This window comes from Amphibalanus amphitrite, unplaced genomic scaffold (assembly GCF_019059575.1).
Source record: "Amphibalanus amphitrite isolate SeventyFive unplaced genomic scaffold, NRLGWU_Aamphi_draft 000437F_arrow, whole genome shotgun sequence".
Classification (NCBI taxonomy): Eukaryota; Metazoa; Arthropoda; class Thecostraca; order Balanomorpha; family Balanidae; genus Amphibalanus; species Amphibalanus amphitrite.
In genome coordinates this window covers 347,589-408,536 of record NW_024881931.1, presented here as the reverse complement: position 1 = coordinate 408,536, position 60,948 = coordinate 347,589, and the positions used below count along the sequence as shown (strand labels likewise).

General features: G+C 53.6%; 4 protein-coding genes across 4 annotated transcripts; 1 reads left to right on the top strand and 3 right to left on the bottom strand.

The window, feature by feature from the left end:
- Positions 1–1,250: 1,250 nt before the first annotated feature.
- On the bottom strand, positions 1,251–5,916 carry LOC122391439 (integumentary mucin C.1-like). Its single transcript, XM_043385342.1, has 7 exons — positions 5,655–5,916; positions 4,683–4,797; positions 4,066–4,266; positions 3,188–3,685; positions 2,682–2,860; positions 2,228–2,306; positions 1,251–1,841 (listed from the first exon to the last, which is right to left on the bottom strand). The coding sequence occupies exons 1-7, from the start codon at positions 5,685–5,687 to the stop codon at positions 1,687–1,689; spliced, it is 1,260 nt and encodes a 419-aa protein (XP_043241277.1). The 5' UTR covers positions 5,688–5,916; the 3' UTR covers positions 1,251–1,686.
- A 677-nt stretch (positions 5,917–6,593) lies between these two features.
- On the bottom strand, positions 6,594–31,624 carry LOC122391438 (syndecan-like). The gene is made up of 5 exons (XM_043385341.1): positions 31,102–31,624; positions 26,802–27,063; positions 11,126–11,274; positions 9,158–9,431; positions 6,594–7,695 (listed from the first exon to the last, which is right to left on the bottom strand). The coding sequence occupies exons 1-5, from the start codon at positions 31,168–31,170 to the stop codon at positions 7,529–7,531; spliced, it is 921 nt and encodes a 306-aa protein (XP_043241276.1). The 5' UTR covers positions 31,171–31,624; the 3' UTR covers positions 6,594–7,528.
- A 273-nt stretch (positions 31,625–31,897) lies between these two features.
- Positions 31,898–44,605, top strand: LOC122391437 (eukaryotic translation elongation factor 2-like). The gene is made up of 5 exons (XM_043385340.1): positions 31,898–32,455; positions 40,174–40,582; positions 41,858–42,199; positions 42,369–44,080; positions 44,335–44,605. Exons 1-5 carry the CDS (start codon positions 32,453–32,455, stop codon positions 44,401–44,403), a joined length of 2,535 nt encoding a protein of 844 aa, XP_043241275.1. The 5' UTR covers positions 31,898–32,452; the 3' UTR covers positions 44,404–44,605.
- A 1,544-nt stretch (positions 44,606–46,149) lies between these two features.
- Positions 46,150–50,075, bottom strand: LOC122391432 (nucleoside diphosphate-linked moiety X motif 19-like). Its single transcript, XM_043385331.1, has 5 exons — positions 50,017–50,075; positions 48,471–48,603; positions 47,732–48,201; positions 47,166–47,376; positions 46,150–46,553 (listed from the first exon to the last, which is right to left on the bottom strand). The coding sequence occupies exons 1-5, from the start codon at positions 50,053–50,055 to the stop codon at positions 46,315–46,317; spliced, it is 1,092 nt and encodes a 363-aa protein (XP_043241266.1). The 5' UTR covers positions 50,056–50,075; the 3' UTR covers positions 46,150–46,314.
- Positions 50,076–60,948: the final 10,873 nt, after the last annotated feature.

The following is a 60,948-nucleotide window of genomic DNA, read 5'->3' as shown; positions in this document are numbered from 1 at the left end:
CCTTATTTTACGGAATCGGGAGGGGGTTCGCCCTTACAGCGTACCTAACCATTATTTCGGCAGTTCGAATCAACAAGATGGAAGAAGGCATCATCCTGCATGGAGTGATGCCCTTCGAGGAGTCAGCTCCCCGGCATACAGTAAATTAAATACAAAATCTCCTGAAACGGAGGATCCCGGAAACTGTACCCAAGGCTAAATGGCCCCTCCCTCATTAAACCTCAGCCCACACAAGTTCTGGTTGCTGGGGCGTTTTTGCGGCCGAGTCTAACGAACGTCCCCATGTGACTGTGGTGAGCCTCAGCAGTGCCAGTTGGCTACAATTACGAGCCATTTCAGAAGGGAGATCTCGCCGCGCGTGCGGCCAGTCCAGGCACCGATAAGGACTGATGCAGGTGGACCACAGTGATCATATTTGGTTATAAATGTGTAAAATTGGTGTGACAATATGTGATCCAAATTTGAAATGCCTACGTTTACAAATTTCTAAGCTACGGCGTTCTGAATGCAAATATGTATTTTGTCCCAATTTATCTGCCCAACCCTGTATGCAAGCTCTTTATTGGATCCATTAGGTATCCACGTACTATATCGCTCGGATAGATTCAGGAGAGACAAGGTGTTGGAATGCGCCAAACAGAGATGGGATCGCATAGACGGTTTCCAGTTTCCACATATGCACCTCAGTCCTCAGTCTCCTGTGGCATCTTCTGCGCCGCTCAGGACCCATCTGATCCAAAGCACGACTCATCGTAGCAGCTTTTAGGCGTCCAGACCTATTGTCCGTCCAGGTCCAGCCCCGCTGAATCTGTCAGTCCTCTGTATTACCCTTATTTGTAACTGTCCGGTGAAACTAGCTATTCTCTTACCCCGCGTTCGACGTCTCTCGGACGGCGAAGATTCTACGCAGTCCGGCCAATCACGTTCCATAACCGTAGCCGAGCCCCCGCTGACCTTGGACGGGATGGGCCGGACGACGTAAAATCTTAGTCGTCCGAGAGACATCGAACGCGGGGTTAGTTTCCTAAAGATATCCAGGGTTTCTAGTCCCATGACAAGTGTCCACCGACCTCAAACTAGTCCATTCACCCCAGCTGGTCCGCTCAGGAGAATCGGCTCTCGCTCAGCCGAGAACCGCTAGTTCAAGGTCGCGAATATCCGGCCTAATTTGGTAGCTGATCAGTTGGAAACGATGGACCAGCAGCGAAAAATGACGAGTCATGCTTGGTAGACAGACGGAGCGCACCGTATCATTCGACGTAGGGTGTATTTACTATTTAACATGCAAGCGATTACAATAAAATGGCATGCTTCATGAATCAACAGACAACAGGGAGGTACTGTCTTCAGTCACTCCACGGATGTTTATCACTTCGGGGTCTGCCTGTCAGCCGGCGCCCAGGGGGTCCGGGGTAGACTTCGACGGCACTCGGTCGAACACCAGCCGCTAATAGCGCGACATCTACCGCACTAGCCGACGCCTCCTGCACCCCTGACCTGGCGCAGGCCCAGACATGGCCCGCGCTGGTAACTTGAATCAAGTGCGGTTCACTGGCATGCTTCATTCACAAGAGCTAATCTGGATTTCCGATGACCAGCTGATAAGCTTTTTAAAAAGCACGGCCCCGTATCATCACTGACGTCATATTTCCGTCGATGACGTCACATGCCGTCCGCCCACTGAGGTCACACGGTGATCTGGCAGAAGAACGCGTGGAGGCTCGAACAGACGTCCGTCTCCCAGAAGCCGTCCAGGCTGTAGAGCCGCACGCACTGGCGCTGGGTCGGGTTCTGTGGCTCGTTGGTATCCCAGTTCTCATATACGCCTGCCGCCAGCGTGCCTGCAACACAGGAAAGTCGGGCGATCAGAGACCTCACGGGGTTCATAGTGCTCACGCCTCTGAGCCGCTGAGGTCATAGTTTACCAGGTCGAGGACGTGAGTTATAGTCAGTCAATAGTCACCGAATATCCAATGGTCGTGTACAATGGGCATTGAAATTAGCAGAAGTCACAGGTGTCGTATGTGCCATGCAACTCACTGACCAGTAGGCAGTAGTCAGAGGGACTACGTGGCATAGAACTGCTAACGGAATCTCACTGGTAGAGCTCCAGGCCAAATACGGGGGCACCGACCGGGTGGGGTGGGGACTGGGGCGCGATGTCGGTACCAACTGCCGGGTCAGGGTGCAGCGAGGGGCGCTAACAGTCGGAAGGGTACCCACTCACCGTCCGTCCAGCGGAATTCGCCGTTCTGCAACCGCAGGCCGATCCAAGAGTAGTAGACGTTGGTATGGAACAGGAACCACTGAAACAGACCCTAACTTATTAACACATAGTTCTGGTTCAAAGAACGTCATTTTACGAAGTCGAAGCTTGAAATGAAAATAACTTCTCCTTCTGCTCGAGACTCCGTGTGATTTCACTTTCCATTTCACTCCATCTAAATTTTGCATTTTCTTACAATTGAGCGATTTCTGTCTCCCAAGACCACCGCCTAGAGAAACTTCTTTTCCTGACCCATAACTGAAGCAGCTCGAATTCTTTAGACTTACAGCAGTCGCAACCACGCCTTTTTCGGCCACAGTCGAAGTCAATGCATCGTTTCCCGATCCAAAGTTACGGCAGGACTCTCGATCGATCCCAGTTAACGCCCCGCCGCGCTGAACGCTCGCATGCCCACCGTTTTGAGGCAGTCGTTGACAGACTGGTCTGTGATCTTCACCAGGTGGGCGTTCGGGTGGTCCTCGGCACAGATGGCGTTGGCGTCATCCCACGTCTGCGCCGTCTCCGTGTGCAGGCGGTAGAACGAGGTGCTGCTCTCAGCGTTCAGCAGGCAGCGCGAGTAGCCACTGGGGATCTCTGCAGAACAGAGATAGGTCGTTGATACGGATCTGAGGGTGCTACTGCTGACCCGTGCTGAACATCGCTGATGAACTAAGTCACGTTACATGTGATCAGCTACGGCACAAGCTTCACAAACATCAGCCTATTTAATGCTCGTTTCGTATACTATATTCCCCATCCATTCACGCAAATAAATAGCATGAATTTGACGGAACTGAGTACTGACGAACAAGAAAGACAAATGATCATTACCGGATCGATCTGGGCTCTCAATGAAAAACACGTCCCCCTGCCCCGCTCTCGCTCCTCCCGGCTCCCTCTTTCTTCCTCCTTCCCTCTCACCTGGGACCGTGGTTGCTGTGGCGGTGGTGGTGATGTTGAAGTCGAATGTGAAGCCGTCGGTGCTGGAGCCGGCAAACGATACGGTGCTAGGACCTGCAGTGGTAGTGCTGGCATCTGGTGTTGTGGTGGTAGTGCTGGCATCTGTTGTGGTGGTGGTGGTGCTGGCATCTGTTGTGGTGGTGGTGGTGCTGGGGCTTGTGGTGGTGATGGTGGTGCTGGGGCTTGTGGTGGTGGTGGTGGTGGTGGCGACACTAGTTGGGACATTGGTACCCTCTCGTGGTGTGGTGGTTGTGGTGTCTGTTGGGGTGCCGATGGTAGTGGTAGTAGTCGGAGTAGTAGTGGTTGTAGTGATGGTCGTGTCGACGGTGACGGTAGTGGTGGTGGTGTCCGTAGCAGTAGTGTCTGTGGTGATAGTGGTAGTGTCCGTGGTGGTAGTGTCTGTGGTAGTGGTAGTTGTGACAACCGGTGTGGTCGTGAACTGGTCGCAAATTTCATCATCTGAAAACGTTGGAATTGTCAAAGTATTGTCTTTCTCTCTATTTCTAGCACCTGGTTTTTAAGACATGCTAATAGCGAGTGGTGATCGTTGTTTAGCTCTTCGCAATTTTATTCTAAGCGGCCAGTGAAAGAAACATTTCATGGACATTAATCTACAGAAATATCGTTTCTTCGAGCATATATGAGTGCAAGAGAACGCCAAACGAGCCTGGCGAGTTCCAGATTTTACCAAAGTAGATTGACCAATCTGGCTAAAATCAAACCTAGCTCGCCCTGCCGGGAGGCGGCAAAGGTCGACGGCTGACCAGCGTCGGCCGATGCTCAGTGCCCGCCGGTGCTCAGTGCTCGCCGGTGCTCAGTGCTCAGTGCTCAGTGCTCACCTGGCCGGCAGCCGATGAACGAGTACGGGTCGCCCGTGTGCCGGGACAGACACTGGCACCGGTAGCTGCCGGGCGTGTTGCGGCACACCGTGTGCAGACCGGGGCACGGCCGGCTGCCGGGGTCGCGGCACTCGTCCACATCCTCACACTGGCCGAGCAGCAGCCACCAGCCGACCGGGCAGCGTACCCGGGAGCTGGGGCCTGCGCGGGGAGGTGGGAGGGGGGCAGCGTCAGACAGGGTCAGATACGGACAGACAGGGCCAGACAGGAACAGACACGCACCGTAGAAAGGGTCAGAGAGGATCAGACACTGGCCGCACTCAGCAGACAGGGTCGGACATGAGCAGCAGATACACGATAGACAGGGACAAACACGAACCGAGTACCAGTTTGATTCCCGCGATGGATTGACATGCCCTGCATCCATCCCTAAAGCTGATAAATTCACACACCTCGAAACGTAAGAACTACGCTGCGGTGTATGAACTGTCGAAATCAGTCGAAGCGCGCGTCTACCTCTAGCCGCTACGTGTCTTGCGGTACAGCCTATCTACAGGCGCTCACTGCCAGTGCCATCTAGCGGCAGGATTATCAGTGGCGGCAGCGCGCCTTCTCACCTGGGAAAAACGGCGCGAGCTCGGCCACCGAGCGTTCAGCGGCTTCATCGCTGCCCCAGACGGCGGCGTCCGACCAGGACTGGGCGCCGGCGAGGACGCACAGGGCGGCCAATGCCTGAGGCACAGCGGCCGGCCCGGTCAGAGGGGAGGGGAAGAGAGCTCAGCCAGCGCCGGCCAGACGTGCGACGGGGGAGGGGAGGAGAGCATAGCCAGACTGGCTGGAGGGGAGGAGGACACTAAGCATCGGTCGGGGGCGGGGGAGGGGGTAGCACAGCCAGAGCCAGCCAGAGGGGAGGGAGAACAGCACTGCCAGGGAGGGGAGGGTAGGACCGAGCGCAGCCAGAGCTGGTCGGAGGGGAGGGAGGGAGGGAGAGGCGTCACACCGCGTGGACGGTGAAAACAGGGCACCCGGGAGGGCATATGATATGGCACACTGCCATACTCGTACCTAGTCACGAGACCACTAAGAAGTTTTTCCCCTCGGCTCTCCCTATGCCCTCTACGGGCCAAGTCGAAATCTTGGTCACGTGGTCTACGCAAGCGAATTTCAAGAACCTCGATCAAAACGCCCCATGCGCCCTGTTTTCACCGTCCACCTCACATCCAGACTAGAGAGCTGGCTAGCCGACTCAGCATACCAATAAAATATTTGAAAAAAAAAAATAAGAGGTATCGCTTCCATTTTAGGCATACTATTGATTTTTTATGCAATTGTTACGACCAAATATCGGACTGAAGCACAACAAATAACCGTTTGAACACCGTAGACCACTCCTCACTATCGACTATGTGGACCAGGAACCGAGTTAAAAGTGGACCTTCCGCCTAGGCGTTCCACGATCAGACGATCACCATGATAGTCTATCATCATTCCTGTTTGCACACATTTGGTAGGAAAGTTTCAAAGCAACCACATTACCACGTCTTATTCACACTTATTGGCATCAACTCGACAGAGGACACTTCACTTACCGACACTGTGACTGCGGTCTGGTGGTGATCCATGTCTCTGGCGCGGCGCGATCCTCCCCGTGCGCCGGACGACCTCTCACTGACCCGAGGTCACGGCAGCCGGCCGGCCATTGCCGGCGGCGAGCGGGGCAGACCAGTGGTTGTGGAGGTGTAAACCCGCGACACCGGAGACAGACCGGCGGTCGTGAAGGTGCAAATTCAGGTAACAGACAGCCGCAAAGGTGCAAACACACGAGGTAGACCGCCGAGCTGGCCTTGAAAGTGCAAATCAAGGACCGGCGAACGTAGAGGTGCAAATTCGCGCGCTGGCCGTTAAAATACAAACCAAGGACCGGCGAACGTAGAGGTGCAAATTTGCGCGCTGGCCGTAAAAATGCAAACCAAGGACTAGCAAACGTAGAGGTGCTAATTCGCGGTTCCGCCTACAGTTTAGCAGGTCAAAGCTATTCAAGCATGACGCCGACCGAAGCCATTCGATTTCTACATCAGCATGAGCTAGAACGGGGGCGGATACGGCTCCTCTCGCAGTTTCTTTCACGATTGACCTAGTTAGTGCTTATAAAAGCGTGTGCGTGAGCCGTTATGGATTTAGTGATGCCAACCGTTCACCTCTGGTCAGGTCACAGACCGAAAGGTCGGGGTCTGGTTTGTGGTCAATAACTTCGACTAAAACGGTGGTCGCACGGCAATGATCCATGCTTCATATCCGTCTAGCCTTGTCGAATGACGGCGCACCTTTTTGGGCAACAAGGTCAACTGGCGAACCTTCGCACTTGCCTTAGATTCAGATCGCATGGGACTCCGCGGTCCCACTACAATAGTTTGCGTTAACATCGTTAGTTCACATTTTCCTCTCAAAATGAAATTTAAAAATGGAACGCGCCCGTTTCTCATTGGGGCGTAAGCACAGCTGAGCTCACCATCGAAATACACGCGCTTCTTAATGAATTTGTATTCTTTCTCTGGTTCCGTACAAACATTATTCGGGTGCGTGGGGCTGATGTGCACGCCCCGCGCCATCACTGCGGAGGCCCTGCCCGATCGCGCAGAGTCGCGCACATCACAACGTTAACGACAAACCATCTCGCAGACTCGTTGTACAACCACGTAAAAGTCGAGTCGTCCAGTTAAGTATAAGACCTAAGGAAGAAGCATCAACCACAAAGGAAACACCTTCCTGTGTCCCTATAAGCGCTAAAATAATTATTAAACACCGATAATCTCCCGCGGACGTCAGGTTGTGGCCGGCGTTGGCTGCGCCCTCTCGGCTGGCGGCAGCGGCCCCCGCTCGGCGGATATGGCACAGAGCTGGCCGGCTCGGCAGCGGCGGCAGTGGGCGGCCGGCCGGTCCCGCGCTCCGCCGCGCTCCCCGAACTGCGCTCGCTGCGGCCCTATTCCCTCAGACCGGCCCGCGCGGCCTCAGACGAAATAGGAACGAGAGCGTGCTCGGAAACACCAGCGTCGCCAGGCGGCGCAGTGCCGTGATAGGTGGCGCTGCCGGCGGCGCAGTGCCGTTGTAGGTGACGCTGTCGTCGACCGCTGCCGTGAGCTGCTTGGATCAGTCATAGGCGCGCCCGCGGCAGGCCCATTGACGTGGTGCCAGCGCCACAGAATACATATAAAATACAGGGTGTGAGTGGTCCCGGCGTCAACTCAGCACTGCACGCGCTCACTCGCTCACTCGCACACCCGCTGACACCGACAATCGTCTCGCTCACTCTTGTTCACTCAGCTTCTCACGCTCACCACTTTCTATCTACAGCTCTATGGTTACACGGGCACCCATCTTTCTCACTCACACGGAACAGTCTGACAAACACGAACACAGGTACGCGCACTTGTGCGGCGCGCTGTCAGCTTCGCGACGGCAACATCTACGCGTAGAACTCCTTGTTTTTGCTGTAGCTGTTGCCCCCGGTGAGCGAGCGTTTGGGCTCGTCCACTGGGTACGATCCTTCGTCCTTCTTCCGCATCCGGTAGACGATGAGCATGACCAGCAGGATGGCGCAGAGCAGGCCGACCACGGCGCCGCCGACCACGGCTGAAACAGGGGAGGGAGGGTCAGACTGACCGCTGCTGAAACGCGGGGAGGAACGGTCAGAGCAGACCGACCACGGCTGGAATATGACACAGAGAGCGAACGGTCAGGCACAGGCGGGCGGATGATGCCAATGATAATTTCTTGTGCTGAGGATGATGATTTATGTGGGTTTTACGGCGCCCGGAGCGCACAGATAATGGGCATATTCTCTATGGCAGTCGATCCACGGTTGGACAATAGGGAAATGCGACCGATGCCCTGGCGACGTATTAGGATTGCGGTGAATGACATTCCAATTACCGAAACTAAGCCAACTCGTCCCAGCAAACCTACATTGCATATGGTCACAGTAGATAGCATAATGCCGCCAATCCCCAGTAGCCCGTAAGAAGACGTTGACGCCGTTTCGCAGAACGTTGCGTCATCAGCTTTCTGAGTGGAAGCGATGACCCGGGAATGAGGCTGTACCGGAGCGCTGAGCACTGCGCAGTACTGAACTAATGCTCGGAGGGAAATCCTGGATGTTGTTTATCTCGGGAACTTCCGTGTTTTCAAACTTCTTTAATATAAACAAACATTCCGCCATTTTCTTTTTAGCCGCTGAATGGCCGAGATGCGTTAGCTCGACCTGACCCCGACTGACAACAGGGGGTCACCACCAGCACGGTGGCAAAAGACACCGATCAGCACGGCGCTGCCGCCCACCATCCCGCCACCGCGCCGGCACAGTCTAAGGGCGCCGATAGATAGAGTCCTGACTCATAGACCTTTGTACATATCTGTCATTGACCTGTGACCCCTGCATTTGTACAGACGGCTCTTATGCATTTGTACATAAGGGCCGCCGAGTAATAGTGACGAATAAAGCTATAGCGCTGAGAGAAGAGCTGATGAAATGTCCCGCTTTCCAATGTAAATTAAATCAATCACTCTTACGGCAAACGTTTGCGTCAATCCCCATGATGCCAGTTCACATTTTTGCCGCGCTGTGTCACCGTTGACGGCATTGATGGCCCGCCCATGTGATGACTGCACGCGCTCCGCTTACGTCAGGAGGCCGGTATGGGAGCATATACATTACAGTGGCTCCTCACAGCGCAATAACTTCCCAGTGACCAGTGCGTGATCAGACTCTTGGCACCAGATAACTCGGGTGGGCCAGAGAAAACGTGTGGATTTGTGTCAAGCGCATGGCGGCGACACATGCTACCAATGATTTCTTATAAGGTGGATAGGTGTGATGATTCATGCCATTGACCATGGGGAGCGAGCAGTAAGTACTACGACACATCTCTGCTTGTTTAGGGGCGCGTTAACAAACAAGGGTATGGGGATTACGGCACGTCGTTTCAACTATCGGAAATGACGTCACTGTTCCCTATAGGGAGTCCGCCACGACGGACACGGTGCGAGGCGAGTAAACCCTCTCTCCCTCCCTCTCCCCTCTCCCCACGGCTCTCACCTGCCAGGATGCCGGGCTGCGCGAAGAAGGACGTGTTGCGATCGACCGCCTTGGTGCCGAGCCCGTCCATGCTGCCCGCCAGGTCGGCCTCGCGCTGGCGCTCCAGCTCGCGCTCCAGCTCCAGCTCGCGCTCCAGCTCCTCCTCCTTCTCCTTAACGGTCTGCAGCTCGTTCTCGACGTTCTCGAACTCCTGCAGGGTCACCTCGGGCGGCAGCACCAGGTCGTCGTCGTCGTCGTCGTCGTACAGATCCTCGTCCTCCTCGGCCGGCGCCGGCTGACGGGTGAGCGGGGAGGTCAGAGCCGGGCCGCGGCGAGGTCAGGGGTGAGAGGCGGGGTCACACGGAGGTCAGCACACGTCTGTCCAGTCAGCGGGAGGGCGGAAGGCTCCGAGGTCAAATGGACCACATTCCTCTATTCAGGCTTGGGTAGGGCGAACAAAGCGCGACAGTAGGATCCTATGGAGCAGCACAGAACGCAAGAACGCAACAATCACCGATTATCCTGACACAATCTGCCTGAAGAAAATGGCATGGGCGCTAGAGAATCCATGAGCGATCATCAAAGCGGAGGTGAGGGGAGGGCCGACCACAGCTGCTACGACACACAGGTAAACCTGCACTGCTGCCACGACAGTCCACTCAAACGGAGCCCACGACGGTACAACAGCCGTACAACAGCGGTACAACGACAGTACCTACACAATCAATGCAGTACAACAACCACAAATAGCAGTACAACGCACCGACAGCCTCCCTCCGGGCTCACCGGCGGCGAGGGCGCACCTATCTATCTCACAAACATCTCAATTGTAGGCGCCGCGGCTATCCGCCACTTGCGCTGCCCCATTTTCACATTCCAAGCAAATAACGGTTGTCTGGGCAGATTGGGCAGAGCGCAGGGCTCGGACGTTGGCACTGAGTTCGGTCGTCACACCGTCCGACCGGAGGCGAGGGTGACGCTCCGGTGCCCCCCCCCCCCTCCTGCCGGGTGATGTGCCAGGCCAGGTAACGGTGAGCCGGGCCGCACACCGGACGGCCTTGCAGCGGTGTGACAGCCGGGCCGGTCGGGACCAGCGCGGCGGAGCTACAGAGCTAGCGGCACTACGGACGACACACACACAGACACACGGCACCAAAAGACGTACCACACGGCACAGCACAAACAACACACCACACAGAGGACCGAACGATAACAGGTGGCAGGAGAAAACACAGTCCACACAGTTATCAACTGATATCCCACGGGACCAAGACCAATACACCAGGGAGCTTTAAACAGCGGGGACTCAGAGCGGCCGCGGGAAGGGTAGAGGGATGGGCGCAGAACGGCACATCGCCGAGCAGCCCCGCGGCGGCCGGCGCCGCACCGTGACAAATTCGGCGCGATACGAGCGGCGCGGCGCTCACGGTGCGCGGCTGACTCAGCCCAGCGCATAAGGGCTATTTTATCGGGGTGAGCCGGCGGCGAATGGACCCTACCGCCGCCAAGGCCGGTTACTGGACCGGACCAGTCGGAGCGGAGCATTTGCTCACGTTCGGCCGCCGCCCTGGAATCTGCAGCGTGCCTCCAGTGCGAATCACCGGCGCGCCCCCGGTCCCCTAGCAGCCGGCACGGGCGGAGCGGCACACAACCACTCCGCGGTGTGCCACTACGAGCCGGCCCCTGGGCCTGTTTCACCGCACGCCGCTACTCGCTGCTACCGCTTCAGTTTCTATGGAAACATCAACAAATTTGGCAATTTCGCTTATAGTTCCATGGAAACTGAAGCGTTAGTACGTGGTAGCAATGGGCAGCGACATGCCATGAAACAGGGCCCTGTGGCTGACCGATGAGACCGACCAGACCTGACCTGACCCGGTTAGTCAACCACCTCACCCACAAGAGCAGCAGCATTCTCAGCGCTCCACCCGCTCAGGTGTCTACGCCAATCGACCGTCTCGACCTGGCATGACCTGACCGTCGACTGACCTTGGGTTCCGGGTGACGCTCCGCGCCGAGCGACGGCTTGTGCTCGCTGTGTACCACCGGCTCCTCCACTCGCACTGGTGGCACGGAGTGGACCACGCCAACGCCCACCGACGGATTGCTACTGTCCTTCTCCTTGGAGATGGAGTCGTCTGTGGAGCACAGAGAGCACGAGGGTCAGCGAGGGACATCAGAGAACACGAGGAGTTAGCGAGGGAGCACGAATATAACGGGGAGTCAGTGAAGGAGCACGGAGAGCACGGGAGTCGGCGAGCGAGCACGGATAACACGGGAATCAGTGAAGGAGATCAGAGAGCACGAATAACACGGGAGTCGGTGTGGGAGCACAGGGAACACGGGGAATCAGTGAGGGGGCACAGAGATTGCGAGGAGTCAGTGATGGAACTCAGAGAACACGATACGTCAGTGAGAGAGCTGTGGGCAAGACGGACACTGACTGCACTGTGTTCGGCACGGCGTGCGGACAGTGTTAGCGGACATAAGTGTCAGTTCACACAGGATGTTTGTCCCACATATTGTTACAGAGCATAACTCACCAATCAGTAGCACCATTGTCAAACCGTGCATACAAAGGCAGGCGGCAGCAGCACCGCCGAGCAAACAACATCACGATAAACTGACACGGGAAAGACCTATAAACAAACAACCCCTCTTTCAGCCAGTCGCAGCCCACCGCTGCAAGTTTTCAGCATCGAAATCGGGCGAACACGGTCAATGGAGGCGCCCGCGCCAAATCATCAGCCATGCACATCGAATGGCGCCGCGGCGCCCATCAGTATACAACAGATCACGAGTGTGGTGCCTGGCGCCGGCGACCAGCCGATGTCCTCGGTGCTGGAATCCGCCGTCATCCGCCGATGACGCCTCACCCCGGATGACGCCATTGACAGAGAGGCCGGAAGGGAGGGGAGAGCCCGCTGCCCGTCCATGCGGTCCGGTGGGCAGACGGGGAAGTAAGAGGATACCTACGTGGCTACTGCCTGGGTGTCCGGTCTCGGTCGGAAGGGCCGAGGGACGCGTGACGTCGGCTGATGGGGGGGGGGGGGGGGGCGAGGACCGAGATAGCGCCGTCACCGCTGACCTCAGCCGCCAAACTCGTCGTCAGGACACGCCGTCCACGTCATCCAAACAGCGCGCCCGCCACGAGCCGGCGCATTTCATTAGCCGGCGCAAACAGCCATTAGGGCCGCGCGCGGCGCCGGTCGGCCCGGCAGCCTACACACATACACACACAGCTACCGGCAGTGGGACTGTGTGCCCTGTAACACTACCGGCGGACAGCCGGGGACGGGGCCAGGGAGCGACCCCGGGGCGGGGAGGATAGACGAGTGCACGCGCCACTGCAGATGGCGTGGTGAGAGCACGAATCCGTCCGTCTCCGCCACCGCAGCTCGTATCTGCTCCGTGTCCCGCGACCAGCCTCATGTTTACTCAGTGTTTACACGTTCACCATGCTCTGTTTATGCAGTGTTTACTAGAGACGACGGTTTCTGGAAACCGTGAAACCTACTTCCGCAGGGGATACTAATTGAATGTTTTGAAACGAGTTGTAACGAAATAGAGTTACATTTCTACGAGAAATAGTTTCTTAATCAAGCTAGAGCCTGATGAAGGTCGTATTATCGATAAGAAGATCAAATCAAGAACTTCACTGAATTTTTGTAGACACGAATCATTCAGGAACATGCAGGGTTAAGTAGTGACGCACATCCAGCAATATAGATCCTGGACCATTTCCGAGAAAGGAAGTTTTCCTTCAAGACGACATAAAATACAGGATCATGATCATCATATGATTTCATCTAAAGAAACATGGCTGTTCACTACACTAAACTAAACAGACGTCTACATAGATCCGCTAAAAAGCTAGATTTCAGCAGCACTTGACATGTATCGCGAAGGTCGCTTCCTCCGAATTGTCAAAGCATGTAACGCTACTGCAATGAATTCAACACCCCAATAACGCGACTCGTGCGCGAGTCGGCATGGAGGTAGACTCCAGCATGGAGGCCATATACGCGACTCCGAACAGGCGCAACTCCACTGCCACATCATCCACATCCATACCAGCCACAACACGTACCGATTCTTATTTCCAGCAGCTGGCTGGCAATTCACCTCCCCCGAACCCCGACCCGCCGCGCTGGGGTAATCTCCTGGACCCTACCGGGGTCGAGCGCGCACAGGAACCGGCCTGACGCTTTAATTTCCTTCGTAATTCAGGCGTCTGCTGAGAGAGGAATCCCGCTCGGCAGGCAGCGTCCGTGAGAATCGGCTCGTGGGAGCCCGGCGCCTGGCCAGCCGTCCCTTCACTGCCGCGGCGGGAGAGATTGTGGGGAGGGGCGGTGCGCCGAGCTCCCTGTCAGGAGTTACCTCTGCACAACTGACACGTTCCGCCCCAGCTACGGCCGACAGGACAGGGGCTCCGCCCAGACAGCGACAGACAGGACAGGGGTCCGACCCGTCACATCACTCGGACAGGCCCCCCCCCCCCCCCCGACACCACCCCAGAGAGATGGAGACAGATCCGTCCCCTCCCCACCCCACTGCTGCTTCCGCCCACACGACAGGCAGGAACGAGCTACCGTGACTGGCTGACCTGTCGTATATTTATCTCACACGGCAAGCAACACAGACCCGCCCTGTTGAACACGTTAGTGTGTCCTCAGGACAGTCAGCTCACAAGTTCAAGTTAGAAGATGTGACGGCTACAGTAAAGTTCTCCCCACTACAGATGAAGTATCAGACAAGAGGCCGGCAACCAAGGAATACGATATGATTCAACAGCCGTGGAGCAAACCAGCATAAGGAAGAACGTGGCCAACTTCCTACACGATTTTTAGAGGTTGCCGAGGGTAAAACTCGTTGATTGTAGCGACTGGCTAGATCCAACCGCAATTATTCACCTAAACAGACAGAGCGGGGATTAACGACCGACTTGTGGCTCATGGTCTGCTGACTTTGAGAGGAAACTCTCTCACGCGAACAATAGTGAAGTCATGCAGTCCATCCTGAGGTCTTTCATACAGAAAATCAACATTTAGTGGTGAAACAAGCTTGCAGGGGGCCACGCGAAATGGCAGCCCAATACCCATTCTATTCACGCTCATCACCGAGGACAAAGAACAGAAAAATTGTCTTTGTTGAAAAGTCGTAGTCCATCTCAAAAGGTATTCAGCCCCTTTCAAACCCTTTTCAGACCATATTTTAAACCCTTTCAGTCCAATGTCACTTGAATCTGGTCCACCAGTGGCACTCTGCGACCCAGTCGATTCACTGACTCATACCCGCGGTGTGCGGGGTCCATTCTACTTCAGAGCGGGGTTTCCGACAAGGCAGCCGGCCGGGTCCGATAACACGACGGCCGCCCGGTGCCAGCGGCGGCTCTGTGTCGCCATATACGGCCGCCGTGGGTCCGTCGCCGTGCCCCTGACGGGCGCCACACGTCCCGGACCGGCACCCGGCCCATTCACCGGCGCCTGGCGACCTTGTGGGACGCGCCGGCACCGAGCGCCGACCTGTTCCCGGGGGAGCACGCCGCCACTCCGCCGGCCGTCCCGTCCTGTCCCGGTGGGCCGGTTACCGTCCCCGCGGCGAGCCGGACCCACAGCCGATGAAGCTGTCGGGACGGTGGGAGCCCGGGTGGTCTGATGACGGTCCGCGCAGACCACCCGGCAGACAGACGGTCCCAGTGGGAAAATGGCCGGCCCGGAATGCCGACCGGCCGGGACGATCATCCGGCCGACCGAGACGGAGAAGGGGCTGGTTGCTGACTATCTGACCACTGACCAGCCGGCCGAGCGCTGTGTGGTGGCGGAAGGATCGGATGCATACACTACACTAGCCCCGTGCAGCATCTGCTGTTTCCGGGGACATGAGCGCTGTATCCGGGGACATGAGCGCTGTATCCGGGGACATGTGCCCTGTATCCGGAGACATGTGCGCTGTATCCGGGGAAATGCCCACAGTATCTGAGAACATGGCTAGTTTATCCTGGGATATGGTCACCGCATCCGGTGGGTTGCACGGGCAGGCTTGCAGTGTTCCGTCAAATGGCAGCCGCCCAACAACATCCCGGCCCAGTGACATTGGCGACATGGAGATTTCGGAGGTCATTCGGAGCAGGCAGAGAGCATAACAAGCCATGACCTCAGAACAAAGGTCAAGGCCATTCAGAGTAAGATATGCGTTGCTATGAGAAATGTGGACAAAAGCTGCTGCGGAGGCCTTAATTAAAGCAAGACGCCAAAACACACTCCAAGAGCGTTAATTGACATTTTAATTAGCTTCATTAACAAGTGTCACGGCGCCGAAAGGACCGTCAAGCGTCGAAGACATGGTGGTGACCGGCTGCAGAGTGCATAAATAAACAAAGACTGCGACATATCCAATACCAGACAAATCCCAATTGGACATTGCAATACAGAAGAGAGAGGGTTCTGGTGCCTCCATCAACGAAATGGGCCTGCCATGAATGAGTCGGTTTCTTTGCCGGCCGCCTTAAATACTGCGGTAATTGACATCTGGATTGGTGTGTTTTGAAATGGAACACCGCGGCCGGGACCACCCGGTCAAGCGCCGGCCGGCGGCTGGCACTCGGCGCTCATCTAAATAAACACACTGCCCACCAGCACCCAGTGCACAATGGAAATGCAGATCGAAGGCGTCAATCACATCCCGGTTGCGACACATGACGGTCAGCCAAAAGCTAACAATGAGACAAAGCAGATCCAGCAGATCTAAGAGCCTGCAGGAAGGTCGGGGAACTGAGATACACACGATCTTCAAGAATAAGATGAATCTCCAGCTAGGAAACAGATGACTGGATGGCGATCCCTAGCCACCTAAAGCAGTCATCCGTCTACTTACAGGATCAACTACTGCGTCCACAAAGCATTCAGCATGTTAGCTACTGTCTGTCCGTCACCCAGGTTGGCCGAATCGTCCACTGCTCCTTAGAGCCAGCCAGCTGAGGAATGAGGCAGAGGTCGGATTTAGGGAACACAGACCGTTCTGCAGCGCCGATCCCCGCACGGCGGACCTCCTGGCCCTCCCTATGCCGGCAACCGATCACAGGAGCAACACTGGTCTCTGCTACCCGGCCCTGCCATCGCACCCAGTCATTGGTTGCTATGAGGCGGATGCTACTAGCGTCAGCAGCATCCGCCGCCGACCGTCACTGGGGTGACCGGAGCGTCGCCGACAAAAAAAACGGTCGCCTGTGGGGCGCCGCCGCCGCCGCCGCCGCCCCGGCCGGACGCGATAAAAACGTCCCCGTCCGGACTGTGTAATGGCAGGTAATGGGCGGGCCGGGCCGGGACGGGTCGGTGCACCGCTCACCGCTGCGTCCCGGTCAACAGGTGGTGGGTGGCGCCGCCGGTGGACGGAGGGACGACACAGACACCCGTCAAACTTTCCACAGCCGAGGAGGTGCCGCATAATGTGGCGCTTTCTCCTCCTCGGACACGAGTCTCTGATTACCGCTGTTGCAGCGTGAGGAGACCGCGAATCGATCAGCAGAAACCCAGATGGCCTTTTGAGATAGCCCGCACAAGTGTTCCGGGAGCGCATATGATTATCGGCGCTGCCAGAGGTCACCGGGCGGTCCGGCCAGAGGTCACCGAGCGGTGCAGCCAAGGGCGCGCTCAGAGCCAGACGCAGGCCGCGGCGTCGTTAGCAGGCGTTGGTGCCACCTCCGGGACAGTCTGCACACACGGGCGCCGCGCGACATTCCCCCATAAACAGAGAATGGACTTGCATAAACGGAGCGCTCTTCAATGCCGCCGCAGTGTCAACAGAGGCGCCGGCCGGCCGAGCGGCCCATGGCAGGTCACGGCGGGTGCAGCGGCGAGCAGGGCTGGGGCGGGCGCCGGGAACGGGCGGTTCTCAGCGCTCAGCAGCGAACAGCGCCGCCCGTGTTCCCAGGGAGATTGGGCTAATGGAGCGACTGCCCCGGACCCGCAGGCAGTGGAGGGGAAGGGGTGGAGGTCGCGGCGTCTGTTGGACACCAGGACTGAGCCGTGAGTGAAGAGCGGCGCAACGGCGCAGACTGTGGGCGGTCTGACTTCGGGGATAAACATTAAACAGCAGTCCTATGCCGGATTATTCAACGGAGCTCTACTCAATCGGTTAGAAGTCCATCCCAGCAGGGCCCAGTTCATACAGAAAAAAAAAACTGTATGTATATGAACCGGGCTCAGGTCCCACACAACCACTTCAGAATACAGCCCGGTATCTGAGCCGACGCTAGTCTCAGCATTTCGATTTCAAGAAAAGCACTGCCTACCTGCATAGGCTACCAAATAACGTATACATAGAGGGGCCTATGCTACCTGACAACACAACCAGCGGGGGCAGTGCTGAGCTGACTAGGTAGCCGGGTCACGTGCCCGGCCGAGGTGATCCACACCATAACGCCGTCAATGGAGCACTGCGGTCCGTCGGGTCACGTGACCGCGCTGACGTCCGTGCTGACGTAACGGGTGCCGGTATTAGCCGGTTATACCCGCGGCCGCGGCAGCGGTGCCTCACGCCATTCGGTGTATCACTCGCGCAGACCAGTTTGCAGTATCAATCCACACAAAGCCGATCACAGCGTAAAAACAACAGAAGCTGGGCCTCAGTCATGTGGTAAAGCTGACTGGAACCGAGGCTATGAAAAGAAACATGCTGCTACTAAAAAAAAATATGATCCGCAGAATCCGGCTCTGTTGTGGGGCTGCCCAGAATAGCCCACCTCGCACCTCCATTCCCAGGCGCGTCCAACGTCATCCCTCGGCATTCACAGCAGCAGCCGAAGATGCATATCCCCGCGACCTGTCCCGCGGCATCACATCTGAATGGGCGTGACGTCACGGCCGATTGGACGTGACGTCACGGCCGCCCGAGAACGTGACGTCAGCACGGGTCCCCGGAGACGGCGTCTGTCCCTCATCTGTGAGCTCGGCGCCTGGTGCTCGTCCGTCGGGCAGCTGAGTCGGCTCGGCCGCGCGGCGGGCAGACGCGCCAGCCTTCGCAGCTAGAAAGTGAGCGGCGGCGCGGCGCGGCGCGGACCGACGGCGGCGGCCGCGGCAGGCGGGCGCCGGTCCACCCAGTGCCAAGGCCGGCCGGCGCGCCTCGCCATACCGGGAGGCGGCCGCGGCGGCGGCACCGCGGCGCACGCAGCGCTGCACCGTGCAGCCGGCCGCGGCACAGCGCCGCCGCCGCCGCCGGCCCAGACGTCGCACACGGCGGCGGCGGCGGCGGCGGCGGCGCGACCATCGACCGCGGCCAGCCAGCTGGCGGCGGAAGTGGAGGGAGCGGCTCCACCAGGGAGCGGCCGCCGACTCCGTCCCGGCGTGGGCGGACCCGAGGAGGGAGGCGGCGCACGGCTCACAGTCGCGCGCGCCGCACTGACAGCCGCACAGAGGAGCGGCGGTGATCACCTGCGCGCTCCGACTGGCTGCGGGTCTCCAGTCCTATTCCACAGATCAGTCCTATTCAAATCACAAATCAGTCCCGTCTGAAATTCTACGGATCGGTGTGAAGACGGATGAGCCGCGCCCTCAATCCTTCGGTTCACCGTTACACAATAACCGTCTGGAGCTAGCAAGGGCCGTTCGGCCCGCCAGTTCAGGTCAGGGTCACGCCTGGCCCGCGTCAGGACAGAATCGCGGCCAGCCGGGTCACATTAACCCTCGCCCGCACATGCCATTTTCCCATCCTAGAACGCACATGGGGGTGGTGGGGGGGTGGTGGTGGTTGCCACCCCCCGCGCCATTTCGTTCCTGTTGGAGATAGAGCTTAGCGGTAGAGACCAAAAAGATTCTTTGGGAAGAGAAGAATCCAATGATACCCAGTTTTACCTTCTCAGGTCAGTCATTGACCTTCCAGGTCAGGTCAAACTAAAAAATGTTGCTGTTTTGGGTCACCGCTGGATATCAAGTGCGCTGCTTATCATATACCGATGACGATGCCGTTTTCTGGTGCCAAGCCAGCTAGAACCTCTTTGTCACACTACCCGACCAGGTTTTTGCTGCTGAGGTCATTTCAGGTCAAGTTAGGTCAAGGTCAATTATATGTGTTTGTATGTCTGTGTGTGTCTGTGTGTATACTGATGTGTGCACCGATTGTTTATGTGTCCATATTACATGAAATCATGATCTGAGAAGCTTTTACCAAAAATGCAGTAAAAAAAATCACAAAAAGTAAATTCCGCTTGCCTAAAACGCAATTATCTTAGATGACCTAGGTTGACCTTGACCTTGACCTTGACATCTGTACATCGTCGAACAACATGTTCCATGATAGGTGGGAGGTAAGACTGGCAAAAAAGGCCGAAATCAAGGTGTCAGAAGCTCACAAGGCCCATAGCCAACGCAAGATGTTGAAAATTGGCCATTTGGGTCATGACATGACCTGAAAAACAAGGTCATATCTCCGAAACCAAAAACCACAGAAACTTGAAATTTTCAGTGGACATCAAGAAAGGATAGAGGAGCAGCTATACGAAAAATCAGCCTTCTAGCTCTAAAAATGTTGAGTGCAGAGCAGAAAGACTACCTGGGGGGGGGGGGGGTGGCAACCCCCCCCCATGTGCGGGCGAGGGTTAAGGACCGGAGCACTGTCGCGACACCCGGACCCGGACACGACCAATGAAATGAGCCCAAACAGAGCGGGGAAACAGCGCAGAGCACGGCCCGTTCTCACGGAACAGGCAGATTAATAGTGGGCACGAACTTCCGACAGCGGCCATGAGTCAGCCGGCGAGGACGCTCCCCGCCCACTTTCCAACGTGATCGGGCATCCAGCGCACACCTGACCGGCCGCCAGACCGGTCCGGCCGGACGGCACACTTCGTGACGCACCTCCGCCGCGCCGCGCGCCTTCGATCGGTATCGTGGTTATCTTAACAGCACGATCGGCCGGACAGCAAAAAGCTACCAATGACGAAACCCGGCGAGGTCGAAACTGACGACCCTTTTTGCGGAGCGTCTGCGCCGATAGACAGCCTGTTGATATCGCTGCTCTGCGGCCGCAGCCAGTGTCAGCACTCACAGGGTCGCATAAACGTACCACCAGGCGACATCGCGCCCTGACCAGTCCCGTGACACACGCGCGGGGCTGGCTCCTCTCACGGCCGCCCCGACCCTGTCAGTCGGGGGCAAACACCGTCAGAGACGACACTCAACCAGGAATGTCCGGCATCTGTCACACAAACATCGCGGGGGGCGCAAATTAATTCGCCGAAAATCGCCACGGCATTCTAGCGCGATCCATGAGCCGGCGTTTATGACGAAGCGCCTATCGACCCTCCGTGCCTGAGGCAGTTGGCACTTAGCAGAATAGGCGATGCACCGCAGGCGTTACCACTCATTCATTCAAGTCCCGTGTGTACAGAAGGCCTGCGTACAAGCGGCCGATCCTTAGCAGCCGACACGTCAATGCAGTTCGCAGTTCGAGAGGCGGATACGCCACATCCTGTCCCAATCAACGGCACGTAAATGTCAGCCCAATCGATTTAACATCATCGCCCGGGGGCGTCACTGGCGAGCTCCAGACTGCACCGGTTCCACGCCTGGTTTAAAACACCAGGCCATTGATCATCAGTTCCGGTCTGGGAACTCTGACGCAGAGCTAACATCCGGTCGGAGTCCCAGCCGCCGCCGACGGCAGCTGCGAGGGCGTCTGAAGGGTGCGGAGCTCCTCAGGCTGACTGTTTATCGACGCCGACGACGATGGGGAGGGGCGGACGTCCCCACTCCGTCACTGTGCGGTGCGCTGTGCGAGCCGCCGTGTTTTGTGCCGAGCTGTGTGCGGCTGCCGCTGCACAGAGCGGAGATGGTGTGCACGTGGGTGTGTACTGTGCCGTGTACACAGAAACGGACAGAACGCGCTGCAGCGGACTACAGGACGGGGCAACGCGGGGACGTAAGGATACGAAATGGAGGGGCGAAAAAGGAAGAAAAATCCCAGCATTGCGATGAGAACAGGTATGGAGAAATTGACTGAATCAGCAGCTGGCGGCCAGCTCGGTCCAATAACTGCGCAGCTCGGGGCCTCGAGGGCGACCCCAGCGTGTGCCCACTCTGCGCGGCGGCCGACCCGACCCGGCCCCGATAACCTGTGTACCGCTGACCTGGTATCGGCGCGACGCGTCACCTCCCGTCCGCCGGCACATATTGACCGGCCAAAGTCCGGCACTATATCGGCGCTCCGCGCGCGGCCAGTGCACATCTGCTGCGCACACAGCTCCGGCGGAGACGAGCCGCAGCTGCCCGCGCCCACGCCGGGCGAAACTCGCCACACTCTGACACACAGGGACAAAGCACTAACCAGAGGAGCAGATACCAGTCCTTTAGTCATGCAGTGGAATTTGTGATAACTGAAGGGTCTTCAACTTCAAACCGCCTACGTATTCGATCTCGTTATCATTGCGTCTGTTTAAATGAGGCCAAGCTAGCGTAAATACTTGGTACAAAATGGTTTACACACTGTAATTCGTTGAAGGGTTATGTCCTATGCACCAAAAAGTGTCTCAAGGTTCACCAAAGTTGAAATAATTGTGGGCAAACAAGTTGAAATTGCATAAACATAGTTAAGAAAGCAGATATTGTGTAAATTGCGATAACTTACATAAATAATCTTCGAGCAGTCCTACTATCGTTATGCATAAACCCATCAAACAGATCAAAGAACCACTCTGGTCCTATCTGTGGAGTAGATTCCACCGGCGACCAGCGGACCAAGGACAGCCACGCTCCTGAGCTGGCGCCGGGACGAGCCGGCACGCGCCGGCCGGACCCTTTATCAGGGCATCTGCGGCCGTCACTGGCACCGGACCGGTCGCCCGGTCCCCGATCACCCAATCACCCCGCTCGGGAGGCCCGACTCCGGCCGCCGCGCCGGGCGGGGCAGGAAGGGGCAGGGGGGCCAGTAATGCCTCCGTCTGCAGAGTCCCGTCAGACGCCAGTGGTGTCAGCTTCCCCGACCAGACACCGGCTTCACGGGGCGGCCCGCCAGGAGACGGGTCACCCTCCCTCCCTCCCTCCCCGTAACATCCCGCTCTGCTGCAGCCAACAACCTGACAGACAGACGCGCAACTGCCAATACATGTCACTGAGAGACGCGGGAGCGGACGGGCGGAACAGCAGACGTCAGGCGCCGCCGGCAGCGGCCGTCAGGCGTCAGCCACGCGTGGCCCGTCGCGTCCTTCCGCAGCCCACACGGCGCGGCTGACCCGGCTCGCAGACCGGTCGCAGCCACTCCAGGAACCGCGCCGGGCCGTCCGTCCGTCGATGGGAGGAAAATACGGACAGCAGGGCCCTGGCCAGGCCGACCGGCCGGCCTGACTGCACGGACGGGCCCCGACGGGCCGTCAGCTCCGGGACAATCGCAGGCCGACGCGGCGAGGTCGCGCCCGGTCGGCGGCGGGCACGCACACCTGTCAGTTCAGCTTCAGACACAGTTCGGAGGACGGCGCGGCGACAAACACGAGCCTGGGGCGGCACGTTCCACATCCAAGTCAGTGGAATATGAGGAGGGTCGCGCACACACCAGTCGTGGCCGGGGTGGTCCGCTCAGCAGGGTATCGCTACGAACCCTAGCAGTCGGTGACCACAGTGGGGGAGCGGTCGCGGCAGCCGTCACGGGGCTGCGACTTATCCCATCCTTCCATCTGGGACCAGGCAGACTTCCCTATCCCTCCCCCTCTGTCCCCTCCATCCCACCGGCGCCGGCCACGGACAGACACCAGCAGCACGTGCGCACGTGTGCCTCTGCTGGTATGACAGACAGCCGCGCACAACGCCAGCCGTCAGCCGTCGCTCCACCGGCCCCAATTCTGCTCGGGGAGACAGATGGGGGCCGCGTATCGTTCATTGGGATCGACATACCGCCGGCACGGCTGGGTCAAACATGTAGCCAGCGTACAGTGGGACCATCACGGACATGTCAGGACAGACAGTGGCACCATCATGGACATGTCCGGATAGTGTGTCCGCCGTCAGACGGTCCGATCGGCCGCGGACAAAGGCACGAGGAGCGACACGCGAGCCCGGCGCGGCGCCATGTCAGCGGTGTTCAGCAGAGTCTGCACGAGCGGCAGACTGTCCCGAGCTGCCGCCGAGTCGACTGGCGTCGTCCCTCATAGCGGCATGGCAGTCATCCACGGCACGGTGTTTGGCACAGCGAGCACGGTTTAGGCGGAATTTACGTCAGCTTTGCCTTTCCGGCCAGCCATTTATGCGGCTCGCCAGATACGGCACTCGTGGGGGTTTTCAGCGACCCTTTTTATGTAGCAGCCATTGTTCGTTTTCCATGGAGCTATTTCACGGCTATCAACGATGCTGTCTCGGGAGAATCGGTAATGACACTCCTGGAAAGTGTTCCATGTCGGACAGAATAATAGTCCGTGTCTCTGTGGACAGCGGCCAGGGGTTGTCGACCGACGGCCGGTGGTCAGCGGTCAGCAGCTGGGTCAGCAGTCGGCGATGAGCGGTCAGCGGCCAGTGTTCCATGGCTCGCCGCTGTCAGGCCGTCGCGCCTAGTCCGGCACGCAGACGTTGCCATCAGTGCACGCCGTGACCGGTGGCCGCGCTCCGCAGCCCGCTCTCACCGCCGCGGCCGCTCCCAAGGAGCACCGGCCGTGGGCGGAGCCGGCTAATGTCAAGCCGCTTAGTGTGGCCTCCAACACGACCGCGATCCTCATTGATTAACAAAGCGGAGCGACGCGCGCAGCCCGACCACTTACCAATGTCACTCAGCGCCGCGGCACGGCCAAGTATCGGGCGTTTCTAGTTACTGACGCCGGCGGAGAGTTTCGTAACGCTTCTCGTCGGCCGGCGCCGCCGCTGCAGCCGGGCGCGTGCACCGGAGCAGATGTAACGGACCGAACACGAGCGCCCACGACACAAAGGAGAGCGAGCACCGGCGCGCGGCCGGCTGGCCCCTCACGCGCGGCCAACTCTCGTCCAGCGCGACTCCTGCCAGACGCCGTCCGATGGGGGTTTCATCAAAACGCAGTACATGCATTTATGCAGCGCCATGTTCTACGTATGGTCACACGGAAGCCAGCGATCAGCTCCAGGTCCGGTGGCGGCTGACCACTGACTAGTCATCACACCCTTCTACCGCTACTCGCCGCGGCGAGTCTCGCAGTGTCACCGCCAGCTGCGAGACTCGCCCGGTCATCCGTCCCCAGAGCCTGGTCAGCAAATGAGCTGGACAAAGGACAAAGGGTCGGCGGTGCCACCAGCGCGGCGGCCTAGCTGTCCGTCCGCACCGCTGCTCGCCGCTGACGGTCAGCGCTTCTCCGCCAACCCAGCGAGACAAAACATACACGGACACGCGGCAGAGTGGAGGGGCGCGGGGAGCCGCACGTGTCTGCCAACCACGTGCGGCTCTGGCCGGGCTGACGCGCGCGGCCGCGACCGCACGTGCGCCGCGGGGCAGAGCAGTGACCCAGCGGGCCGGCTGGCCGGCTGCCCGAGAGCCAGCGCTCGGGTAAACCAGGTCTGTGCCAATCACGGTAGCTTGTGTGGATGAAACTAACGGTCCGTAAAATACGTATTTTCTTTTTCCACATTCCAGCAGTTAAAATCTGATATACCCTACAAATGTCATGATCTCCAGTAGCAAGCAGTTGGTGGATTTCCCGGACCCGTCTCATATTCTGCACACGTGTGCATTTGCGTGCATATCATGGCCATGCGGCATTTCCGGCAGTACTCGTGGGTAACCTAGGGTTGCTGCCACCTGGCTCTGGCTCACGAGACCCCACACCACGCCGAGCGGCAACACACCATCGGCGAGCGCGCCGCTATCACAGCTCTGTCCTATCAGTCGAGGGAGCCAAGGACGGGGCGGCGGCAGTCATCCTGCCGCACAATGCTCCCTTTCCGAGTGTGTCGACCGGGCAGAAGCGGCACCACACCCAGCTCTGTCTGCATCTCAGTCCGTGGCGGCGGACGTCGCACCACTCCGGCGGCAGATGGTGATGCCACCAACCGTCACCAATGCTGCGGCGGGTGTCCCCACACGGCCGGATGGCGGCGCTCCTGTTTTACCGTGCCATAAATGCGCCGTAATACACCCTCCGCCGATCGGGAGCGGCCGCCGAGCGGCGCCTCTTTCCCGGACCGGCGCCGCTATCATTTTACGAGCCGCTCGTCTGCCTCGCTTCAAAGCTATCGCGGCAGTCGGCTTGTTGCGCGGCCCGACGCCGCGCCGGCCACACCTTATATAGGACGGCCCGTCGGCTTCACCAACTGCAGCGCCCGATGGCCGATTAGGAAATGCACATCGGGCCCTCCTGTTTTCCACGAAGGCATCGCGTAAAAATGAGACCCGGCACACCAGCCGCTCACAGGGCGAAACACGACACCGGCCCGGACAGGGAAGACCGCTCACACAAGTAAAGCTGTAAAGCTCCAAAGTTAGTCCACCTGCCGGCGGCCCCTCGGTCGCAGTTGGCTATGTTCCGTGAGCGAGCCGACCCGCAGGTGAAGTCGCAGGGCAGCGCACAAAGCGGGGCGACCATTTGCCCTGATCGCGATCGACCGGCACGTACCCAATGGTTCCCGATGACCCGGCATAGTGTGAGCAGAAGAGTGGGTGAGGGAGATACTGCAACACATATTACAAGTCGAGCAGCCGGGGTAACACCCCCTGTTCCCCGTCCATCGTCACTATCATGACTAACACCGCGATAACCCCTTGGTTTCTTGCAAATACCTGCCAGCATGGGTATCTCCAAGCTAGTCAGTATTCGCCCGAGCCTTGGACTGAACACTGGAACGAGGTCATAGACTCAGGGATGATGGGAGCGGGACGGCTCGCCCTCAACGAACGCCCAGGTATAGAGCTACTGCTGCAACCCACTCCAAAACGGTGGACAGTGGTACATACTAAACCGATGACGTTACAACCGCACACCAGTGGCGTCAGCAACACACAAACATTGGCGTCAGTGGCCAGACTGACCAGTGATGTCAAGGAAGTGGCATATTGTTTTGATAGACGAACCCCTATGTCGCTGCATGCGACCATTAATTCATCCTATAATCAATTCCACAAGCACATCTAGTTAGACATCATAAAGCTGTGCTTCTGATGACTTTCCATTTCAATAAAATATTATGTCAAGCGGAATGCGACGACGACAGTCACCTCCGACCGCGGTCTCTGGGCGCGTGGGAGGTGTCTAGGCCAGCGCCATCGATCGTCCGCGGCGGGGGCGTGCGACGGGAGGCCACCTGAGACGGCCGGGTCACCAGGTCCAGTAAAAGCCCAGGCCAGGAGCCGGCGCTGGGGCGTCCGGTCGGCCGGCTCGTTCAGGGAATACGAGACCCCCGGCCCACGATTGGAACACGGCGGGGCGTACTGACGGACGATATGAGGTCGAACGTGGGAGTGGCACTGACCAGCCCTCGGAAACGCCCCAATAAAGTATTCATGACATGCTGTGCAAACGGTCGGGTATCCCGCCTTAAAATGACCCGCACAAGAAATAGCACACACTACCTGCGTATTAGGTAAAACCGAACTAGTCAGCGGACAACTAGTTAGCTGGCGACCAATGGACCCTGACAGCAGTCGGGGACGCCACCACCGGCCCCCGTTTCTGAGACTGGCCGGGGCCGCGGCGTCAGCGGGCTGCCGGCGGCGGCGGCGCACTGACCATGTTTGTCGGCGTCGGCCTCGTCCGGGTACTCGTAGTAGCTGGGGTAGTCGTAGTCGTAGTAGTCGTCGTCCTCGTCGTCGGAGCGGTGTCCGCTGCCGGAGCCGTCCAGCTCCGGCTCCGGTTCCGGCTGGCCCCACGGCGCGCCTATGCTGCTCACGGTGCCGTCGGCGCGCCCCGCCGGCTCAGGCGCCGCCGTGCTCCTCGGCCAGTCATACATGCCGGAGCCCTCGAACGCAAAGTCGTCATCATCGAGCGGCGCCTGCCGGCAGGGTCCAGGTCAGGTTCATGAGGTCAGGCTAGGCCTATCAATGGCGTTACAAGGTCAGATTAAGGGTTAAGTAAACGGAATTTAATTACTTTTTTCTCATATGTTCGATGGCGCTTAACGATTATTAATTCCCATGACGCCTTAACCCGCGCCCCACTGGGGTCTGCGTATAACACGCCCTACTGGGGGGGGGGGGGGGGCTATTCATAGCCCCCCCCTCCTAACTCCGAAACTACTGGGCCGATCGTCAAAATTCAAACGGCGTCTGATAGCCCCGGAAAAACTGTCGAGCGAAACCTAATTTCATTGACCTCGAGGTCACCGATGACGTCACAGGTCAGGTCAAAGTAAAAATTATTAGCATTTTGGCTTCGTCACGTTTTGGGCTCTGGCCGCCGTCTTACAAGTCAGATCAGGCTCATTTTTGGTTCACACACTCGTGAACAGATGCTCTAGATACTCTGAGGGTACCAAACTTGTACTTTGATTTTCAGGTCAAGGTCAGGTCATCACAGGTCACGAAAATATTATATCATCCGTCGGTCACGTGACACATGTTTTATGGTCCATTTAGGCCAAACATTTCGAATTTGATGTCGTCTGTGTCATTCGAGGTCATTTTGAGTCAAATTTAGCTTAGGTCAGGTCACTTTTAGGTCAAAAAAAGGTCAAATTTTGAAGTGAAAATTTTTCAACAAAAAAGGTGTCTATTGGATGCAGTTTGAGCTCAGGAACACGATGGTGCTATTTATATTGGCGTACGATGTCAAATTCGTGCTGAAAAATTGATTTGAAAAATTAATAATTGTTAATTTTTTTGCAATAATGCGTATAACTTGGCCATTTTTGAAGATATTTAGCTAAAACTTGCTAGAGTTAGTCATAATAATGCGTTCTATCACATATATTCCGGTTTTTTTCGAAAAGTCAAAAACTTTTTTGAAAAAAATGTAAAAATATAAATTTTGAATTTTATTATGTTAAATTTTCAAAATTTTCAAAATTTTCAAAATCCGAGATAGCAGTTTGATAGCGCTGTCTATTCTGAGTCCTCTCATGCAAAGAAATTGGATGTAGCTTAAAAACTGAGCTCTTGGGAGCGATTGCCGTGGTTCAATGTTTTGCGTCGAAATCGGCCGAACATGACGTCACTCTGACGTCATTTCCGGCCGACCTATGGTAGGTACGAAGTTCAAATTTTGACACAAGGTGTCAAATTGATGCAGCCGAAGGTACTGAAAGTTTGGCGTCGATACGTCAAGCGGTTTGGAAGTTATTGCAGAAAAACGGGAGGGGGGGGCTATAAATAGCCCCCCCCCCCGTGGGGCGCGGGTTAACAAGTGTGGCGCTACTGTAAGACTAAATTGACACAAGAACACGTTTAGGAGCTTTTAGGATTTCATATAGTTTACGTCCGGCAAAATAAAGTTTTAACAGTGGCGGGGCACGGGCATCAAAACATCTGGAATGGTACGACGCCACTGCAACGATCCTGGTAATGGCCTAGCAGAAATGGGATAGGTGCGGCGCACCCCGCCGTGACAATCCGTGCATGTAAGGGAGGACAGGGTGATGAATTACCTATTGATCGGTGACCGCAGGCAGGGGTGTTGTTTTCCGAAAATGATTGGAAGTCCCAAAGGCGACGGCCGGCCACATGTGACGGGGCTTACAAGGTAGGGTACCCCCCACCCCCCCACCCCCCAATCCGGGCGGTGTTTCACGGGCTGCTGCTACCACGCTGCTATCAAATTGCGCGAGCTGACGTCACACTTGTGGTAGTGTTGGAGCAATGGGCCTGTTGATGTCTCCATGGAAACCCAATTTGACAAGTCGTAAAATCGGCGTGCTGCTATCACCGGTGAAACAGGGCCCTGCTTTTCTCATCGGATTTCGGCCACTTGTTTTTTTCAACCTGGTCATTAACAAGACAAACCAAAATCTTAAAAAAAAACTTTGGAAGTCCAGATCCTCACCGAGCCCCATGCACAAAACGCAGTTATATAGGCAATAGTGTCTGAGGAACACACGCCATTCTGAAAGAGGCCCACGCCGACTTAACCCGCGCCGTGTTGGGGGGGGGGGGGTTACGCCTCCCCCTCAAGTGTTTCGCGAATATCTAAAAAAATATCTAAATATCTAAAAAAATATCTAAAAAAAGGATGCTCACTATTTGACGCTGCTGTGAGAAAGGCAAACCTTGACATGTGTTGTCACTTGTCAGTTGTCACTAGTTTCTTGAGAATAACGCTTGGTGCCTTTTCTGCAGTACCTACTATGAACCGAATCACTGTTGTCTTTTGGGTCGCGGCCATCCTATCCGGAATCCCAAACTATGTCACGATCAATTAGCAGCCCGAATCAATCACATGGCAGACTTAATGGCTACATAAGTGGACATCCCATTAACACATCATTTTACACACTGCCTTGCAGGCCGAAATTCCAACTCAGAGGGCTGTTCACGGGCCCTGTGTGCGGTCGGACCGCACACAGCCTCAAAGCTCCGCCCACTTCGTCCCTACGTCAGCCTTCCGTCACCGCACACAGCGATCGCTGTGGCCGGTCGGGACTGGCCACAGCGGACCGTCCACCGCACGCAGCCGTGACGTCAGAGCCGCCTACCCATCCCCTACCCCCACGCCTGCTGGACGCACCGCACACAGCGCACGCAGCAGTGTGCGGTGCCCGTGAACACCCCTCAGAACTCCTCCATTGTTCAGCGACACTTTTTGAACGCCCCTCATAGATTATGAGTTTGAGTTTTTGTGATCTGATGTGGTAATGATGCGGTAATTTTCAGGCAAATGTATGTGTAATGATAGGAAAGCACATAAAAAGTGATTAACCTGTTCATGTCCTAAATATTAGAAATGTCATTTGGATACATATACATTATACAGGGTGATTTTTTTTAACTGTTAAAAAGTAAACGTCAATGGTGGTCCCTAAATCGAAAAATTTGGTGCAAAAAAGCAATGCACGTGATAGATAAATCTGGGACATTTTGTATGGTGTCATGATTTGTCCCTTTTAACCGAAGGCCCCGGCCCCAATGGAGCCTGAAAATGTGTCACCAATCGGGCACGCATGGTCCACCGCCGTTCAGTAAGGAACGACACAAAACGATGATTTTGAAGCATTGAGGCAGTTCGAAGCATACGATCATCAAGGAGATACCTCAGAAAGACGTTAAATAATGCACGAACAAGCTTGTAGTCATGAATAACCTTCAAACGCTCCATCTGGCGTATGTGCAGCCTCTGAAGAATCAGCCTTCAGGGAGAAACAAAAACAGCGAATCAGACACCACCAGGGCCGCCAGTAGCAAAATCCTCGACCTGCCCTTTCTAGACTTCTAGTTTTTGGACCCAGGTATGGCAGATATAACTAAGAAAACATTGGAAATATCTGGCAGAGCTGAAAATGGGTGATAGGAGCCTTTTCAGTCCGCCTAATGAGCATGGGAGTACATGGTGCTGTTCAACACGTGCTCAGGCGGGCTGATTCGTGTTGGTGAGAGAGGGGGTAACTTCAAGCACAAGTAAAATACACGATGGACGTTCCTTCACATCGTGTCTGCATGAAATCAAAATGTCCCAGAATGCTCGTCATGCTGGTATATAATTTTACAATATATATTTGCATTTTAGCGCCGTTAAACCTCATTACTTTTTAACAAGTAAAAAAAAATCACCCTGTAGATCATTCTTTTCAGACCAATATCCACCCAAAATATTATCAAAAAGTTAATAAACTTTTGTTAAAATGACTTAGGCATTCGGCCATGTTTTGTTAATGCTTCAGGTATTTTTCGCCAAAATCCGACCGATGGCTTATGGCCGGCACGCGGCATGTTATTCAACTTTTGACAATAGCTATGTAAGCATGGGCTGCAATGCACCGCCCGCAAAGGGGAATTTGAAAACACTTGACGTATGAGCGTACCAGTGAGCAGCACATATTTCTTCTAGGAACAACTCAGCTGCTATTGGTTTTTCACTAAATAATTAATATCTCCTTAGGTACCTGTGCAGTTCCTGCGACGTAAGCGGCGCAGCCCAGGAAGACTATCACGGCAAGCTTTTGAAACTGCATGACCGTCTCACGCTCTTTAACACTGGAGAAAAACACTTGAATGTTCAGCTCTAGCTTCGTGCAATTATTTCAATCACATAAAAACGATATGCTGTATATCACATTCACCCCAGCGGGCACCACACGCAACACACACCCCACCCGCCGGAGCTCTCGCTAACAAATGACCGCAAGGTCGACCGAATAAGATTGCTCATTCGAGCAGCTGCGCGCGAACTTGTAGCATATTACCGTGACGTCACTGTTCATAGACTCATTGAAGAAACCCAAGAAACAAAGAACTAAACATATAGAAGTTTGCTTAAACTAACACAAAAAAGACCCGGCAACTTCCAAAGCTTGTCGTTTGGCTATTTTGTCCATTTTTAGGATAACAAAGCCGTTCTTTCCAATTTCCATGCAACGCCACTATAAACCAATGTTGAAATGCCCAAAGTCAGTACTTTTCAACTCCGGGTCCATGAGCAGATGCCAGACGGTGACGAAGCTGAGGACTGTGAAGTTGAAAGCTCGTTCCAAGCTGCTCGTTGGGGTCTTTCATGATCACGTAATGCAATAAAATATTGCTTCTTCCGTCAGATCCTTTAGCACAGTAATTTCAATGCTGGTTCTCACTCGTTATAGCACCCTTGCTTGAAACATTTTTGGCAGCATTTGAATACAACTAAAAAGGTTATTGACCCAATCCCCTCGAATATTATCAGAAAAAAGATTCGACAACTACTTCTACATGGATGAAAGGTTCACAAAGTGCTGCACACCCCAAAGTGTTATTTTCTAATCAGTTATAACTCATTTTGGCTGATTATATTTATGGAAAAATGCCACTGAATTACTTAAGTTACATTCATATTGCACATCAATCTCTATCATCATCAATCTCTATCAGACAGATCATGAGATCTCTAAGGAGGAATGGCTTGGCTAAAATAGCTGCCTTGGCTGTAGGAAGAAAGCAAGCATAGCAGTGAAATAGCGTTTTTTGGGCTGTTTTTGTCTGTTGCGCCGTAAAAGTCGAGATTGTTCTAGAGATGGAATTTGACGGACTTAAAATTATGCTCAAGTTTTTCAAGTTAATTGTCTTTTCCCTTTTAATTTCAAATAATTAATAATTAATAATTTCAAATAAAAGCGGACAGCCCAAGTCATAGAGCGTTCTAGGGAATTGCACAACGCTATGATATCACATCTCAGCACTACATAAAGTCCTTTTTCCGGTGGCTTTCGCCATTGTGGTTGGCGATCGTGCTTCGTTCCCAAATCGAAGCCAAAAGAAGCAACCATGGTAAGTTATAACGATGAACGTTCTTATTTTCTCTTTACAATTTCCTCAAGTAATGCGTTTTGGGTGCTACTGTCCTCCTGGCCTGATACGGGGAGTCCTAAATGATAATTTTCCTTGCTAGGCAAAAATGGCGCACAGCAGCTGTCCGATGTGCACTGTCAACAATAATGTGATTGGCTTAACTTTGTTGGGCATTACATGCTCATATTTGATTCAGCATTACAGGTCTTTAATGATAAATATGTGGCCAATCCATAATGTTTTGTTTTTCAATCTCTGTACGTGTCTGCTTACTGAAGAATGGTAGGTATGTAACTGGGCAGTGGGCACTAATGACCATTTCACCTCAGATAGGACGACGGTGAAAACAGGGCGCTTTGATCAAGGTTCGTGAAATTCACACTTGACGTTTAGCATCAAAAAGGCACATGCAGGGGGGAGAAGTTCCAAATGTCACATGACTAATATGCCCTCTGGCGCCCTGTTTTCACCGGCGTCCCTCAGATACCCTCAATTCTCAAATATTCATGAATGGCCTCTGGTTCAAATGACAATGATTCCTGCTTCCTTATGACCTTTTTTAGAAACAATGTATGCATTTATGACCTTTTTCTGCTGACAAAGACTGCTGCCTGCACTAGAATCTGACTTGGGTACCAGCCAGTCTGCAAAATGTGCCAGGCTTCGACGAGATCTCGTCTGGGCAGACACCACAGGTTGGGGCAGAAATAGGGGCAGGTTTCAGGAAGATTGGGGCAGAAACAGGAAGATCTGGTGCAGAAGTTAGAAAATTGACACAGAAGTGATTTTCTCAGCTTCTCACTGCTTCCTACATCATTATATCATTACATTATTTGCATTATTAGGGGCAGGAATTGGGCTGCCTCTGGACTCAGCATTCTGATTCGGGGCAGGATTTTGTCTGCCCCGAAAATCTTGTCGAGCTCCCTGCCATGTTTTGCAGACTGGGGTACCAGCACAACAAAACGTTAAAGTACCGTAAAACGGGGTGTTAAGGGACAGTTTTGAGGTGTTTTGTTATATAACTCAAGAAGGGTTTGATATAGAAGCATCAAATTGTCAGCATTTTATGTGGAATTTGGTGTTTTATATGCCTGCCACATTAAAGTTTTTAGGATTTATGCCTCAATATTATTTTTTATTATTTTTCATCACTGTCCCTTAGCACCCCAATGTGGGGTGTTAAGGGACACCTATATTATTCCAAGAAATGGTCATCAAATGTCCACAATTGGGGTGTGGAAGGGCACATAATTGATTTATTGAAATGTTTTGCATATTCTGTCACAAAACAAGTCAGGTTCATTCACCACTAATGACCTTTTTAGCCAATTACGTGTAATGCTGTTTACGCTTGTGGAAAATGTGCTAATTATAAGGTAAACAGAGCCAAAAAGTAATCTTCTGTCATCAATAAAAACCCATGTTGAAGCTAGTCACTTGTCATTATGTTGCCCTCTTTGTTTTGGCCTTTTTATGATGACATCACATTTACCTACATCAGTCTCCATTGACCCATCATTGTAAAAGAGAGTGTTGAGATGTTTTGTTACATAACTTAAGATGTGTTAGAGATAAAAGCATGAACTTGCCAGCATTTTATGTGGAATTTGGTGTTTTCCATGCCTACTGAAAGAAAACTTGATTTAATTATATTTAGATTTTATTTTTTATTTTTTCTTCCCTGTCCCTTAGCACCCCACATCCACCTCAAAATATGCATGTATCCGGAAAAGAGGAAGAGGATGATGAATGAATGGGTGAATTTGCACAAGTTTTTCAGGAAACATGTGCAATACATGTGACAATACACCTATGCATTCATTTTCCCTGTACACCCACTAGTTTATGAGGTACACACAGAGTTTTGGAGATGTTTCAATTTTGTGAAAATGTAGCATGATTTTCAAATCCATTTTTGAACCAAATCACTTGCATGAAAAACCATAGCATTTTGTCCTATGGTCAAGAGCAAAACAGTGTCAACTACCACACTGAAGTTTTTATTGAACCTTCTCAAATTAGGAAGTTAATATGACTCAAAGTTTTTCCCATGCAACTGTCCCTTAACACCCCACTGTCCCTTAACACCCCATTTTACGGTATGTGATCAGATGTAGGTAATCTACAGGGTGTTTCACTAAAAGTGTCAAAAAGTAAAAGGTCATAGTGCACATAATAATAATGTTTTCTACGGAAATTTGCATACCATTTCATCCGCAATTGTTGGACATTTGAATATATAAAAACGATAGCACCGTCACTCAAACCTATTCCACATATCCGCCCCTTCTTTTGATGCACCGTTTCGGCACGTGTCCGGAGGTGCCTCACAGCCCGTTTTCATCTTCAGCGTCCAGACTGTCGGCAAAGCCTTGAATGGTGCTCTTCAGCTCCCGAAGTGATGCGACTTGAGTCTTCCTCAGCTCTGCGAGAGCTACTGACCAAAACCAGAAGTAAAGCGGTGACGGATCGGGGCTTCGCGCTGGCCAGAGGCGGGCGCGAAGGCAGCTGATTTTTCGGCGCAGGAACTTCTAATCCAGCTAGTTCCTGGTGGTTACAGCCATTATAGTGGCTGTTTTTGATAACTTGTAAGGCCTTGGCTATTTCTGATGTTGAAATTAGCTTCTTGTTATCTTCAAAGACCCTCAAAAAGACCCTGAACTTTTCAACGGTTTCCGCCGAGAGGTGGGGGACCCCGTCTTTTTTGGACTGGGACCGGCATCGAAGGAACCTTTTTAAACCTCTCAAGAAGCCCTTTGAACCTTTTATAATCTGGAACGTAGCGAGGTGAGAGAATAAAACGTTTCCTGAAAAGTCGGCATATGGTTTCAATGTTTCTGATGGCACCAAAAGTAAGTGTAATTCACCCCTCCTGTTGCGGTGTAAATAACCTGTTCTTGTTCTGCATAAGGAAAAAAACGACTAGTAACTTTGGCCTCCTGCCCTCGCTCCGTATGAGTGTAAAATATATCTTAAATGGGCAAAGCATAAATGTCCAAAAATTTGCAACAAAGCCACGTGCGCAACCACGTAATTTGCATATTTTATATAACTTTAATAGGCATTTACTTTTTGACACTTTTAGTGAAACACCCTGTAGTGTTTTCAATGTGGTTAATTAGCTTCAAAATCCTATTCAATGCTAAAGGACATCATTTGGAATCATTTCCAAACATTCCACCGGGATATGTCCATTGAAATTAAAAAAAAATTGAATACAACACTTAAGAAATACACCTACTCACAACTATCCTTTTCTTCAGTAAATATAAAATAAAACATAATCTAACCTGGCCTTAAATAACTGATGTTGGCAAGTGGTATATTCTTGTTTATGATAATATTGGATATGAATATTGTTTGGAGTAGACTGTAGAGGTGACCTTTTTATACAAACTGCCTGGGGATTACTTATAGATGCCTGGAATCGTATTCTCTGTCAGATTTCATAGAAGAATACTTTAAAATGCTGAAATTTGATGTACTTACCCTGAAAATGAAATTTTATAAGTTCTTTCGTATCAGTTTTAGTAGCTGTTGTACCGGAGCTACACTAACACATGCTTTCTTAATTCACACAAAACATACTTTTTTGTATAACTTAGACCTTTGTGTGAAATTTATAATGCTGACGTGTTAAAAGTAATGACTTATTATTCCCACAACATAAATCCACACTAGTGTTCAGACCTGAACACCATATCAGTGATTGTACTGGATGACGGATGTATATGATGCGAGGAACAAGTGCAGCATAAACATATTGTTTCTTGAAATGTGACAAGTGATCTACAGTTTCTTAAAAACCTAGCCTCTTTTTACCTAGTTAAACTTACTGTTCCACAGTCTATCAGCCCGATTACAGGGTTGGGTTTCATGAGTAAGGATTTACTTTTATGTTTTATGCACATTTCTATTGAATCTTATATAAAAATACACCTCAAAAACAGTCACTACTGTCATGCAAAGGCAAAACCATGCATGATATTAAAAAATGGGTGGTGGTTTTACCCTTGCATGGTAGAGTGGGTGATAGGTATGGGTCTTTATTAGTATCTTTTTAATTACAAAGTCAAAAGAGGCTTGCAAGAGTGCAAAAAATGGGTACAAACTACAAATTAAGGACATGCATAGGATGTTTATTTATGTTCATGCTCATTAAACTGCATTTGAAGCCAGCTATTGTAGATTTCTACTAGATCAATATAAGACTCACATGATAGATTCAACCAGTTTTCCCAACAAATCTCTTTCAGCAGGCAGCTTCTCAAACCTGTATGACACCAATAGTGTATTGAATATGTGAAGACCCTTGCTAGTAGACAAGTATACTTTTTTAGCTCCATTACTGTGCACTCAGTGTGCTTCTAAGATGATCATCATTGCCCATTAAAATTATGTATAGCTGGATCCATTTCGCAGCTGTTCATTTCTGTTCATTGAGGTACAAACTAAGACATGAAGGTAGGATATGTATTTTTTTTTTCTCATGAACTTGAAAACTTCATTCACTGAGAATATGATAAATTATGATGACCAGTTGTAGTGTAATGTTATTAAATAGTAACACAATAGAATGCCAACCTCTTTTCCATGTTATGCAGCTTTTAGCAACTTAATAGGTCATTTACTTCATAAGCAGCATTTTGACCTCAATTGCTTTACATTGGCAGCTCCTGTATTTTAGATACATGCATGTGCCACTTGGTTTATATGGGTAGATACAGCACACATTTGATTAAACTTTATTTTTTGATATTGCTCTCAAGTTGGTATAACATTAAACCCACGCACCGACGGGGGTCCGCGCCAACTTAGAACCGACGGGGGAGGGGCAGTTGCCGCCCCCCCCCCCCGAGCTCCGGAGAACGAAGCAAGATATCGACAATCGGTAAACGGCATGGGGTACGCACGGACAAGGTCTACAATCTTTACTAAGGTCATTTTCAGGTCAGGTCAAAGTCGACGTCACTGGGGTAAAAAAAAATGGCGGCGCTAGAAATGTTTTTAGAAAAGTTTTCTCTCGAATAACTTTCGAAGTAGCCAAGCTAGAAACAAACTAATGGCACCATCGTGATTCTCTCGTCAATCCGCATCGAATCATATACCTATGTGTTGAGCTCGAAAAATCAAGGTCAAAGGTTGGCCTCGGGTCACGTGAACTCAGGGTCATCATGCATATCATTTGATGCGCTTTGACAAGCTGAACACAATGAGACCATCCACGCGACTGTATTTCGTTCCGGTAATAAGTTCCGGTAGCGCAAAAAGCCTTTGTTGGCCCTTCATGTCACATGACCTCACAGTTGCTCAAGAGTAAAACAGGCCTCAAGGTAGTCGAGGTTGATGATATATGAAGTCATTCATGGTATATGGGCCATTTCGACGCGTCTTAGTGAAAAAACTGGTTGATTTTACCCCCATTGACTTAAAATGGAGAGGTCAAGAACTTGACCTGACCTTAGGTCATCAGTATCAAAATTCCAAGATATACAAGTTGTAGCTATCAATGACCTCATTATATCCAACAAGTTACATACGTCTACTGTAGCTCTGACATGCTGACAGTTGCAAAAAGTGATTTGAGGTTTGGTCATTCAAAGTGACCTGGTGATAAAGATTGTTCAGGACACCAGCTTTGTTTATTTTTATTGGTAGCTTTCGGAAGACATCCGCCTTCCTTCATCAGCCTGTCTAAAGCACTAAAATAGTCAATTAATTTCGCTGCGCTACGCGCCGTGGTTTTACTGCTATTCACGAAAAACCTCGGGGGGGGGGGGGGCTAACCGCCCCTCCCCCCGTCTGTGCGCGGGTTAAGCATGCACCTTAAGCATAGTGAAGGGAAGCGCCTCGCCATGGATGTTGCCTGATGTTGTGATGTAAGCAATTCTACATATGTCTACATTTATTACATTTTTATTTCTCAAAATTTAAAGTTAATACTCAACATAAAACTACGGAGTTTGATCAATTATATGCAGCAAAATCAGGATGGCCTTTGGGCGATATATTCAGCCGTGAAACTTCGGAATGCAACACAACAGTTTTTCTTATAGATTACAGGTCATTTAACCCGCGCCCTGCTGGGGGGGGGGGGGGGGATGGTGCGGAGCGCTGCCGTTTTTGTTATAGTCGACTACAGAATGATGTTCTACTTTTCACAGGCAATTATTTGCCTGGAGTGGTAGGCTGTGCCGCATCACACGGGCTGAGTTCACAAATCATAGCTTTGTCCTAATGCTCACAATCGACACGCTTAATTGCGTGATAAACGGCAAACTTAGCGCTCCGGTCAACTGATAGCTTCTGAGGAGTGGAACATCATTCTGTAGTCGACTATACACCTTATCATACATCAATTCTACACATGTTGTGAAAATTTCAGACCAAGGTCATTCAAGGTCAGGTCACCAGGTCACTTGAAGTGACCTCATCTCATAAAAAGTTTCAACGTCTGCCATTGCTACAGTGAGTGACCGATCGCTTTGAAACTTTCAGCGATTGATAAGGGTAACAGTATCTATAAAATGTAATTATCTCAGAATTTTGCATATTTTGCATACCTCCCATTGGGAGGTCGCAAAATTGACCTGACCTTAGGTCACCGATATCAAAATCAAGTCAATGGGAAAAATTGAAATGCGCCTCTTTTGGACGAAAGACATTATAAACACCCCCAAACACTGAATTACAAGTGGTTTAAACACACTGAACATGAAAATGGTGTCCGTGACCCCTAGTTATGTTCCTGAGGTCATCTCAGGTCACGAATAGTGTCCACTTTTTCGCAAATAACTTTTGATAGAGGCATGCTAGAGCGGTGAAAACGCCTTAGATGTGTTCAGCTCGACGATACGGATCGACTGATATGCAACATGACCTTTTCCGGTCAGGTCATGACCTTGACCTGAGGTCAAATTTTCAAGTTGACCTTTCAAGGTCAAGTTATAATTCATTCGATGCGTCTTGACGAGAGGAACACGTTGCTGGTAAAAGTAAGCTCGTACAAGGCATGGGTAAAAAATTATTGCAGAAAAACTGTTTCCGAAAAAATCGACTATTTTTGCAGTTTTTGCCCATTGCAGGCAAAACCGTTGACGTTAGGTCAAATCTGAGAGAATTACTCAGAAAGGGCGTTAATAGGGCTATCGAATGCGCTTTTCCGCGGCGCTGTAGCTCTATTGGTTCCCGAGTTATGCGTTGGCTTCCTGGAAATTGTCGACATTCGACCTGAAAATCGGCGAAATTTTGCCTTCAATGACCTCTGGTGACCTGACCTTTGACCTGACCAAAAAAGTGACCGGAGTGATTTCGTCATTATTTTTGGCGCTCTTTCGAACGCCGCCTTCCGCGTATCGCTACGTGGCCCAGGAGCCGAGTTAGAAGGGGGGTGTTCAAACACCCCCCCCCCCCCCCAGCAGGGCGTGGAAATCCAGGACCCCCAGCCGGGCGCGGGTTAATGGTCTTTATTGAAAAATATGATACTGGGGGCATGATGACTCCTCCATCAACACGACCTCCCCCCCCCCCCAAAGTAACATTGATGCTCGTGATTGAAATTCTGATGTTGCTGGCTGGAATTCCTATGCGTATGATCACCGCTCATTTACTCCGAAATTAAATTTCACTTGGCAAGAATACAGAAGATCGCTCAGAATAAGAGTTCCACATCATCACACTTTGTTTTCTTTCAGGTGAACTTCACCGTAGCCGAGATCCGTAACCTTATGGATCTCAAGAAGAACATCCGAAACATGTCTGTGATCGCGCACGTCGATCACGGCAAGTCGACGCTGACCGACTCGCTGGTGGCCAAGGCCGGTATTGTGGCTGCTGCCAAGGCCGGCGAGACCCGATTCACCGACACCCGTAAGGACGAGCAGGACCGCTGCATCACCATCAAGTCGACGGCCATCTCGCTCTTCTTCAACCTGGAGCCCAAGGATGTCCCGTTCATCAAGGGAGAGAACCAGAAGGAGAAGGACAACGACGGCTTCCTGATCAACCTGATCGACTCACCGGGTCACGTGGACTTCTCGTCTGAGGTGACGGCCGCGCTGCGCGTCACGGACGGCGCCCTTGTCGTCGTCGACTGCGTCTCCGGTGAGTGGTGTGGAAACGCTGGTCGCGGTGCCGAGTGTACGTGTGTGTGTTTACATTTTGCTGAGTGATTGGTTCACTGGCGAATTATTGCCCCTAAGAGTGTGGGTTTAGGTTTGTTTTGGTGTGGGGGGGGGGGGTCGTCAGTTTTTCACTTTTGACTTTTCTCCCAAGTTTCGACTTGGCCTTGCCCTTATTGGCGTTTTCACAGCTACGTCTTGTGCGTGTGTGTGTGTGTGGGGGGGGGGGGTCGATCCCCTCCCTGTCGTTCGGCCCCTTATCAAGCTAGAGCTTCGCGAAGGAACGGTCGGTCTTACACGTGACGAGAGAAAGTCGATGATACCCAACTTTAAGGTCCTAGGTCATAAGTTGACCTTCGAGGCCAGGTCAGTGACCGAAATGTCGCGGAAATCGGCACTTGCTGGGCTAGAGCGTCCTGAAGCAATAGTTTGAAAAGGATTTCCCGGGTGCTGAGCGACAAAATCTGTGTTGAAATTGCAACAAAATTAAGATAAAAAACGAATGATCCGAAGTTATTGTCAGCAGGTGTAAAGCACGACTTTGAGCTACGTTCAAATGGGTGGTAGATTCGAAATCTGCTCCAAAAAGTATCCCTACAGCTGGATTGTCAAAAGTCGATTGAGCTCATCTAAGGTCAAAAACCTCGACCTGACCTTTCGAGTGACCTTGACACCCACCGTGATGCATGTGACAAATCATTTCGCAGGTTGGCACGTTTCTAATCAGAAGTGTAAAAACGCGCGGACACTGCGCTGACATGCGTCGACTTGCTTTTCTGGCCTGACATGGCCTCGGGAAACAGGTCACTGACGTTCTTTAATATGCTGAAACCTGTTACCTGTGGGTTCTCTATTGATTTATTCTATTCTTTTGACCTGTGGTTAAGTCCTTTCATGGTAATCACAGTGAATTCCACTAGAATGGATGTGAAGTGAAACAAATGTTAGATCGGTGATTTACAGTACATGCATTTTAGTAACAGTAGAAAGTTTCCCTAAAAATTATGTGCCTAAGTTCTTGTGAGGTCTATTTCATAACCACACCGAAACAAAATATTGACTGATGTGTAGTTGAGATTTGCTATGTTTTTAAATGATACTGTAGCTTCATTAGGTTAAGTATCGGCTGATTTTTTTTTTTTTTTTGTAAAAAATGGGAGCATTGTACCCTCGTTGATCAGGTGATCTGGCGTTCGGTCTGTTAGAATAAAACGAGCACTAGCTCATTTTTTGACATCCTTTTGTCTCTATTTGGCAGGTGTGTGTGTCCAGACCGAGACCGTGCTGCGTCAAGCCATCGCCGAGCGCATCAAGCCGGTTCTGTTCATGAACAAGATGGACCGTGCTCTTCTGGAGCTGCAGCTCGAGCAGGAGGACCTTTACCAGACTTTCCAGCGTATCGTCGAGAGCGTGAACGTCATCATCGCTACCTACTCTGACGAGGACGGCCCCATGGGCAACATCCAGGTGCACCCGGCCAACGGCTCCGTGGGCTTCGGCTCCGGTCTCCACGGCTGGGCGTTCACCCTCAAACAGTTCGCCGAGATGTATGCGGACAAATTCAAGATCGACCCAATCAAGCTCATGCCTAAGCTGTGGGGTAAGTAGTGCGGGCGAGTTGTTACACTGCGGTCTTATCACTTGCCATTGCTGTTCCACTCTCATAAACAATAAATATAAATTTGCCTTTGGTAGCATGCCTTTAAATGGGTAAAAGGGACATTGAAGTGTGTACGTATTTTAATGCTTCCATGCTTGCTCTCTTCCAGGTGACAACTTCTTCAACATGAAGTCCAAGAAGTGGCAGAAGAGCAAGGAGGCCGACAACGTGCGCTCGTTCAACCAGTTCGTGCTGGATCCGGTCTACAAGGTGTTTGACGCCGTCATGAACTTCAAGAAGGATGAGACCGAAAAGCTGCTCACCGCGCTCAAGATCACGCTCAAGGGCGAAGACAAGGAGAAGGAGGGCAAGCAGCTGATGAAGGTGGTGATGCGCACCTGGCTGCCGGCCGGCGACACCCTGCTGCAGATGATCGCCATCCACCTGCCTTCCCCGGTGACCGCCCAGTTCTACCGCATGGAGATGCTGTACGAGGGACCGCCCGACGATGAGGCGGCGCGCGCCATCAAGGCCTGCAACCCCGAGGGACCGCTCATGATGTACGTGTCCAAGATGGTGCCCACCTCGGACAAGGGACGCTTCTACGCGTTCGGCCGTGTGTTCGCCGGCAAGATCGCTTCGGGACTGAAGTGCAAGATCATGGGACCGAACTATGTGCCTGGCAAGAAGGAAGACACCACCGAGAAGACCATCCAGCGCACGATCCTGATGATGGGACGCTACACGGAGGCCATCGAGGACGTGCCGTGCGGCAACATCTGCGGTCTGGTCGGCGTCGATCAGTTCCTCGTCAAGACCGGCACTCTGACCACCTTCCGCGAGGCGCACAACATGAAGGTGATGAAGTTCTCCGTGTCTCCCGTCGTGCGTGTCGCCGTGGAGGCCAAGAACCCGTCCGACCTGCCCAAGCTGGTGGAGGGTCTGAAGCGTCTCGCCAAGTCCGACCCCATGGTGCAGTGTATCATCGAGGAGTCTGGCGAGCACATCATCGCCGGCGCCGGTGAGCTGCATCTGGAGATCTGCCTCAAAGATCTGGAGGAGGACCACGCTTGCATCCCGCTCAAGAAGTCCGACCCGGTGGTGTCCTACCGTGAGACTGTGAGCGACGAGAGCAGCGAGATGTGCCTCTCCAAGTCGCCCAACAAGCACAACCGCCTGTTCATGAAGGCCGTGCCGATGCCGGATGGTCTGCCCGAGGATATCGACGACAACGAGATCTCGCCTCGTCAGGACTTCAAGATTCGTGGCCGCATGCTGGCTGACAAGTACGACTACGACATCACTGAGGCCAGGAAGATCTGGTGCTTCGGCCCCGACGGCAACGGACCCAACATCCTGGTGGACTGCACCAAGGGAGTGCAGTACCTGAACGAGATCAAGGACTCTGTCGTGGCCGGCTTCCAGTGGGCCACCAAGGAGGGCGTGCTCTGCGAGGAGAACATGCGCGGCATCCGCTTCAACATCCACGACGTGACGCTGCACGCTGACGCCATCCACCGCGGCGGCGGCCAGATCATCCCGACGGCTCGCCGTGTCCTCTACGCCTCGCAGCTGATGGCCTCGCCTCGTCTGCTGGAGCCCGTCTACCTGTGCGAGATCCAGTGTCCGGAGGCGGCCGTCGGTGGCATCTACGGCGTGCTCAACCGCCGGCGTGGTATCGTGGTCGAGGAGATGCAGGTGCCCGGCACGCCCATGTTCCAGGTCAAGGCGCATCTGCCGGTCAACGAGTCGTTCGGCTTCACGGCCGACCTGCGCTCCAACACCGGCGGCCAGGCGTTCCCGCAGTGCGTGTTCGACCACTGGCAGATCCTGCCCGGCGACCCGATGGACGCCGGCTCGAAGCCCTCTGTGGTTGTGTCGGTAAGTAACTGCGGCCGGCTGGGACTAGACTGGATGGGGGGGGGGGGGGGGCGGTAGCTGCAATAACAATCGTCAGCTTCTGTGGTCCATTTATGTGCTGCGTGAAGTGCGAATCTTGGCGCTTCTCGTCCGTTAGAATCTGTTTTGTAGGCCTGTTTGTGGTGTGGTTGTTTTGCCATGGTTACTGTGGGACACGGACTGTCAGATCGTTGGCTTTAACCATGCTAATCATTTGTTCCTTTTCTTGCCCACAGGATACGAGGAAACGGAAGGGACTCAAGGAGGGCATACCCGATATCTCCAACTACTTCGACAAGTTGTAAGCGCACCACCAGGACCGGTCGAACGTTAGGCCTTTGCTTCATATTAAAATATTTTATTATGAACCAGCTTGTATATTGTTTTACACGCATCTGCGGCGGCGAGTGGTGGTTGCGTACTGAACTGACGGTCTGGGCCGGAACACCCGGCAACACCTCCTCGACTCCTGAACGGTGGTAATAAACGGAACATCTTCCTCGGGGAGCGCAGCGTTTTCGGAGAGCGGGAGGGGTAGAGAGGGGACGCCCCACAGCTGGCGTCAATAGCGTCTGTGAACGGAGCCGGTCGATTACGGCGGGTGACCGCACCTGTGCGGGGGAAGGCCGCGGCCCCGGCTAGAAATGCGGCTTGGTCGTCACACACGATTGAACGAGAAGACCGGGGATGCTTGCTTGGCCTAATCTATCTGTTCAGGAAACGTTACAACATTCTTTAGCCGTAATCGAAGAGGCGGTGAATGGCGCTGGATCGGGGGCTTAACGATGCTGATCTCATCTATGGAGCGGTGGGAAGGAGGGAGAGGGGTGTTGCATCACCTGTCGACACCGGTTTCGACCGGAAATCGGTTGACTGCAGCGCAACAGCGGAATGAGGAGGCCAGGCTCAGGGTACACTGCCAGCCCCAGCGGCGTTGAGATGTCTGGTGCAATAAACACTAGAAAGAATCCACGGACGGTAAAAATGAATGGGGGGGGGGGATAGGAATCGAGCGCTGTATTCCGGGCGGGGTAGCTGCCGCTGCCGATAGTTCGCTCTCCCCAGGGCCCTCCTTAGTCATCAGACTTGTTAGATTGAAAACTGATGAAATCACCTTTGTCTCCGCATGTTTTATTTTAGGTAAAAACGCACTAATATATTGCACGACTCAGACCCCAAACAACAACCAAGTTCCTACCATACAACAAACGCGCTCCAGGAAGTGTCAGTCACCTTGTATAATAAAGACAATGCATTTGATTCCACTCGAGTTCGGCTGCAAAATTACCTGTAGTCCTCATGATCGACAACGCATTCAGAACCGATTCTCCCGAGATTATGAGGCTAAAGATCTGATAAAAAGGCTAAAAAAAGATACTGTGTAAAAGGAAAAAAAAGATGTCGCCAAACTCAGCACCGCGGGCACTCACTCAGTTAGTACCTAGAAGTAGTAACACTGAATCTGAGCACGTCCTAAAACATGGGGTACAAACAACGCGTAACATGCATGGCGTTCATTTAGAACGCCTCATGAACTGAGCATAAACCGGGGTCCAGGGGCGTCGACACCGGTCCGACTTTTCCGACTAGTCGGACCACTTTTTCGACTAGGCGGTGCCCTGCTGTGGCTCGCGGGGCCCCTGCTGCAGACCGCGGGGGCCCTGCTAGAGACCGCGGGGGCCCTGCTGCGCCTCTGGGGCCCTGCTGGACACCGCGGGGCCCTGCTGCGGCCCGCGGGGTCCCCTTCTGCGGCCGCGGGGGGCCCCTGTTGGGGCTCTCGGGGGCCCTGCTGCGGCAACGGGGGCCCCTGCTGCGGCAACGGGGGCCCCTGCTGCGGCAACGGGGGCCCCTGCTGCGGCAACGGGGGCCCCCGCTGCGGCTCGCGGGGGCCCTGCTGCGGCCACGGGGGCCCCTGCCAGGGGACCCTGCTGCGGCCACGGGGGCCCCTGGGGGCCCCCACCGGTGGGGGCCCCCCGAGAAAAAGTCGGACCAGTTTTCCTTACGCGTCGACGCCCCTGCCGGGGTCGACATAACAGGTGAACGGCATGACATCTGAGGCATACATAATATTGACAAACATACAAATACAACGTCTAAAATAGCACCACACATGATATAGCACATCATATTCGGCACACTCAGCAGCGAGCGCAGGCGCCTATCATTGAGCGCCACTGGAGCAGCACACAGCCGGAACGATCCCGGCCGATAGGACATCAGCTACCGACCCAGTACTTCTCTGGCGTGCCGGCCGAGTCGCGGTCGGCCGGGTAGGCCGGTCCGACGTGGCCGTACGGCAGCTGAACTGTGCAGTGCGACGACCGTCCCATGACGGTGCGGTGCCACCGGCCGCCCGGCGTCTCCGCCTGTGCCAGCGTCATTGGCAGGCGGAGCGGCGCCGGCTCGGCCAGCGGGTCGGCCGCCGGCTCGCCCTCGGCCGGGTACAGCTCGTCACCTGGCGGCGGAACGCGGCCACGGTCACAGAGGTCACGCACACACTCAGTAAGCGAGGGTGCGGAGGGGAACGGAGTCGAGACGGGGTCCAGATGGTAACTACCGCGCTCAGTCGTATTTAGACACATTGATTTGTATGATAATAGAACTAAGCACACCACCGTTCATTTAATACTAGCAGACCAACTGGAAATTTAAAGGCAGGCTGACTCAGATGTTCATCTGACAAACCCAAGTTCAGGCAAATTTGCAAAGTCATCAGAGAGCTCGGGGCAGATCCACAGTCACAAGCACCAGAAAGCACTCGAACCCGCTAGTCACTGAATCAAACGTCAGCATGATTCGCAGATTCGCCAGTCAGGTGACTCGTGACAGCTGGTTCAGCGAATAGTAGTCGGCCAAGTGACTGGCCTACATACAGACCAAGCGGATCACAAACGGACTCGTCTATGTGGTAAATGAGCCGGCTCACGGCCGGCTCTGCCGTGAACCGCCCGGCGCCCCGCCCCTGCCGTGACCCGCCCGCCCGGCTCGCCCCGCCCCTGCCGTGACCCGCCCGCCCGGCTCGCCCCGCCCCTGCCGTGACCCGCCCGCCAGGCCCCGTCTCACTGACCGGGCAGCAGTCCCAGCCGGTGGCCGTCACTGAGCAGCGCCACCACGGGCAGCATGCGCTGAATGCCCAGCGACGCCCGCCGTCGGCTGAACCGCTCCAGCGCCGACCAGCTGCCGAACCGCTGCAGCCGACTCAGCTCGTACAGCTGCGGCGGCATCAGGGTGGTGGTGCCCGCGGCGTGGTCGGCCAGCACCGCCGCCGGCCGCCGCCACTGCCGCCCGAGCACCCGGTCAGTGAAGGGTCCGCACAACACAGGTCACCAGAGTGATCATACGAAACAAACTAGAAGACCAAAAGAGCAAAGAATACGGGTAAAATACACGCTAATGCAGACAAACCAAATCTGAAAGCTGCGTTGAATGCGTATTTAGTTCGTGATAAGCATATAGTCGAGATTTGAAAAAAAACAATGGCAAGGAGAAACAGATTAAGCTAGGCTTTCTGAATGATAGTTGATTACATCACGTGTCTTGCGCAATATTAACGAGATTCAAACGACAAAATAGCATGTAGTGCTTCATCAGGAACCCGCCACTACATCCATCGGTCCTGTCCCGAGCACCCACCTCCACGTGTTCAGTCTCGGTCTGGTCCTCGCAGCAGGGCGGCCGGTCGGGCACACTGGCCACGAAGAAGGCCGCGTCGTGCCGGTGGCCCGGGACGGCCACCGGGGTCAGCCAGGCGCTCCACTCGTGCAGGCTCCAGACGTCCGGCGCCACGGCCAGCTCGCGCGCCAGGCGCAGCAGCTCGGCGGGCCGCCGCTGCACGAGCGGCCGCCACCGCTCCGCCTCTGCCACGGGCAGCGGCGCCGGCCGGCCGCCGGCCGCCGGGCGGGTCAGCAGCACGCCCGTCTCTTCGAACGTCTCTCGCAGCGCGGCCAGCCGGAAGCCGATCTCGGCGGGCAGCTCGTCGCCCACCGGCGGCCGCTCGACGAAGGTGGCCGGCCGCGGAGCGCTGAGCAGCAGCGGCTCCAGCGGCAGCGCCGTCAGCAGCGGCCGCCAGGCGGCGCTGAAGTCGCTGTCGTCTACTATACCACCTGCCGGCGAGTGCTGCTATCAGCGGCTGTGGGGGGCGAGCTCTACCAGGACAAACTCTGCCTGCAGCAGCGTCTCCGTTTTTACCCTCCCCCCCTCCCCTATCAGCGAATGATACCCTCAGAGGAAAGTGCTGCTTCCAGTGGCACCCGCCACAACCCTTTTAGACAGGGTTTACCAGGCGTGAAACATTTCTATCTTTACGCAATGGTTTGCAAACATTCTTCTTGGGGTATCTCCGGAGGACCGTCATCATCGCCGTGGCACTCACCAGGAAAGACCTCCACGTCGGGTAGGTGCCGGCTCTTGCCGCTGCGGCGCACCATGAGCAGGGCCAGCTCGTCACCAGCACCCCGGCCCGACAATACCAGCGTGGCCGCCCGGCGCCACGCCGTGCCCGCCATCTGCCGGCGAAATCAGCAAACAGAGATCAGTGCAGCTCCCACCAAATATCTACAACCCATCTACAACAGCAGTCACCACAGCAGTTGGCAATCTGCCAACCACAGGACACAAATACAAGAACCACTAAGAACTAGTGTTGGTTTTCCAATTGCGAGGACTTACGTGAGATAACCTGACCCGGCCAGTCCGGCCTTATCTACCCTAACTCAGCTTAGTTTAACCCAACCCAAACCCTGACCTAGCATAATCCATGGATTAGAGACAATCACTTATCCATGCCTAAGCTAACCTAAGCTAACCTAACTAACCTTACATTAAGCCCTACATCTACTTAACACCTAGGTACCCCTGGCAGTCAGACTGAGTTAGGAGAAAGGACAGATTAATCAATCTGTCCTAACTCCTACTTCCCATCTGAACCATCTTCCTTCATGGATTATTATAGTTGCTACAGAAATAAGCATCATTTTTAGATTAAGGACATGGAAAAACAAAAATGAGCAGAAATTTTCCTTCAAAACCAGTGCAGATCCCAGCTTTAGTAATACCACATTTTAATTACTGCATTTTTATAATATAAATTCTGGTAAGCCAAAGCCAGCACAATTCCTCAGTGCCCTAGTGAATAAGACATATGGGGCATTCCACGATAGATCGTACCACTTTTTTTCTAATTTGACACCCTCATCTCTCGGAATTTGACGAAAATTGGTCTCAGGGGTAATCTAGGGCTCTGAATCTACCTGTAACAATTTCAGGCTCATCAGATAAGTATTTTTTGAGTTATGGCGTATAACATTTTTTGGATCTTGCTTTGCAGGGCTAAGTTTGGTGGGCTGTAACTCTAAGACGGATTATTCAAATGCCAAATGTTAGATAACATTGAACTTGCAATGAAACAGAGATTAATATGTATTTTTGAAATTTCGAAAAATACGCTATTTTTGATATATGACATATCGAGTTTTCTTTCATTTGCATTTTTTGGACTTTGGGACCAAATTTTTTTGAATTTTTATTTCTTTAAAAAAATATTTAGCTCATTGTTAAGAAGTGTGCAAAAAATTAGGAAGGTGTTCTTTCTATAATTGTATTTATTTTACGTCACGATAACGGTTTCCAATAGTGATTTTGGGAGGGGAGCTTACAAATGGCGTGGTAAAGCTGCCTAGTGACATCACGGGTTACTGAAATTTCAATTGAAGTCTTAGTCATCTGAAAAAAAATGAAAAGAGGGTTCATCCAACCCTCTTTCCTATAAGCGCGAGAGTCAAAAGGCTGTTTGGTTCTGACATTGTTTTGGACGCCAATGACCATAGCTGTCCGAGATAAGAGTTACAGGACGCATACATGTACCGGGGTTACATGAGCAAGTAAATGCGTATTAGGAACGGATTTTCCTATTCGCTCACCATTGTAGTCCGTTTGTAATGCGTATTAACTCTGCTCATGTAACCCCGAGCATGGTGTCCTCCAGAGGTCTCACAACTTATATATCTGGGAATTTTTGAAGGTCACATGAGTCACGTGACATCACTGTTATAATTAGGGCCTGTTCCAGCGCCTCCAGTAGAAATTCTTGACTGGAGGCTCTACCAGAGGTTTCACTGGAGGCGCTGGAACGCAATCTGGAGATTTCTGGAGATTGGCGTCACAGATACCAAAAGAATAAGGATTGTTCTCTCTTGAAACACAAAATTTGTTTTCAATTTCAGTAAGAAAGATAAACAAAATTATAGCAATGTGATTTTCTTTACATTCAAGTTGTAAAATTATCAGTCCAAAGTCCTTTGTTTACATTCGTGATTGTCACATGTGCGCCATAATTGTAGACCAGAGCCTCCAGAGAAATTTGGACCTCCCAACTCTCTGGAGGCTACTGGAGGTTTCTGGAGCTTTGGCGAGAGCTTTCTGGAGCTTTCTGGAGGCGCTGGAACGCTCTCTGGAGGATTCTAGAGCTTTCTGGAGCTTTCTGGAGGTTTCTGGAGGCGCTGGAACAGGCCCTTAAAGTCAATGGGGAAATATAAAATCTGTTATTTTGGCGCCGATAATGATCTAAAACTATGGGCCTGTTCCAGCGCCTCCAGAATAAATTCTTGACTGGAGGCTCTACCAGAGGTTTTACTGGAGGCGCTGGAACGCAATCTGGAGATTTCTGGAGATTGGTGTCATAGATACCAAAAGAATGACGATTGTTCTCTCTTGAAACGCAAAATTTGTTTTCAATTTTAGTTAAAAAGATAAATAAAATTATAGCAATGTAATTTTCTTTACATTCAAGTTGTAAAATTATCAGTCAAATGTCCTTTGTTTACATTCGTGATTGTCACATGTGCGCCATAATTGTAGACCAGAGCCTCCAGAGAAATTTGGACCTCTCAACTCTCTGGAGGCTACTGGAGGTTTCTGGAGCTTTGGCGAGAGCTTTCTGGAGCTTTCTGGAGGCGCTGGAACGCTCTCTGGAGAATTCTAGAGCTTTCTGGAGCTTTCTGGAGGTTTCTGGAGGCGCTGGAACAGGCCCTATCTCACTTACATGGTATCGTGATTTGATGATGTCCGTGAAGTTAGCGTCAGCAACAGCAACGAATACAGCGTCGGATTCAGAATCGCTTCAAAAACTGCCATCAGGTCAATTGGAGGACGGGGAACACGAATATGACATTTATTTTGCCCTAGCTCCCTTCCTTCATCCCTTAATCGTCCCTTAAAGGACGGGGCGCGTCAAAAGTGCCCCAAGGCTTCGTCTGATCGCCAAAATAATGGTCGCAATCGATTCCTCGGGTCAATATCTAACCTCAGTCGAAGGTTCCAGACCTGTGGCTCCTATCCCTCATCCCTTAATCGTCCCTTAAAGGACGGGGCGCGTCAAAAGTGCCCCAAGGCTTCGTCTGATCGCCAAAATAAGGGTCGCAATCGATTCCTCGGGTCAATATCTAACCTCAGTCGAAGGTTCCAGACCTGTGGCTCCTATCCCTCATCCCTTAATCGTCCCTTAAAGGACGGGGCGCGTCAAAAGTGCCCCAAGGCTTCGTCTGATCGCCAAAATAATGGTCGCAATCGATTCCTCGGGTCAATATCTAACCTCAGTCGAAGGTTCCAGACCTGTGGCTCCTATCCCTCATCCCTTAATCGTCCCTTAAAGGACGGGGCGCGTCAAAAGTGCCCCAAGGCTTCGTCTGATCGCCAAAATAAGGGTCGCAATCGATTCCTCGGTTCAATATCTAACCTCAGTCGAAGGTTCCAGACCTGTGGCTCCTATCCCTCATCCCTTAATCGTCCTTTAAAGGACGGGGCGCGTCAAAAGTGCCCCAAGGCTTCGTCTGATCGCCAAAATAAGGGTCGCAATCGATTCCTCGGGTCAATATCTAACCTCAGTCGAAGGTTCCAGACCTGTGGCTCCTATCCCTCATCCCTTAATCGTCCCTTAAAGGACGGGGCGCGTCAAAAGTGCCCCAAGGCTTCGTCTGATCGCCAAAATAAGGGTCGCAATCGATTCCTCGGGTCAATATCTAACCTCAGTCGAAGGTTCCAGACCTGTGGCTCCTATCCCTCATCCCTTAATCGTCCCTTAAAGGACGGGGCGCGTCAAAAGTGCCCCAAGGCTTCGTCTGATCGCCAAAATAATGGTCGCAATCGATTCCTCGGGTCAATATCTAACCTCAGTCGAAGGTTCCAGACCTGTGGCTCCTATCCCTCATCCCTTAATCGTCCCTTAAAGGACGGGGCGCGTCAAAAGTGCCCCAAGGCTTCGTCTGATCGCCAAAATAAGGGTCGCAATCGATTCCTCGGGTCAATATCTAACCTCAGTCGAAGGTTCCAGACCTGTGGCTCCTATCCCTTATCCCTTAATCGTCCCTTAAAGGACGGGGCGCGTTAAAAGTGCCCCAAGGCTTCGTCTGATCGCCAAAATAAGGGTCGCAATCGATTCCTCGGGTCAATATCTAACCTCAGTCGAAGGTTCCAGACCTGTGGCTCCTATCCCTCATCCTTTAATCGTCCCTTAAAGGACGGGGCGCGTCAAAAGTGCCCCAAGGCTTCGTCTGATCGCCAAAATAAGGGTCGCAATCGATTCCTCGGGTCAATATCTAACCTCAGTCGAAGGTTCCAGACCTGTGGCTCCTATCCCTTATCCCTTAATCGTCCCTTAAAGGACGGGGCGCGTCAAAAGTGCCCCAAGGCTTCGTCTGATCGCCAAAATAAGGGTCGCAATCGATTCCTCGGGTCAATATCTAACCTCAGTCGAAGGTTCCAGACCTGTGGCTCCTATCCCTCATCCCTTAATCGTCCCTTAAAGGACGGGGCGCGTCAAAAGTGCCCCAAGGCTTCGTCTGATCGCCAAAATAAGGGTCGCAATCGATTCCTCGGGTCAATATCTAACCTCAGTCGAAGGTTCCAGACCTGTGGCTCCTATCCCTCATCCCTTAATCGTCCCTTAAAGGACGGGGCGCGTCAAAAGTGCCCCAAGGCTTCGTCTGATCGCCAAAATAATGGTCGCAATCGATTCCTCGGGTCAATATCTAACCTCAGTCGAAGGTTCCAGACCTGTGGCTCCTATCCCTCATCCCTTAATCGTCCCTTAAAGGACGGGGCGCGTCAAAAGTGCCCCAAGGCTTCGTCTGATCGCCAAAATAAGGGTCGCAATCGATTCCTCGGGTCAATATCTAACCTCAGTCGAAGGTTCCAGACCTGTGGCTCCTATCCCTCATCCCTTAATCGTCCTTTAAAGGACGGGGCGCGTCAAAAGTGCCCCAAGGCTTCGTCTGATCGCCAAAATAAGGGTCGCAATCGATTCCTCGGGTCAATATCTAACCTCAGTCGAAGGTTCCAGACCTGTGGCTCCTATCCCTCATCCCTTAATCGTCCCTTAAAGGACGGGGCGCGTCAAAAGTGCCCCAAGGCTTCGTCTGATCGCCAAAATAAGGGTCGCAATCGATTCCTCGGGTCAATATCTAACCTCAGTCGAAGGTTCCAGACCTGTGGCTCCTATCCCTCATCCCTTAATCGTCCCTTAAAGGACGGGGCGCGTCAAAAGTGCCCCAAGGCTTCGTCTGATCGCCAAAATAATGGTCGCAATCGATTCCTCGGGTCAATATCTAACCTCAGTCGAAGGTTCCAGACCTGTGGCTCCTATCCCTCATCCCTTAATCGTCCCTTAAAGGACGGGGCGCGTCAAAAGTGCCCCAAGGCTTCGTCTGATCGCCAAAATAAGGGTCGCAATCGATTCCTCGGGTCAATATCTAACCTCAGTCGAAGGTTCCAGACCTGTGGCTCCTATCCCTTATCCCTTAATCGTCCCTTAAAGGACGGGGCGCGTTAAAAGTGCCCCAAGGCTTCGTCTGATCGCCAAAATAAGGGTCGCAATCGATTCCTCGGGTCAATATCTAACCTCAGTCGAAGGTTCCAGACCTGTGGCTCCTATCCCTCATCCTTTAATCGTCCCTTAAAGGACGGGGCGCGTCAAAAGTGCCCCAAGGCTTCGTCTGATCGCCAAAATAAGGGTCGCAATCGATTCCTCGGGTCAATATCTAACCTCAGTCGAAGGTTCCAGACCTGTGGCTCCTATCCCTTATCCCTTAATCGTCCCTTAAAGGACGGGGCGCGTCAAAAGTGCCCCAAGGCTTCGTCTGATCGCCAAAATAAGGGTCGCAATCGATTCCTCGGGTCAATATCTAACCTCAGTCGAAGGTTCCAGACCTGTGGCTCCTATCCCTCATCCCTTAATCGTCCCTTAAAGGACGGGGCGCGTCAAAAGTGCCCCAAGGCTTCGTCTGATCGCCAAAATAAGGGTCGCAATCGATTCCTCGGGTCAATATCTAACCTCAGTCGAAGGTTCCAGACCTGTGGCTCCTATCCCTCATCCCTTAATCGTCCCTTAAAGGACGGGGCGCGTCAAAAGTGCCCCAAGGCTTCGTCTGATCGCCAAAATAATGGTCGCAATCGATTCCTCGGGTCAATATCTAACCTCAGTCGAAGGTTCCAGACCTGTGGCTCCTATCCCTCATCCCTTAATCGTCCCTTAAAGGACGGGGCGCGTCAAAAGTGCCCCAAGGCTTCGTCTGATCGCCAAAATAATGGTCGCAATCGATTCCTCGGGTCAATATCTAACCTCAGTCGAAGGTTCCAGACCTGTGGCTCCTATCCCTCATCCCTTAATCGTCCCTTAAAGGACGGGGCGCGTCAAAAGTGCCCCAAGGCTTCGTCTGATCGCCAAAATAATGGTCGCAATCGATTCCTCGGGTCAATATCTAACCTCAGTCGAAGGTTCCAGACCTGTGGCTCCTATCGCTCATCCCTTAATCGTCCCTTAAAGGACGGGGCGCGTCAAAAGTGCCCCAAGGCTTCGTCTGATCGCCAAAATAAGGGTCGCAATCGATTCCTCGGGTCAATATCTAACCTCAGTCGAAGGTTCCAGACCTGTGGCTCCTATCCCTCATCCCTTAATCGTCCCTTAAAGGACGGGGCGCGTCAAAAGTGCCCCAAGGCTTCGTCTGATCGCCAAAATAAGGGTCGCAATCGATTCCTCGGGTCAATATCTAACCTCAGTCGAAGGTTCCAGACCTGTGGCTCCTATCCCTCATCCCTTAATCGTCCCTTAAAGGACGGGGCGCGTCAAAAGTGCCCCAAGGCTTCGTCTGATCGCCAAAATAATGGTCGCAATCGATTCCTCGGTCAAAAATAATGACCTCGGTCAAATTAATGGTCGCGCCCCGTCCTTTAAGGGACGATTAAGGGATGAGGGATAGCAGCCACAGGTCTGGAACCTTCGACTGAGGTTAGATATTGACCCGAGGAATCGATTGCGACCCTTATTTTGGCGATCAGACGAAGCCTTGGGGCACTTTTGACGCGCCCCGTCCTTTAAGGGACGATTAAGGGATAAGGGATAGGAGCCACAGGTCTGGAACCTTCGACTGAGGTTAGATATTGACCCGAGGAATCGATTGCGACCCTTATTTTGGCGATCAGACGAAGCCTTGGGGCACTTTTGACGCGCCCCGTCCTTTAAGGGACGATTAAGGGATGAAGGAAGGGAGCTAGGGCAAAATAAATGTCATATTCGTGTTCCCCGTCCCCCAATTGACCTGATGGCAGTTTTTGAAGCGATTCTGAATCCGACGCTGTATTCGTTGCTGTTGCTGACGCTAACTTCACGGACATGATTTGATGCACTCCTTGCAAGGTCCAACTCCAATGCTTCACTTTTGCATTGTTAACCTTGCGTGACGTCATTTATGACGTCACTAGGGTCGTACGAGTTTTTCGTCAATAACTCCTGATCAAATTGAGCTAGAGAGTCGGGAAAGCCACCAATGGACTCCGGAAGACCTTCCAAATCGAATGATATGCCATATGATACCCTTTGCCCAGCTTCGTGACCTGAGGGGCTCTGACCTGACCTTGACCCGAGGTCAACTACTTAAGTTGACCTCACCCTAACAAAAAGTATACCATTCGACGCACCTGAGCTAGGCGAACACAATGATGCCAAAATCGCGGCTCTGCGGCCATTTTTTGCGAAGTTATTTACTAAAAACCGAACCCGTAACTTCAGTCACTTGACCTGACCTCAGATGCTACCGGTTAACCTGAGACCTTAAAATTGGGTACCAATCGCTGCGACTTGTAACGGCACACACGTTCGTTTTTTCCGCGAGGCTCTACCTCTATTAGAAGCAAAACGGCGTGCTGGGGTCGTATCAACCCCTCCGAAACCCATTTTGTTTGCGGGAAAATGAGGAACTTATAGAAAGAACACCTTTCTAATTTTTTGCATGTCGATTTGCAATGACATGAAGTTCATTTTGAAAAAATAAAAATGTGAAAAATTTTGGTCCCAAAAGTCATTAGAGGCAAATGAAAAAAGATTAAGGTTTTTGTTCAGCAATCAATTTTTTTTGAATTTTTAAAAAGTAATATCAATTTTTGGTTCATCGCAAGCTTAGTGTTGTTTCCCGTTTGTTGGTTGCATAACCCGTTCCTGCGTTATAGGCCATCAAACTCACCGTTACAAACCGAAGTTAAAAAAATGTAATGCAATATAACTCAAAAAGTTTTGATCTGAGAAGTCTGATATTTTGCCAGGCGTCTTTGGGGCCTATGATTACCCCTAGGACCGATTTTCATTAAAATCTGAGAGATGAGGGTGACGGGCCTGGTACGATCTATCGTGGAATGCCCCATATGTCTCATAACCAGTGACAGCAAGTTTGCGACCAAAGAAGTTCACATTGACTGCCGTTCAAACCAGTCACTGTATCCAGCCCGCTCAAGCTGGCAGCTGGCGAGAGGGCCATCTACCTGCGGGCTGCGGTACCTACCTATATTTAACTTTTGATTCAGATCAAGATCATCACCAGTGAACTGGGTGCAGGACAGGTCAGTTGGTGGGTTCATGGTTGGTGGGTTCATGGACCGGCAAGACGTGCACTGCTGACTGCACCCTGACCCACAGCCATTCAGCCACTGATTCAGACCAGATTTCCTTAAAAAATGGCATCTTACCAAATACAAAAACTTTATATACCCAGTAAACATGACGACGTCGGCCCGACGTCGGGCCGAGGCTCGGCCCGACGTCGGCCATGTCGGCCGATGTCGGTCCAACCTCGGCCCGACATCGGCTGGACGTCGGATATGCCCGCATGTTCCGACGTCCAGCCGAAGTCCAGCCGACGTCGAGCCGACGTCGGGCCGATATCGTTTGCCGAGGTTGACGAGATCGTTTGTCGTTGGACCGACGGGGCCGACGTCGGCATGTTTATTGGGACAACGCGCCAAAAGTATCAACCGGCGGCGGGATTCGAGCCCCCCAGTCGCCGACGTCGGCATGTTTACTGGGACAACACGCCAAAAGCATCAGCCGGCGATGGGATTCGAACCCCGTGTCATATGAACGCGAGGTAAGTGCGCTAACCACTACACCACGCAGCCAGCTAACGAATTTGGTTTGTTTTGTTGCGTTATGCCCTTTCGGTCTGACAAGACCATTTCAGAGCCGGAAGGATCATAGGATGGAGACATTGGTCTTCTTGGCGAGCACCCTGGGTCCAGTTCATAAAGAGTCCCTGGTCCCATTGCTGTTACGTGACACTTATTGGAAAGGGCGACCCCACAATGGATTCATATAGCCACTCTTACACACCTGCACCAACGTTTCCCAAAGTGTCCCTTTAATAAGTGGCACTTTGGCAAAGTTTGCCGACTGGCCTTTCTATATGAACTGGGCCCGGCCCTGGTGAGTTGCCGGGGCTGAGCCTGACCAAAGGATAGGCCGAGCAGTCCCCAAGCACTCACCGCACCCGGCTACGGGCGAGCTCGGCTTACGGGCAATCCCAAATGGGATAAAGTTTCCCGTCCAGTCCGGATCAGGGGGTTGCGGCGTGGAGGAAGATTTGAGTTTCCTGAGGATATTTCTCCGTTCCGCTGCGCTTGCAAATGCATGACTGATGAATATGGGTCTGTGTATTCGTACGTTTGTACACCCGTCATGCACTTTGGGTGCAGATTACGCTTACACAGCCAGCAATGCATGGAAACACAGTACCACAGGCGGCGGCGGGGTGGCGGTGGACAATCGGAAAGACAAGAACGCTGAACAATGTGTAGGATCGGTGTTCGCGGCACGGCGTGGGCGCACAGACTGAGCCAATAGTGTTGGAGCCACACGGCAGGTGTCGCTGCAGTGGCGCCCGCGGACAGAGAAAGTTTTTGCCGCACGACCCCGTAGGTGTCGCTCGTCAAATGCATTTCTCCGTTCCGCTGCGCTTGCAAATGCATGACTGATGAATATGGGTCTGTGTATTCGTACGTTTGTACACCCGTCATGCACTTTGGGTGCAGATTACGCCCAACACCCCATCTGCACCCGCGCGGAACGGAGAGGCATTCGCTATGAACAAAATTGCCAGGGCGGCAGAAAGCTAATGGAAAACGATGGATGCCTCTGGATTAACAGACGTGGCGATAACGCGACGGCAGAGGACATGACATGCCGCGCACGGCGTAATTCACCTCACGCGACGCACAAACATGGCACCGTCGGCGGTGCGGCTGTGGCGTAGAAACTGCAGTTGCATCTGGGTTATGGCTGTGCGGGCGAGCTAAACCAACAATGAACACGCGAGCCCGACGTTACATATATACAGATACATCACTGTGGCGCGCAGCCGTCGGGAGTTGGGACTGCCGCTCCGCCGGCGAGGGCGGCGGTCCCAGAGCCCGGACCTGAAACAGGCAGCTGACAGACTACCGCTCCGCCCGTGAGGCGGGGGTCCGGGGGCCCGGACCTAAAACAGGCAGCTGACAAGACTGCCGCTCGCCCGTGAAGGCGGCGGTCCGGGATCCCGGACCGAAAACAGGCAGGTGGCCAAGGACGCCGCCGCTCCGCCTGCGAGGGCGGCGGTTTGGGAGCCCGGGCCTGAACAGGCAGCGTCGGGACTGCCGCTACGCCTGCTAGGGCGCGGCCCGTGCACCCAGACCTAGAACGGGCAGCTGTGGCTCGGGTTTGGGAGCGGTAGCGGTGGAAGGCCGGCAACGTTAACCCTCTTTGGACGGGACCCGCCGCTTAGGATGCCTGAAGGAGGGAGACCGGCCGCCGTACGTATCGCCGCACGGCCTGGGACGACCAGCGGCCGGCGTGGCAGAGTTGAGGCTCCGTTAGTCCGACTGCGGCGCCGTGGGAGGCGCCGCTGATGCGAAGGCAGTGCCCGGAGAGGCGGGCTGGGTTGAGACCAGCTCGACGGCCCGCCATGCGAAGTACGCGAGTGAGATCGCGCGATGTCAGAGGGCGGCGATGGCCGCCGATAAACAGTGCGTCATCAGGAAGGCCCGTGCCGCGGACCGCGAGGTAGTCGCGGACAGCGGCGACCGGACACGTGGCAAGATCAGGCCGGGCTCGAAGCGTGGTGGTGAACGGGGAGGCCGACGTTTTTGAGGATGGAATGGTGAGAGAAAGCTGGGGGCCGACGAGACTCACGTGGCTGAGTCGGACTGTGTGGGTCAGGTCTCGGCCGCGCACGACCTCGCCCGGGCGAAGCATAGCAAAGAAAGCCAATGTAAAGATGGCACGGAATGCAGCACGGTCTACCGGGGAGAGGCCTAGGAAATGGAGTGCGGCGCAGAGCTCGCCGAGCTCGGTCAGGGAGACGGCGAGGCGGTTGTCCGCACTCGGCCGTAGCCGGCGGGATCCCGCTAACAGCTGTCGCACCCGGAAGTCCGCCGTGGGATCCGGCGCGCCGGCTAGCTTGTGGCCGTAGGAGATGGCAGACGCCTCGGCGGCGAGGGTGGAAGCGGAACAGCCCTGCTCGCGTCGAGAGGCCAGGAAATCAGCAGTGTCGGCCACTGAGATGGGAAACAGGGCAGCAGTGGGCGGCAGAGTGAGGAAAACGCGGATTTGGCCCCACACTGCTCGATAAGAGCGAATGGTGGCAGGAGCTAGCGCGGCACCAGCTAGCTGGTGAACGGTGAGAGCGTGCCGCAGGCCGGCCAGTCCCAGGACGTCGGCGTGGCTGCTGCGGACGGGCGGAGCTCCTTGAAGACCTGCACAAGACCGCGGGACAGGGCGTCAGCTGCTGCATTGGCGATGCCGGGTGTGTGCACGGCACGCACGAGAATGTTATGAGAGACGGTGGTGAGAAAAAGGAATCGGAGCCATGGCATTAGGGCAGGCGAGCGAGATGACTGAGAGGTTATACAGGCCACCACAGCGGAGTTATCTGAGCGCACAAGGACGCAGCGATGCGCGAACCGATCACTCAGCCGCGACATATGCGTCCACGACTTCCGGCGCCAGAGAGCAGGATGGAAGGTTGCCGCCCGAGTCACCAGAGGGGACCTCGGCGCTGCCGAGCGGGAAGCCGTAGCGAAAACCGTGCACTAGCTGCGCGGCCAGGGCGGGGTCGTAACCTGTCAGGAGCAGCGCGAGGTGGTCGGGCGGGACTGATACCGGCGGAGTGAGGGAGTCATTCGCGGCCGGGGCGGCGGGTGCCGGGGAGGGCCGGGGCGGCGCGGCGAGGGCAGGCGAGCACGCTATGGGGGCCACGGCAGAGGCGGCACTCGTGCCGGAACAGGCACGGGGACCGGCGGCACCCGGCGGCGCGATTGTAGCCGAGGCAGAGCGCGCGAAAAGAGCCAGACGCGGCGGCCGGCCGGCTAGAGCCGCCCCGACCCTCGCCGCTTACACCGGCTGCAGACCCGGCCCGAGAACCGGCGATTCCGCGAGCGATTGCGGTGAGCCAAATGGGAGACGTGGCCGCCGTGGAGCCCCAGCGGAGCGTCTCGTAGTGGCGCGTCGCGGCGCGTCCGTCCGTGGCGCTGGCAGGGGGCGTGCCGGGGCACGGCCCGCC

Excerpts from the sequence above, each read along its gene's own strand:
- LOC122391439 (XM_043385342.1), bottom strand. The coding sequence starts at position 5,687 with ATGGATCACCACCAGACCGCAGTCACAGTGTCG. Across the intron at positions 4,267-4,682 it reads GCTCGCGCCGTTTTTCCCAG|GCCCCAGCTCCCGGGTACGC; the intron begins GTGAGAAGGCGC and ends CTCCCCGCGCAG. Across the intron at positions 2,861-3,187 it reads CACAGCAACCACGGTCCCAG|AGATCCCCAGTGGCTACTCG; the intron begins GTGAGAGGGAAG and ends TCTGTTCTGCAG.
- LOC122391438 (XM_043385341.1), bottom strand. The coding sequence starts at position 31,170 with ATGCAGTTTCAAAAGCTTGCCGTGATAGTCTTCCTGGGCTGCGCCGCT. Across the intron at positions 27,064-31,101 it reads ACGTCGCAGGAACTGCACAG|GCGCCGCTCGATGATGACGA; the intron begins GTACCTAAGGAG and ends CCCTGCCGGCAG. Across the intron at positions 9,432-11,125 it reads AGCGTCACCCGGAACCCAAG|CCGGCGCCGGCCGAGGAGGA; the intron begins GTCAGTCGACGG and ends CTCACCCGTCAG.
- LOC122391437 (XM_043385340.1), top strand. Across the intron at positions 40,583-41,857 it reads CGTCGTCGACTGCGTCTCCG|GTGTGTGTGTCCAGACCGAG; the intron begins GTGAGTGGTGTG and ends TCTATTTGGCAG. Across the intron at positions 42,200-42,368 it reads GCTCATGCCTAAGCTGTGGG|GTGACAACTTCTTCAACATG; the intron begins GTAAGTAGTGCG and ends GCTCTCTTCCAG.
- LOC122391432 (XM_043385331.1), bottom strand. The coding sequence starts at position 50,055 with ATGAGCAGAGTTAATACGCATTACAAACGGACTACAATG. Across the intron at positions 48,604-50,016 it reads ATTACAAACGGACTACAATG|ATGGCGGGCACGGCGTGGCG; the intron begins GTGAGCGAATAG and ends TTTCGCCGGCAG. Across the intron at positions 48,202-48,470 it reads CGACGTGGAGGTCTTTCCTG|GTGGTATAGTAGACGACAGC; the intron begins GTGAGTGCCACG and ends ACTCGCCGGCAG.